We start from the raw sequence: 72,089 nt of genomic DNA on the forward strand, positions 1-72,089 counted from the left end.
TATATAAAGAGAGAGAGAGAGCTATTTAAAAAATTCAAATTGTGGATTTGTGAAAGTTGAAAGTTTAATTAAGCATGCATAAATTTACACGTGGGCATCATCGCCAATATTTGTAACTTTCATTTTGAGAACCACTTGGGCTGAGGATAGTGGAGGATAGTCCCCCAACACCAAAAGCCCACAACACGAATTAACATAGTATTATAATAGTATTTTAGTATTTATTTATTTATTATTTATAACTTAGTGCAAAGTAAATATATAATAATTATATTATAATTATAGACAGGCCTAGAAATTTCATTTTTTAAATACTTGTTTATGTAGTGACCAACGCTTTTATTTATAGATATAGTTATATAAATAATAGTGATTTAATATATTTAAAGAAAGTAGCTTTATATTTAAAGTAACCGCAGATTTATAATATTTTTTTTTAAATATTTTTAATAAAAATGTATTTTGTTCTTTTAGTGCATTTATAAAAGCTTGAAGTTATAAAAAAAATGTTATGTATATTTATTTTTATACTTTTTTAGTATTACCGAGATATACACATGTTAAGACAATATAGTGTAGCAATAAATATGTGATACACAATTTGAAAGAAGCAAAAATGTAACATTTTAAATTTAATAATATGTTTAGTTTATTCTACATGCGAAAGTTACTTATTTTTTAGTCATAATTAAAAATTCCCACAATCAGCTAAACACATATCATAGAAGACAGATCTTAACACTTCCTTAACCGAAGACATATTAATAGTGTTCAATCTACGGCCATGTTTATAATTAAAGTTTGAGGTGACTTCAGTCTATTTAGCTCCAAAAAAAGCTTTGTTGTTGCAGGGTGTCATTTTAGTCAGTTTTCTGCAGTTCAGTTTTTCTATATGAAGGCCGTCCAATGAGCTGACCCTACTTAGTGCCACATACGCTTGCCCTGCTTCAAACAGCTTCAGTCCCAAATAAACGACAGCGAGATCTGATGTGCATCTTTGCAAATATTGCTCAAAGAAGAGCACAAAAAAAATAACATCAACATGCCCACAGGGATAATACTACTTACTAATTTCATAGAATTGCAATTAATTAATAAAATAAATTGCCATCCAATTAATTCAAAATGTAATGTCGCATTGCAATGTCATCGGGTCTTGACCCAAAGGGCGAATTTCAGAGAAATTGATCAGTAAGAAGTTATTAAAATTTCGCTCTCCCGTTTTGGTCTAGACAAACATGAGTAAGACAGAGGAAGCAAGTTAAAATATAAAGCTCATATTAAAAAAAAGCTGAACTTAGGAAAAACATAAATCAATATTATTATATAAATTAAAAATATAATCTACATTATCAAACTTATATTTCTCTCTCTTGCTTTCTTTTCTACTCTTAATGTTTTTAATGAAAACGTGCTTTTGCACCGTCTCTGTCGTGTCGAGTTTTTACTGTTCATGTGTTTTTTTTTAATCTTATAGTTTTTCGTTTGTTTTGTATCAACAGAGTTCGTATTCTCAAATTACATTACGTGGTATCTTACTGTGTTGTGTCATAATTATGTGTGTTGTATAGTGGATATTTGTGTTGAAGTCTTGTTGTACGCTGTTAAAGACGTGAGTAAATGGCACATAGTGTAGCTAACATATCTTCTCTTTGTAATTATGAGTGATTATACAACTTTACTTTTTTGTCATCTTAAATAAAGTTTTAAATTCTGGAAGGATTGTGTGATTAAATTAATAGCAAATTTAATATATCTCTACATTTGTAGAAACCTTAAAAGAATAACCATGGAACTAAACCTAAAAATTACCTGGTTCTCCAGCAATCTCTTTACAAGTTCTTCTGGTGTTTTCTTTACATCGACTAAACAGACAAACATTTCTTCTTTCCATTCATTTTTGATTTCTTTTCTTATAGCCTGTATATAATCATCTGTTTGTTCTGTGACAAACTCAAATATGTTTAGGTGCCAGAAAATACCGCAAGGTACTTTTCTTTTTCTAGCTGAAATTGTTTAAAATTAAATTAACCAATGTGTGGAACTTCTTTGCGAGGGTGTGTGTGGGAGTACCTCAGCCCTTTTCCACCACCCCACAGAGACAAAAAGAGAAATATATAATTCACATAGAAAATAAACTTTAATCAGTGTCCGACCCTTAAAAACTTTCAATAAATTCTATCATTTCTTTTATCAATTAGTTCTATCATGCTGGGTAAATTAGTCTGATTATTTTTAGAAGAGGTTGGCTAAGCTAATGACTCATTAAAAAAATCATTGACATTGCAATCTGAAAAAAAAACAGCTTTTTTGTTAGGTTATGTGATACTTACAAACAATCTCTGTGTGAAAACGTAAGTTATCTTTGAAGTTTCCTGCAAGCGATCTGAAATAGTAGATGTATATCTAATTATCTAGATCAGGGGTTCCCAACCCCGTGCCCGCCGAACGATTCGTATGTGCCCGCCTCTCACTATTCGACAGAGACAGAATTTTTTTCATAAACATTTGAAAGGTTGAAGGGGATGGAAATCGAAAGTTTGAGGGGGGGGGGTGATCTATTATTCAATTATCTATAATATTTTATCAAAATATACGAAAATATACTCATATTTGGTAATCTATCGTTTTAGCGTAATCAATTCGGCTGCAGTAGAAATGTGCGGGAGAGGTAACTGATGAATATATTTGTTTAAATAAGTATAATTTAAGTCAAATGTTACAAAACATAACAGATAATTGATTTAATATAACAATCACTGACCAAAACAATTTAAAATATCATGAAACTAACTTTAAACAAGGTGTTTGAGATAAATATTAGCAGATAAAAACAGCGGCCATCTTTCCAAATAAAATTTAGAGTAGTTTCCCTTGATACACATGTCTATTCGTATGTATATTGTGTTGATTTTGTTGTTGAATATACATAGCTGTCTTGTTTAATAAAAGTGGGACAGAGGGCCGTCTTCTTATCTTTAATTTCAATTGAAATTAAGGCTATGTATGTATGTATGTACATCCAAGATCTCAAAGACTTTTGGGAGGTCCAACATTTATTAAACCCTTTTGTACTGATTAACTTGTCAATTATTAGGTCGTCCATATTCTTCATAAATGACGTTGGACTCAAAATATGGGACGGTGTAAAATATTTTTTCAAAAATGATGAAGAATATATTCGTGTTCGTTAGAAATTGTGATTAAGGGTTCGGGTATAGTAGAACTGCGATATGATATTAAATCATCATCTTGCTTTTAGTAACTATTGGGTGAGAGGGAAATCGTCGGGAAAAGTATGACGTCATTTATGGGCGATCCATTTAATTAAGCCTAGTTGTTTTTTTTTGTCTGTAGACATTAGTCTTAGGCCTACACCTTTTCTGAATTAAGATTATTGTGTTTTTTAAAATAGGTTCAAATTTTAATTAGTTACATTTGAATACCACATGGTTTGTTTTTTTTTTTTGTTTTTTTTTTTCCTTCTGCTATCATCAGTTTTTTTATTTCTTCAGTAGTCAATGTTTACCCCTCCCCACCACACATTATTACAACAACAAAAAACCACCCACTATATATGTCATAGCGTAGATATATAGAATTAGACTAGACGAGTAGAGGTTACCATAGGACGGTACGAACTTGACAGTAGACGATTTGGTGCGAGAGTATTGTGCGCGTGTTCAATAAAATTTGTGTGGCGTGAGTGTGACGTGAGCATGGTGCGACAATGTACCGATGACGTAAGACGCAACAGTGAAGTTAGTTGGGGGTTAGATATAGTAGAAGACGGACGTATTTTTTGATATTGTACAAATGATCTATAAGTGTGTGTTAATAAAGTTCATGTTATTTCATAAACGAAGTTGTTGACATTGTTAATTAGTGTCTGCGGAACATAAGAGTGATTCCCGTCCTCCTCACGAGTATAATGGTTGCCGTATGAATAGTAGCAAATCAGAATATATTGAGATTATATATAAATCCCCCCCCCCCCCCCCATCACAATATAGTGATATCTCCCTCTAGAAAAAAAAAACTAGATGAACCTATAGTTCGTAGGAAAATTAGAATCTATCAATTAAAAAAAAAGAAATACGTCATTTTTCTATACCACGCCGTTTCATCCCCCAATAAGCACAACGTCACAAAGTTCGCGGCGCGTGTGACGTCATTTGTCATTAGGCTAATGTTTAAGAAAAAGATACCGCGTAATTAAAAAAAAATCAAAACAGGCACTAAATGACTATGACGATGAGACTAGCGACATTTAGCCTGACGAATAGATCTAAATGACTTTAGTTCGGTGAATTATATTGGTGTTTAATTTATTACAGTGGCATGATGTTCTCCCTCTACTATACAAATTCACGTGCTTTTAATTTCTGCAACATGCTGCCCTGAGATGTTCGGCTCTAAAATGCCCGTGACACAGCGGCTTCGGTAAATGCATTTAGGCTCCCGGTCCCACCTATAAACGTCTGTCCATTAAGCTCCACGCAAAACGTGTGATTAATATGTGGACATAAGCGGCGCTAGTGGTGGTGTCAACAGGGGCCAAGCTCAGGTCTTAAGCTAAAGGTGCTCGGCACTTCATAAAAGACAAAATTGATGTTCAGATATCGTCGGACTCTGGCGTTTTGCCGACGGCCGTACTCCTAATGCACAGTCTTAGAGGCTGTCCACTGCTAACACTATTTTATGTTAAATTTAAGCCAATACTGAGCTGTGGCTTTACATTAGTTCAGTGGCGTAGCGAGGTCGAGTGTCACCTGGTGCGGCACTTAATGGTGTCTTGGACTCTTGTCGAATATTGTTGCCAGGAGCTACTTGGTTTGAGCCTTATTGTCAGAAGTTATTTCATTTGGAGTCAATATAGTGCGGCTTATTTTCGTCGGTAGGCATTTAGTGGCAGGCCCTTTTTGGCGGGGATGATGTGCTCAGGTTGTTAAACACCGCTTAGGACAATAGGCATGCAATAGTTATGATCATTCGTTATGAACAAATGTATGCATGAAAACGAACGCTTTATGTTCCTCAATTTCATTGAGCACAGCTTTAAAGAAGATTCCAAAATAGACGCATCTCCCCCCCCCCCCCCCCCCCCGGACCACCCTGCGTAAGTTGACGGCACATTAGCATAGCATATGTGACATCGTTTATGGATAACACCATATAACTCATTTTGGGTATTTGGTATCAACATTTTGACAACAAAGGTTATTCAAAATGTATATAGGACTTGACATCTACCATAAATGACATCGCACACTTAAGGGGTGGAGTAACTGGTTTTGAGACGACGTTTTACGCGGGAAATGGGAGGGGCAAGAAACGTGAAACGTTATGTATTTCGCCAAATACAAAAATGCTGAATATATCGTTTTCATTAGAATTATGGCTTGACTTTTTAACAGGCAGGGCAAAAAGGTAATTTTCGACATTACGACTATTTCGTAACGGCGAAAATGAGGGGGGGGGGGTGTTAAGGTGAAGAAAGGTAAAAAAACGGGACGTCATTTATGATTAAATCACTAATTAAAGGAAAAAAGCATGAAAATATTACATGAAAATAGCAAACAAACAATAACACAAACAATAAGAATTAACTCAAACTAATATTTAAATAAACATTAGATATGTAGTGGTAGCTCTATAAAAATAGGGAGTATCTTAATGTGTAAAAATTGCATCTCATAATAATAATTCTAGAACTGATGTTTATTGTCAGTCAATTAAATTGTTTAAAGGGCAGAATTTTAAAAAAAAACGCATGCTTTGTATTTAAACACAAGACTAACGTATTTAATAGCAAACATCAATACATTTCCATACAAATAGAAATTAAAGGGAAATGACTCAAAATAATATTTTCTTAAGATGGCCGCTGTTTTTAATAGCAAATTTAGTATCTGGAACATCGATGTTAAACCTTAATTTCATGACATTTTTATTGATTTAAACCTTAAATGTGGTTTAATATTCAATTATCTTTAGTATTTTAGTAAAATATGCAAAAATATATTCACATCTAAGCCATATTTGATAGTTACCTTATCCCTACATTACTAGTGACGGCCGAATTGATTACGCTAAAGCGATAGATTACCCTCATATTTAATGACATATTCATTAATTCACTCTCTCCCACATTACTAGTTTTGGCCGAATTTACGACGCTAAACTAAGGTTTTACCTCTAGATCTAGAATCTATAAGTAATTTGCTTAGGCCCCCTATGCCCTATAGAAATTTGCTATTTTTAATAAAACGTTCTATAGAACCTGTGATTGTTAGTAGCCTCCATTGGTAAACAGTTATTTGCTACTGCAGTGACATTTTTACAAAAATCATGTAGAACTAGAACTACATGCCATTCTTCCATACATGAAAACTAATAGCGGGAAATATAGAATCTAGTAGTGTAGGCCTACACGTTTTTAAAAAAAATGTTACTTGTATTATACCGCGTTTACACTTACGACATGTATACTATACATTTCCAGAACACAAAGCCCGCTAAAAGTTATTTTTATCTGGAACAATTTTATCCACAGAACATGTATACTTTAGCGTTCACACTTATAGAACATGTTATAGAACATTTTATTAAACAAGCTTGACCTTTGACATGGAACGTCTGCTTTATAGGCCCAGACAATTAAAATAAAGTGTAATCAAAGTAAAAAAAAAACGTAGATAGTGGGCACACAGCTTTATTTTTTTAAAAAGAAAAATGGTGTAGCCACGGTGCTTGCGATTCAAAATTACATTATTTTATTAAAACGTGTTTGGAATTTAATTAAAGAGATAATAAGTAATTATAAAAGTGTAAATTTTAACAGGGCCTAGACAAGAGAAGTTATAATTTATGAAATCGTGTGCTCAAAAACTCAAAATCATTAGAATCTATATTTAATTTTGCAATCAGCTGAGACATATGATGCGCTTACTACTTTTGACGCATGCGCACTTATCTGAAAATTCAGAATATGTCCTAAGTTTTCGTTCAGCGAGCGAAGACAAAAACATGACCCACAACATAAAAAAGGGCGTTGTTTTGTGCCTCAAAACTGGAACTCAGAAGATGTTCCATATACCCGTAACATGTTTAGTATACTCTTTTAGGGTAAAATCACGATATAGCGTCGGAAATTATTGGGTAATGTTCGTTGAGTTTCGGTAACATTTGTTACTGTAAACCCTAGTTTATTTGACCGGTGAAAGAAAAATAAAGTCAAGTGCATTAAATTAATGTTTTAACTTAATTTAATGTTTAACTGACAAAAAATTAGCAACAATTAGTAAATCTAAATATTATTAATAAAGTCGAGTGTAGTAATTATTTTTTTTAAGAAACAGAAAAAACCTGCAGAAGATTTGCGACAACCAGCTCTAGTTCTGTTAGTAAACGATTAAGACGATTAGATTAACTAAAGTTAAAAGTAGTAAGAATAACTAGAATAATGTTTAGTAGCAGCAATAATTAGCACATACACTTAAAATAATTAGAAATACAAAATAATTAGCAAAACAGTATTTAAAATGCAACTAAAATCAATCCTTGCACATTTTTAAACATTATGTATTAAAAATAATATGGCGGCAAAAAAATGATGGTTTACAGTATTTCCGGTGGTTTCCGGAACGGCTCGACAGGCTACGCCATGGTTTTACTGTTTTTTACTGCTGTACAGTTCCGGAATAATAACCGACGCTATATCGTGATTTTACCCACTTTAGTAGGTCAAGTCTAGTATACATGTCATAATTGTAAACGCGGTGTTAGCTTTGAGCGTTTACAACACTACTGAGTTTAATTAAAGACATCAGGTTTTAAAATTCGACCTTTCTGAAAAATCATTGACGACCTTCTAGAATATTAATATTATTATTTTAAAATACATTAAATTTATGATAATAACTAGACTAAATCTATTATGTTTGTGAAAAATGTTTTCTAAGAAAAGTTGCTTATTTTGCAATTTCCTCTGTTCCGTGTATGGCTAAGTAAATGTTGGTATTACCGTTTACTTATTATTGATATCAAAATTTTATATTTTTTGTAGATCTATATACTATTAATTTATGTTATTTATATTTTAACTGGTGTTCTAATTTGATTATCCATTTGTCGACAAATGTTTTTTTTTATTTCGACATTGATTCTCGTAATCGATACTGACAACAGAAAGCGTATTGTCGATTCCCCGTATTACTAACATACTTTTAGTTTGATTTTTAAAACAATATCGATATATCCGTCGGTTGAACTTTTTTTTAAGAATAATATTTTAACATTTGTTTTTTATTTTTAAAATTAGATGTATTAATTTATGTCTATAGTTAGTTACCGCCCTTTTATATATATATATATATATAACGACAAAGAAGTAGTCGAGCCTTCTCTAACAATTGTAATCGTTGTTTGTGCAAGGCCGATACTCATTATTTTACAAAACATCATCTCGCCAAAACGAGATCACCAATGGCGTCTTTATTGGCACAAACAACTACATTTCCTACATGTTCCTCGATGAATTAACACAGTTTTGCTTAATTCTTTATTCATGATAAGATTCATGCCGTTAACGTGTTCATAAAAGTCTAGTTTATTAACTCTACTCAAAGAGGCAATTATATTATTATAAATTATTATAATCGTCTGTGTTAAAATTGGGTTGACGTATCATTTCATTTTCAGTTTTAATAAAAAAAAACAGATTCTAGACTCTAGACTAGATCTAGATCTAGATTCTACCTACTCGCCAAATTTAGTTTTTATAGTAAGTATTGAACATTTTACTAGCGATGCTCATTAACTTATAAATTTCGTTATTTTTCTACTTAAACATTACCAATGCTTTTTCGTTATTCACAAACTGTGAATGATGTGTTATTTTTTTTTTTTTTGCTCCACATTTTTTTTTACAAGTAGCCTAAATTACTAATTAGGCTACTTACTTAACAAGAGCGGACCGAAATTAATACATTACATTATTATTCTTTAAAGTAATTCACTCTCACTATTATGCTATGATTTTAACGATAGTTTAATTGAAAACATAAGCAATTAGATCTGGAACAAGTCTAATGTTGGAAACAAAATAGTTGCATCATTTAGATTCATTTTAATCCATTATTTTAATTGATAAAATTTTAGGTAGAGTGGAGTAGGCAAACTTAGAAAAATTATTTTCTGTCAATTTGGCAAGAGAAAGTTCAATATGAATATAGCTCAATTGCTTAAAATAAATGTCACTTTAGTATAAGTAATTATAATGAGAGTAAAATAGTGCACCATTTTTTTAAAAAATGTATTCGCTAACACAAATCTGTCTAAAGTCTGGAATTTCATTTTCAAAAAGCAGTACGAACCCTGGATATGTTTATGGCAAATGACTCAAAACTAGATATTGCCACTCTTAAACATATTTAGCTTTCAAGAAATACCCAAATACACATGTGTCTATTATTCTATATATATATTGATTGTTTTTCATATGCAACAATTGCGATTATCTAAAGGGCCTGATGAATTTCTCTATTAACACGTGCTACTCAAATGTGAAAAGTGAAAAGTTTGAAATGGATTCACATCAAGTAAGTTTTTTTTAAATGTTATTCATATTGAAAATATAAACGTACTTTACTGTAAGCTGCATATAGTTGTTGTATTGAAAAGCAAGCAACTATGGCATGTCTTTCATTGCTAAATATATAAGAAAATGAGTTGTATTTAATATATTTTCTATCCGATCGATACATTTGACCACTTTAAAATCAATCAGTCAATCAAGTCATTGAAAAATCGTTATGTTTGCTAAATACATAGTAAAACCAACATCTATCCATATGACAATACGCCTCATTAAAGCTTTTTGGATTGCTCCACCACCTGTTTCACTCTAAAAATGTGTACATATTATACAGGATTTTTACAAAGAATGAGCGCCATTTCTGAAAATAAAGATTATAAATTCGGAGGGTAGACAGTCGGGTGCGAATACTAGTAAAGGGGGAAGGGGAGAGAACTCAGTGGGTCATCTTAGTACACAAAAATGTGTTAGTTTGATCATAGTGGTAGGAGTACAATTTAACCTGATGTCGGAACTAGTCCCTGATGTGAAAGGTGACGGCTTTAATATCTATTTTTCTGAACAAATATGAGTATTAAGTTGAAATTTAAGACGCAGTTATATTCCTTTACGTTGGTAAAATTGAGCTATAAAAATAGTCAATTTTTTATTAATTTTCAAAGGTATTTGAAAGCCTTTTAGTATCTATTTTAAAAGAATTTTTCTTCCATCCAAATATTTTCTTCATTTATTTTTAGGTGTAGTCTAAGAGCGGGTGAAATTAAAAGTTTTAATTCCTGACACTCTTACGTCCCTTTAACAATTAAAGGTGGGGTGTAAAACCTGACTGTTAACCACTTAGTATGACATTTCTTAGAATCTGGTTTTTTCCTGCTGCATTTAGTCACATCTGCAAGTCCTCGATCTAATTCAAGCACTTTAAAAAATGCATAGCTAATATATGGCTGCGATCACACCCGGTCAGTTTTGGGTCACTTTAAACTCGATTATTAGCATGTGTTTATTTTCCCGGTAAAAAGAGATTCAACAGCTATTTTGGCAAGAACAATATCCCTGCAACGTACATGCAACTAACCGATCTAATAGGTGTGAGTAACAAACATACATTGCCCACTTTGTTTTTATAGGGATATGTAAATTAATGATTAAAATTCCACATATAAGTATGTTACATATCGTTTTTAAATATATATATATATATATATAAATACATATATATATATAGATATATATATATATATATATATAGGTATATATATATATATATATATATATATATATATATATATATATATATATATATATATATATATATATATGTGTGTGTGTTTGTGAATATTTTAATCATCACAGACATTATTTCAGGGTACTGATTGTAATTTTTTTTCTTTTCTTTTTAGTATCCAGATTTCATTGAAGATTTAATGAGCTTCATTCGAAACAAAGAGGTCTCAAAATTTTTTAATTTTTTGACAGAAAAGTCACTTGAACATTCACAATTTGTAGATTCTGCTTTTGATGACAAATGTACCCTTTTGATGAGTGCATCATACCACGGTCAAAAAGATATTGTCCAAAAGCTGCTTGATATCGGATGTAACATTAATCTTAAAAATGACTCTCTTTGGACAGCTTTGATGTTTGCTGCATATAGTGGACATGACGATATTGTAAAGATGCTGTTAGAAAAACACGCAGATATTGACACTGTCAATAGTTTGGGATCAACTGCACTCCATCTTGCCACTTGTATGGGGCACACAAATGTTTTTCGGGTGCTGTTAAAGGAAAATGCAAATATCCACATAAAAGATAATGCTGGTTGGACTGTTGGGCTAATAGCAAAAAAAAAAGGCTTTCGAGGAATTGTTCAATTAATGGCCGATTATGAAAGGGTAAGTTTATGTTATTACATCTATTTTATTTTTAAATATGACATTCCGGTTAAAAAGATATCAACCTAAATAACCACTGTCTATAAACACTCTTGATAACAGATTCCATCACAAATGATCTCAGGACAAATATCCCAGACAATTGTCCTCTCATCTGATAACAATATACTGTGATAAACAACATTTACCCTTTAGACACCCCATTTTGAACATAGCATGCACTCATTTCAAATATTAGTTTTAAAATAATGTAGGTACATACGAAATTTATAATTAACGAGCCGACCCGCTGCGTATCATACGCCGCTATTTAGTTGTTTTTTTTCTACTTTTCAGTAATTTATAATTTGTTAATTCGACAGTACCAATCCTGCCATTGAAAATATTTGCTTAAAAACACTAAACACCCCTCCCCCCCCCCCCCCACACGTGAAAGCAGCCTCCTCTTAGTTACCTCCTCTAAGTTTAAAATCGTTTCAAACTAAATTATCTGCCCCTAATAGCCATCACCAAACCTGTCTCTATGATTGTAAAATGTAAACAGAATGAACACCGCTCACCAGATCATGTGGGGGTGGGGGTGATAGTGATAGAGAGGAAGAGAGGGAACTGCAAAGGCGCGCTTGCAGCTCGTTTTCTAACTGATCGCAGAAGAGAATATTATATATAGATTTTTATGGCTGTGGCGCCTTTTGCCTGATATTTTCAAGTACAGTTTTTAAAATAAATTCCAGCTGCTGTGATGTAAGAAAAAAATCCTTATATTTTTTTACAAATTGAAATTCTTAGTAACCATATCTCCATTAACAACTTCATGTTGTAAAAATGCCTAAATTTTAACCCATAAGCTGCTTGTAAAAACAAATTTAAAAATTTAATAACAACTATTTGAAAACAAACTATATTTCATTGTATTTGGTAGTAGTTAGACTATTGTTATATTGCCTGTTTTGCAAGACATCAAAATATCGGAAAAAGAAAATACGCTCACGGATATGTGCATAATCAATATCTTCCTAAATATTACTATTTTAATACCTAAATGCATTATCATTTTTCTATCTAATAAAAATTTAAGAATAACAATTTATTGAACTACTTCGTTATATCATGTGGACAACAAGCGTCCCATAAGTGGGATGCTTGCAACGAAAGGCCCCATGCACAAACGTCTGATTTATGGGACAGTTGCGAAAAACACATATCAGACAGATGTATAAATACATTATGCAACCGATGGTGTGACTAAAATAGAATTTGACTTTGAACCTTTGAAAACTCTTGGAGATGTACATTGGCCCCAGAGGATCTGGAAAATTTTTTGTTACTTTCAAGAAAACCCGGGAACAATGTTTTAACTGACCAGATGCCATATTTCATTATATAATACTGTTTTCATTAAAAAAAAATAAAAAATTTTGGACATACAAACCTAATTACAACTCCTGAGGTCGTAGAAATACTCGTGGGGGTCACTGTACGTAGGCGTTATCTTCGGGAAAATTCTGGAACGGCTTTAGAGATGACCGGTCATAATTCCCTGTGATAAACATTTTTGATTTGGTGAGAAACTATGGCTATTTTCAAAACAGTGTTTTGGAACTTTAGCTCTGTGCATCTGGCTCATTGTTTGCATAGAAATGTGTAAATAAATCGGCCTTATGGATAAACTGTCGGTCAGCATCTGCTTGAACGGCGAGGACTAAATTGTAACCACGAATGACATTCTCCTAACATCAGCTATATTTAAAAAAAAAGTGCCGAACGATCCCCTAGGGATATTTATTGAGGTCGAAGACCGATCCTGGAGGGTAACAAAAAACGTTATTCTCGTCGGGAAAAACCATAATGGTCGTTAAATATGTCCAGATACCGTACTTTCTTTTATAAGCATTGCAACTGTTTGTGAAAAGAAAGGAAACAAAGACTACGTCATTGGTTCAGTGTGCAAGGGAGATAACTGTTTAAAATATATATTTTTCAAACAGTTTTATATTATTTTAAATATAAACTGAAAATGACGAGGAATATATATATATATATATATATATATATATATATATATATATATATAGAATTCTCTTCATGGAGACGCTAGAAAACGTCAAGCTGTAAGCGCGCTCCCTACCACCCCACCCCTACATGGTCTGGTGATCTGTGGTTCATGCTAAATGTTTGTAATCGTAGAGCCGGTTTAGTGACGACTATTAGGGGCAGATAATTTAGTTTGAAACGATTTTAAACTTAGGAGAGGTAACTAAAGCTGCTTTCACTGGAGTGTAGGGCAGGGGTTGGGGGAAAGTAGGGCGTGGGTAGTATCGTCCTTAACAACCTACTGATGGTGTTTTAAAGCAAATATTTTCAGTGGCAGCATTGGTACTGTCGAATGCACAAGTTATGAATTACCGTAAAGTAGAAAATAAAACAACTAAATAGCAGTGTGTGTGCGGGTTGGCTGGTAGCTTTTATTTGAGTATAATCTGTGTTAAGATTTAACGTATGTATCCTAAATAAATTGTAGTAGTTAATTTTAGAAGTCTATATAATATAACTTATGAGTTATACTTATTCAGGAAACCTTTGTAGTTCTAATTACGTTTCAAGTAATAAATTGCGAACATTCCAGTAATTGTCTAAAATTACTATTACTGTTTAAGCTCTCCATATCAGCCAATCACTAATTAATTTACCATTCTTGAAAACCTAAGCGAAGCTAGGCAGTATGACTAGTATATATATATATATATATATATATATATATATATATATATATATATATATATATATATATATATATATATATATATTATGCCTGAATGTGCTGGCCAAAGTCCAAAGAGATTAATTGACAATATCTTTCTTACATTGGCCGGCCAATGTATACACTGGCCGGGATGTCCTGGGCAATGTCCTATGTAGACAACGGTGGGATCACGTTTTCATTATTCTTCATGCGGTTTTATTGTGAGTAACGTATTGCTTGGCTGTTTGTATTGCATTCTATATTCAATGCGACATGAACCAAAAGGTCTGAAATGACCAAAATACAGACATTAGAAGGCTGCCAAAGAAAAAAAAAATCCAAACCCTTGTTAGTTTCCATTTATGGGCTATTTCTGTATGTGATGGCCTCCTCTATAATGATGAGGTGAAACAATCTTGAAAGAACAAAATCCCAGACAGTCGGTTCACTGGCCAACAAAACGGAACATTTAAAAGACTTTGCAGTGTTTGATGCTACCCTTGTAAGGAATCCAACAATCGCCATACGAAGCCTTGTTTAGGTGCAAAGCAAAAGTGTGTCTTAAAACTTCAAATCTGCCAAAAGAGGTTCTCGATAATATAATTACCGAGGAAGATCTTGAGAACATTGAACAAGCAATGGAGGATGCCATAAATGCAACGACATCCTCAACTAATACATATTCTGTGAAGTATGTCAAAAAGAATGTAATGCAGCCCATTCTTGTGGATCCTGTGGCAACAATGTCCATGCAATTTGCGGAAATAGCTAATGTAGCAGACGAAGGGTACGGATGGAACATTACTTGCAGATTATGTTACAATAAACAAGAAATCACTAACAACAGGTCAGCATCTCATACTAGATTGCAAACGCAAGGTGCTAAGATGTTAACAAAATCAGATACAAATTTTAAACACGTTGAATTTGAAGATCATGCATCCGTAGACCATAGCAGAGGTCGCAGAGATCCATGAAGCGTCCGTGAAGTTATCATGAGAGTCGAGGGGGCTTTCTACAAGCTAGGAACGAGAACATGGTGTTATAAAACAATGTATGCTAGAGTTGAGATTTCCATTCTTTGCTCACATCATAGCTTCACAATAACTTAACGGCGGCCAAGGCTACACTCGCCGCAGCTGCACAACAAATTGCTGCAAGTGTAAAAATAGCAAGCTACTATATAATTCAGAATGCCATAAACGTTCATAAACTCAACGTTTGCTCATGATTTTCTAATTCAGACTTTGGTCGTTCACCCCTAGCCAGGTGATCTTCCAATTCCGACTTGGCCGTTCCACTACGGCAAGTCCACAGACTGACCGGCCGAAGGCCGAATTCAAGTACAGGTTTGAACTTTATCCAGTCAATGTGAGGTGATATTGGCCAATGCGCGCATTGGACTGCCAATGTGTGCTTAGGCCGACTTCGGGCTTTGACCGTATTATATGATGTATGTATATATACACATATATTGTGTGTATGTAGTGTGTGTACATATATATATATCTATAATTCTCTTCTGGGATCAGTTAGAAAACAAGCTGCAAGCGCCTCCTTACAGTCCCCTCTCTTCCTCTCTATCACTACCACCCCCACCCCACCCCCACATGATCTGGTGAGCGGTGTTCACTCTGTTTACATTTTACAATCATAGAGACGGGTTTGGTGACGGCTATTAGGGGCAGATAATTTAGTTTGAAACGATTTTAAACTTAGAGGAGGTAACTAAGAGGAGGCTGCTTTCACGTGAGGGGGGGGTTTAGTGTTTTTAAGCAAATATTTTCAATGGCAGCATTGGTACTATTGAATTCATAAATTATAAATTACTGAAAAGTAGAAAAAAAAAACAACTAAATAGCGGCGTAGGATACGCAGCAGGTCGGCTCGTATATATATATATATATCTTGGACGTGTGACACAATAACAAAATTCCCGTTTTTGCAGTATGATAACATTTTATTAATGCATTCAAATATTTTTGAATTTCTCAAAAATCATTTATTTATATATTTGTTAATTTTTGTTTATTTTTTTTAGTTGCAGAAAAACATTAAGAAATGCATTCGTGACAAAGATCTAAAAGGATTCTCTAAATGTTTGGAAGAAAAAAATCTTAAAAGTAAAACTTTTTTAAATTCTAAATTTGAGGATGAATGTACACTTTTGATGTTTGCTTCACATCATGGGGCAAAAGAAATAGTGGACTTCTTGCTTAAACATGGTTGTGAGGTCAATTGTAAGAGCAGCGCTGGCTGGACAGCGTTAATGTTTGCAGCACATGGTGGACATGAAGACATCGTACCGGTGTTGCTGAACCAGAAGGCAGACATAGATGCTGTAAACAATCTTGGATCAACCGCTCTACATCTTGCAACTACCAATAACCAAATAAGTACAGTCAAGCTGCTTTTAGATAGGAAAGCAAATGCCGAAATAAAAGATAGCGCCGGCCTCACTGCAATACAAATTGCAAATCTTAAAGGTTTTCATTACATATGTCATGTATTGATTGCGACAAAAATGGTATGTATATATATTTTTTTTAATTTATACATTTTAGAACACGCTAACTTAACCAATTACTTTCCTTGGTGGATCACACACAAAAATTACTTCCTATAAAAATAAACCGGTAGTGATCTCCCCTAAACTTTCTCAAATATTCTTATATAACACTACAGGGGATGGCGACTTGGAATATTGACAATATTTTTAACCCATTTTTAATTACTTAAACTTTTAAAAATAGAATAGAATCTCGTAGAAAAAAAGAATTGCACACCAAGTGAATGCTAAATAAAATGAGAATAATAGTTGGGAATATTATTAGTACTTTATAAATTCATGTGCTTTTTTTGAGAAATCGGAAATAGCGAAAATTACTACTTTTGGTCCACGGAAGTTACACAAAATTTGATAGAAGGCAGAGAATCAGATCTATTACTTATATGAGAAATTTCATTTATGTATCTGAAATAGTACTCAAGTTATACGCGTCTGAAAAATTGAAAGTAGAAAAATGTCCACTTCTGGTTATCGGAAATAGCTGAAAAGTACATACGGATCTACATATTTGATTTAATACTTATATATAAAGTTTTATCAACCTAGTTGTAATGGTACTCAAGTTATCGTGTTTACAGACACACACACACAGACATACGGATAAGGTTGCAAAACTAGGTTTTTCCCACTCAGGGAGGTGTAAAACGTCGGGATTTGCAAAAATCTCAATTTTTTTTTTTTGCATGAATGCAATACTTTGTATTCAAGAAAGTAAGAACCATTACATCGAGAAAAATTACTTTTCATTAATTTGTTTCGATGTTGGAAAATATATATATATATATATATATATATATATATATATATATATATATATATATATATATATATATATATATATATAATTAGCTTGCATTGATAAAGTGCAATGTGGTAGGTAAAACATGGATGTTTTGAATACTGCCTTCACTAAATTGAAACAGGTGCATCCACCGGCACCCCGGCAGGGTGCGATTTGGCGCCTAGTGCTATACTGTGAGCACTATGTCGCATAATTCATTTTAACCGATAAGCTATGGGTAAAAAGGATCTATAGTCTTTCACTAAATTGAAACCAGGTCGTCCTTCAGCGGCCCAACATTGTGCTATATCTCGCCCCGGGCCTTCCCGTGGGCGCTATGCCTCCTAAGTTCGTTTTAAGCTTTGCGATAGACTATGGATAAGAAGTGCTACTATAATATTAACTAAATAGAATCCAGGGCGCCCTAACATAATGCTATTTTCCCGTGAGCGCTATGTAGCCTTCTTTCTTTTAAGTGCAATAGACTATGCATGAGTTAGGGTATTGTTGTCTATTACTGAGCTGAATCAGGCGAGTCTGCTGGCGCACCGATAGGGTACATTTTCCCGCCCACTGTGAGCACTATGCATTTATGTTTGTATTTAAGTTTGTGTTTCTGTTTCGCGTTTAATTTTGCATTATTTTCTGAGTTATTATTTGCGTTTAAGTTTGCGTTTGCTTTTGTATTTGCGTTTTTATTTCTATTTGTCTTTGCATTACCGTTTGCGTTATATATATATTTTTTTTTTCAAATAAAATGTATGTATAACTCATTTTCACTATTATTGAAGTTTCGGGAGGCTACATGCCATGGACACACGTCTACACTAGGTTGTATCCCAATTGATAAGGTAAGAATATTTTTATATTTGACTTTTAACATAAACATATATGGGGTAAATTTGATGAAATGAATGGTAGGCCTACTAGTAACTGATTAAAGAAAAATCAGAAAAATCTGTGATTTGTGCTTTCTGTCAGAACTTACATTAGTTCAAAATACATGCAAAATAGTGTAAAAAATAAAGGGTTATACATGTATATATAAATAAATAAATCAGTAAATAAATAAATATGTAAAAAAAAATTCATTTAGGGGTTTTTTTCAATTCGTAGCAAAATAGCTACATTATGAAACAAAGGGTTAACTTTTGCATGCTAATTTATATACTAATTTTTTAATATTACAATGCAACACCCATATTATTGTAACACGGCCTCAGTGTGGATGGTATTACCCACTGAGTTGAAGTGTTAGGTCTGGGTGCTGAACTGTAATGTCTTTTTAGTTGTTTTTTTTTTTTACTTTTTGTGTAAATTTATGACACTGTATGTAGGAGAGGGGTTATTTAAGTTTACTTCTAATCAGATTAAAAAGATGAACAGCTGATCTTTCATGTTGACAAAATTGACATTTTGTGTTAACTTTAAAATTGCTTGGCATTAGTTGTGATTATTTTAATCCTAGTCTCATATACATTATTTTGTCACTATTTGGTTTCCAAACCAGTAGAGCATCAGAAGCTTGTTTGTTCAACATCACAGCTCTTTCGGATTGGTTATATTTTTCTTCTCCAGAATAAATAATTTCTCACACCCAGTCGTCTAACTGTATTTGGCTTTTTCCTTGTGTTTTCTGTGACGCTAGTATGCCTATAATCATCTGGTATCTTTTCATTTAGTTTAAGTTGCATCTTCACTTTTACAGAGCTGGTTGAGTGTTCTACGTTCATGCTACCTATTATTAAAAGTATATTTGGTATGTAAAAGGCACGGATTTGGTGTCTAGGGTTGGTTTGTCGATGTGTCGACTTCTGTGTCGAAGCATTCATCTGCATTTGTCATATTTCACATGTAATAATGCGTTGACTCTACCAAAGTTTTTTCTTATCGGATATGTCTTTCAACAACTGTTACAATAGACATAGACGTAGTCACAGACATATAATTCCAGAAATATTTTTTTAATTCTGAAATCATTAACAGTGTATTCACAGAGGTCAGTTTTGTAATGCTTTTTTCTAACACAGAGGTCGGTCCACTTTGGAGATATGGACATAGTGAGAGCCGGCCAACCTAGGGATTTTGCAGTCAATACTGTTGGGAGCAGTACTTCAAGGTAATAGTCTGAGCTGCAGAGTGTTATACTTTAGGCTTCTTGTAGCCCACTCTATATTTAGTCCGAAACACCGCTTTAGTATAAATAAATATCAATCTTTAAATACATTGAATCATTTAGAAATAAACCGGGAGTGATCTCCACTAAACTTTCTCGAATATTCTTATATTAAAAAGTAGGGGATTGGGAACTCGGGATATAGACATAAATCTTAATCCATTTTAAATACATAAACTTTTTAAAATAGAATAAAATCTTGTAGAAAAACAAAGTGCACACAAGTGAACGCCAAATAAAATGTGCATAATAATGCGGAGTATTATTAGTAGTATATAAAAATAAAAATCGATTTTAGTTTGACACCGTTCATCGGATAGCCATGAGATTTTGGGGTAGTTGATTAGGACACTCTGGGGAAGGGTTCTGTAAAAAAAAAAATTAATTTCGCAAAGGCGGCGCCACAGAAGGGTCCAATTTTTCTCATTATACTGTATATAAAAATAATAAAAGTGAATTGCGGTGACACATTTCACACGATCGCCATGAAAATTTGGGAAGATGCTGAGAATATTCCTGGGGAGGTTTCTGGGCTAAAAACAAATTTGCAGGGGTGGTGATTTGTTTTCTCTCTATATATAGTATATAAAAATAAAAGTCGATTGCTGTCTCACAACGTTAATCCGATAGCCATCAAACTTCAGGGACTTGATTAGAACACTCCAGGGAAGGGTTCTGTAAGAAAATCAATTTTATTTTTCCAAGGGCGGCGCCATAGGAGGTTGCGATTTTTTCTATATGCGATATATAAAAATAAACGTCGTTTGCGGTTTCACTGCGTTTTTCCGATCGCCATCAAATTTTGGGGAGTTGATTAGTACACTGCATTGGCGAGCCCCTGCACCCCCCCCCCCCCCCCCCGGCAGGATGCGTATTGGCGTCCTGGTCTTTCCCGTGATCACTATGGTGAGTACGTTCCGTCTAAACAGTGTGATAGACAATAGATAGGTTGGGGCGTTACAAATGCTTACTAAATTGATTCAGGCTTGTCCTCTAGCGCCCTGGTAGGGTGCAATTAGGCTTCAAATAAAAATGTCTGTTTCGGACCCAAAGGCTTACATGGGCCGCTGAGGGCCATGTAATACGTTTTATTTTAATAATAATCAGAAAAATTTCTTTTTGTCTGTAGAAAAATCCAAACAGTTTCGTCACTTTGCGAATGATGCAATTAGCAAATATTTTTAGATAATCTAATCAGAAATTGAGATTGAGCATCTAAGAATAGATCATTAGTAAGCCTAACATATTGCAGCAGTTTTACGTGTTAAATAACAATTCCTGTTCATTTGTGTCACTTTAGTGAATGACGCAATCTGCATCATTGTTAACATGATGCAATTTGGCAAGGTGGCGCCTGTTAGTTTTAAGGAGACAGGGGCCTATGCGGTAGTGTTATCGAAGGGGGGAGCTCCTGAGAGCTCCCCTCTACGTCTCTGACACCTTGGCGGCCACCGAAAAGTGTTCTACCATATTATTTCGGTGAGTGATTAATGTACACTTTTCATGCGTTAGTGTAGGTAAACCCGTGTCCCGATATTTATGATCCAAGCAAAGGCATTGTTTACATTTAAATAACTTACTTTTAGAAAACAGAGTCACGAGTCTAAGACTGTAGGATTGTTAACGCATAGATGAAACCGTTATATATTCCGTCTGACTTTCTTCTATTCCCGCGGCAACGCGCTGGGACGGGTACGCTAGTTCTTATCTAAAAAAAACAAAGTATGGGAACTCCATGAATTTCAATCCATTTTAAATACTCAAACTTTTTAAAGGGTGGGGGTTGAGGAGGGGTGTCAGTATCATCATTAAGTTGGGAAAAGATGTGTTTTTTTTAATAACATAAAAATATCACACATGAGATATTTCCAAAAAATTTTAATATATATAGTTCTCCTTTTCATTAGTAAAAAAAAATGGGAGTGATCTCCCGTAATCTTTCTTGAATATTCTTATATAAAAAGACAAGGGATGGGAACTCGGGATATAGACATGATTTTTCATCCATTTTAAATGCCTAAACTTTTTAAAAACAGAACAAAATCTCGTAGAAAAAAAGAATTGCACACCAGTGAACGACAAATAAATGTGCATAATAGTGCGGAATATTGTTAGTACTTTATAAATTTACATTCGGTTTTTGAGAAAGCGGAAATAGCCCAAATTACTTCCTTTCAACGGAAAATACTCAAAATTTGGTAGAAGGTAGAGGATTTGAAATTTAACTAACATGTGAAATTTCATTTATCTAACTGAAATAGTACTCAAGTTATAGGCTTTTGAAAAATTCAAATTAGAAAAAGTACCACTTCCGGTAAACGGAAAGTGCTCAAAAGTTAACATGGATCTTTTCCAACTCAGGGAGGTGTAAAACTTCGAGATTCCCAAAAATCTCGATTTTTTTTTCTTTTTTTTTTTTTTTTTTTTTTTATGATTACAAGACTTTCTCTATACTTCGTATAGGCTATACGAGAAAGTAAATAACACACATAAACAGTCATTGTATCATTTTGTGTGCTGTGTAATGTTTTAATTTTTAAAAATATAATACACACAAAAAAGCTAAAATGCACTGTTAAATTGAAGTAATATGCCATGTTTTCATGTATATGTTTTCTGTTCTCTTCTCCAGTGAAGACCGTCTGACGGCCAATATGACAGCACTGCCCTTTGGTCTTGAGTGGAAAGTCGATAGAGGGTGAGTAGATTACGTGAAATCATCCTAAACCCATTGCTTAATACACTCTCCGAAAATTGTAGATTATGGAGATATTTAGACCAGATGGTGTTATTGTTGTTTGCCGTATACCAAGAAATTCCTAATTAAAAATACAATTTGTAAAACTAAACAGAAGTAGATCTATTTGATTTCATTCCCAGTCCAAGAATGTCCATTAAAAAAATTTTTGCGGTATTTATTTCCAATTTCACGTGTTTAATTTAAATCCTGGTTTTTTTTATTTAGCGAATACATTAACTAAAGAAATTTAATATCTCAATAGGATTTTAAATTTCCGTTGATGAAGTTTTTTAATCTCATTTTTAAAATGAAACACGTCATATAATAACACTGTTGATGCTTGTGAATATTAAGAAAAAAGTCTATAGAAATTGGGAATCTACTATTTAGAAATTAAACCAGCGATGTTAATTAAGTGGGCTAGGGCCTCAGTGAGGAATAGGGGATGAGGGGGGGGGGGGTTGAGGAGGGGTGTCAGTATCATCATTAAGTTGGGAAAAGATGAGTTTTTTTTTTAATTACATAAAAATATCACACATGCGATATTTCCAAAATGTTGTAATATATATAGTTCTCCTTTTCATTAGTAAAAAAAAAAAACGGGAGTGATCTCCCCTAATCTTTCTCGAATATTCTTATATAAAAAAACGGGATGGGAACTCGGGACATAGACATGATTTTTCATCCATTTTAAATACCTAAACTTTTTAAAAATAGAATAAAATCTCGTAGAAAAAAGAATTGCACACCAGTGAACGACAAATAAATGTGCATAATAGTGCGGAATATTGTTAGTACTTTATAAATTTACATTCGTTTTTTGAGAAATCGGAAATAGCGTAAATTATTACTTCCGGTCAACGGAAATTACTCAAAATTTGACACAAGGCCTAGTTCGCATTATAGGTAGCGCCGGCCCTGGGGCATATAGATCTCCAACCGTTAAGCTGTAGTAATAGGGTGTAATAAGGTGTAAATTTCCCCACCAAGGTCAATGTAAGTCCTTTTATGGAGCGTTTGGCCCACTTAGCACTCTTTCCGATCTTAAGGGTTGAAAACATATTAAATTAAAGAAAAGCGTGGGTCTCTTCCTAAGTATTAGTAAAGGTTTACTAAAGTGACCCATGCTTTTCTTTATAGTTATTTAAATAGTAGTGTATAATTTATTTTCTCCTTTTTAGTGCATTATTACATAAAAGCTTGTTATTAAAACTTTTTTTATGAAAAAAAAATTTAAAAGTCGTGTCTGTCTGGTTTCTGTCATCTTGAATCTGCAATGCAAAATCAAAAATTAAGTTTTTAAAATTGTTTTATCACTTTAGACAATAAGCGGAATTTTTCTGTATAATTTACTTAAAATGTTGACGGCTATATATCAACTCCGTTGTTACAAACTTTTTTATTATGTATGGTTTTAGCATTTATAATAAAAGAATAATTAATTCTGATTGTAGGCAGCATTTTTTTTATAAAAACGAATAGTAATGAAATAGTAAAATTGAATTGTTAAATTATTAAATTATTATTCATCTGGTTGATTTCGACACACAGTCCATTGTGTATGCCTTTACATATCTATATTAAGAGAGTGATATATTCCCCAACTTGAATTCGTTTGTCTTATAAATATTCTATGTTAGCTGCATACCCGTGCATAATCTTTTTTAAATATACCAACTTGAGAACAGAACAAAACTAAACACAACACAACGTAACACAACACAAACAAAACACAAACACTTCAGAAAACTCAAACACAAAAGAAAACACTCATAAAATAAACACGACTTAAATGCAAAAAGAATGCATAGTGCTCACAGTCTAGCCCGTTGCGCCAAATTGCACCCCGCCCGAGCACCGGCGCACGCGCCTGCTTCAGTGAATGACTATAAAAACCACAGCTTGTCAGCGAACCAAAAGATAAAAATATTAATTAGTAAACAGTACGTTCAGTGTATAAAAAAAATAAAAGGCAGTATTTAAAATATCTGTGTTTTACCCACCATAATGTAGTTTATCAATCCATGCATTTTATTTTCAGTGCTTTAAATTTAAAAAAATTTAATAGAGTTTCATGACAAAAACCATTGCGCAGTTATGAATATGATGACACGTCTATAATAGTGCAGGATAGTTAATTAAAAATTATAATTAGTAAACAGTACGTTCAGTAAATTAAATAAACAAATGATTGCCTTTTATCAATCCATGCTAATTATAATATTCCAACAATAATCTCCTCTTACTCTTCTGCAGAATTTGCATCCCACCCGACCGTCAAGTGTACCAGGACATGTCTCCAAAATGTTCTCCCTGTAGCGTAGGAACACCACTGAGAATTCGTCCGAATAAGAAGTGATCTTTTGCAGAAAATTGAGGTATATGCAAAAGGTTAGTTTTAGTGACTCCATTCACAATTTTTCTTGACCCTGTATGTTTTCAACTTCTTTTTATCACAAACACACACACATATATATATATATATGTGTGTGTGTGTGTGTATAGTATGCATGTATTTAAATTTTAATGTTTCTAATTCTTTAAAATAAATTTCGCGGAATATTACATTTAAATGATTCACACAACAAGCAAAACCCCACACCACCCTGCACCCCGCACCCATCACCACAAAACATCATACACCACACTCCAGACATTAAAACATTCACCTCATTACGCACCAACTACAGCACACATTATATCGTACACCCACCCAACTCTATCAACTGAAGTTGAATAAAATAAATAGTTGTTAGGGGAATAGAATAGAACTTGTTAGGCGCATGTAATAGCATTAATGTTCAATATTTGTATGTTTTTTAAACAACTATTGATATTTTCTTTTTATTTGCTCTGGCAAGAAGTGTGTTAAAAATATGCTGTTCTTCTTCGAATGAAAAATAAATGTATTCTTCCTGGGTTGTATAAGGAATCATTAAATGTTTTTAGAATGTTGCTGAAATGTTTTACCACGATGACAAAATATAAATGACCTCTGTGCGATAGAACTTGAACGTGTATTGATTACACGCGAAAAGTGTTAAATAATCTTCATCTAACTTTAGCCATCGCTGACTGAACGGAAAAAAAAATATTTTTCGTCACATTCTCTGAATTTCAATAAAACGAGTGTAATTAGATTTGCTTTTAGTGCCTTTGTAACAATTACATTTACTAATGAGATATTTACGAAAAAGAATTAACCATATATTGCAGGGTGAAGATTTTCCTGAAGATATTGCTGAATTGAATGTAAATGATAAAGTTTCTAAAGATTTGATCAACCGCAACAAAGATCTGGGGAAGGGGAGAAAAAGATCAGCGAATGGCTGAAGAAAAAAAAGGGAAAGTATGGAGGGCTCAGTCTCATTTGTCGCTGCAAACTATTAAAACATACAAAGACATTGCCATGCTGCCTGAGGAGCAAATACAGAACACAGAGAATTTAGTGACGTTTACATGGCAGAATGAAAGGATGGGGAAGTAGTGGCTGTGAAAAAAAGCTGAAGGCAGAATCGGTATTCCAAAGGAAGCACCAACAATTTGAAGATGAGATAAACCTTTTGTGTACTTTGCACCATCGAAATATTGTAGACATTTTAGGGGTCTGGGTGGTGAGTCCTAATCTGGCCATTGTCATAGAATACATGGATATGAACATCTATGATGCTGTGTATATAAAACAGGTAGATTTGTAAATTTTAGTATGCCTTCAAATCAGTCCTTTTAATGCTGTATATGTAAATCATTAAAAACGTACTTGCATATAGGTTGAAACTTTTTGTGGACTTTGTAGCAATATGTTAAAAAGTGTGAAATTATAGTTTTCTATTTTACAATATTTATAAGATATAATAAATGAGAAAGATACTGAAAAGGTACTGAATATCCTTATTGTGATGACTGTTGTGATTTTACTTTAAGAATCTGTCAGCTGTTCGTAGACAATGATTTAATTAAACAAATAAAAACAAGTCCAGAGACACGAAAAGTAAATTATAATTTGATGTTTGTCTCTTGTAGCAGCGACATCGTGGTCTAGCTAAGTTGCGCCTTTCTGTGTATCCGCTGCCTCTCCTACCCATCCCGAAGCAGGCTGTTAAATCTGATTATATATCTTGCTGCTAACAGTTAACGCAGTAGCAAATATTCAAGAATCATTCATTGTACCTGGATATATTGATACATTTCAATTTAATTTGTGCAGTCTGATTTTTCTCATTATTTATTTTTGTAATTTACCTCATTTTTTTTAAAACAATGGAATATTTCTTAGCTTTTAATTTGCTAAACAAGGCAAAACAAATATAATAAGTGATATTACCCAAGTAATTCATCACTTGCATGCAAGGAGCATCGCACATTGTGACCTGAAAACATTAAATAATCTGTTCAACAATATTCCTGGACAAGAAACGACTGACTCATAAGAACGGGTTTTTGCAAAAATAACAGATTTTCGCCATAGTGTTATGAAAAATGACATGGAGACAAGTGCTTCAGCCGTGGTCAACATTACAGCACAAACATATCAAGCGCCAGACGTTCTCCGAGATAAGACGTTGGATGTGGATAAGCTGATGGAAGATGATGTTTACTCAGAGGGTCTTGTCATCTGGGAATTGGTGGTTGAGGAAATTCCTAATGAAGGTATGACAATGCAAACGTTAGAGTTGCCGTTAATAAAGATAAAAGTAAAGCCCAGAATTCCTATTGGTCTGAAACTGAACAGACAACTTCAGGAGTCGCTGGAGAAATGTTGGAGCAGCAAACCAGAGGACAGACCATCTGCTCATTCTGTCTGTTTGATGGTTGATAATATTCACAAGCTGTTCGTTGATGGTGAGGGAAAGTAACTGCGTGTGATTTGGTTAATTTTCTTGTACCTTTAACTATTCGGTCAATACTGTTCGTTTGCCGTTTTGTGCAATGTTGTCAGTAGTTCAAGGTCCAGTTTGTTACAGTTTTGTGTGTAATATATCAGTTATACAGGAGATACAACTGTATGTTAGTGCTGGTGTATGTGTGATCTAGTATGTCGCGTTTTAGTTTGGTTAAAGTAGTTGCGTTTCTCTTATATTTTCTCGTACTAGGTTTAACTTTTTGCCTTTGATATTTTAGTAAAGTCAAGTGTTTTATCATTTCCTTGTTGCTTTTTATATGTGTCTGTAAAGCTCTTGACTACGCATAAACTGTGCGTAAGCGTGTTGATACATTGCGAGATGTTAATACAGATACATGCATCCACGTTCACGTTTGGGCATATAAAAATGTATAGTTTTCTTTGCACTAAGCACAACTGTGTCCGACATGGCCAATAATCACAACGCACTATCTACTCGTTTCATTGACTATTACAAATCTCATTACACAATTCTCATTTGAGTGTATGTATAACAATATTTACATACAAGTGTTAACTTTGATCTTTTTATTATCTTGTGTTTTTTTTTAGCATTATTAATAGTAAATTTTGATCATGCGTATGTGAGATTGTTATAAAAAAAAAATAATATAACATATGTATTGGTTAAATCATAAACATACATCAACAACATGCACTATAAGATATTTGATGTCAAATACTTTTTTTGCATATGTTACTATGTATTTCTAGCTAACATGTAATTTAGTGCATTTTGTTTCTAACAAAATAATTGAATGAAAAATGTCATAATTAGCATCATAATTAGATTAGTTTTTAAATAGTGCGCTTTAAAAATATTTAAGTTTACTGAAAATTGATAATTAGTTTCAGGAAAGTGCTTTACTTGCATCATTTTTTGTTGTAATCAAACACTATAGATTATAAACAATATATCACAATGTTTTAAAGATTGGTTTTTTTTTTGGGAGGGGGGGGGGGGGGATAGTGTGTGTGGAATAAGTAAATGAAAGTTTTCATATTTTTGGAAGGATATGTTAACCAGTGTTTCTATCTTATTATTGCATCAAGTTGAGTAACTTATTGCATTAGGATTAATGTGTGCTATTACTTCATTAATTACTTCTGTTAATAATGATTAGATACACTATTTAATAACACTTTAATAACATGTAAATGACAAAACTGGATTAATATTATTAGCATTAAAACTAGAATCGAACCTTAATTTTAAATTAAAAATAATACTAAAAGAACAAGTTTTTTAGAATATAAAGCAGGTATATAAGTTTTAATATAATCTATTGTCTAAAATATATAATTACTTTGTAATAATTTCACTCCAAAGATATATCAATACACTCCAACTTTATTTTAAGAATATAAGTCATTGAATGGCTTCACACACACAGTATGAGTAATATGTAGAAACAATTAAATGCAAAAAATGAAATGATATTGGTATTGGTATTTTCAGCAACTCAAAGTTCCTTGTTTTATCTTTACATTATTAGTATCTAGGTATGCACAAATAAGAAAATATAACTATAATAAACTAAAGTCGTCAGGGGCTAATAATATTAAGAATACACTTTAAATCTGTATTGTTATAAAAAGCAACCATTGTGCTATTGAGGTCTACAGATGTTACGAGCAGTTGATTGTCACGAGCACCTCATTAGTACGAGGCCGAATTTTTGGCTGCCTACTGAACACTACTATAGCTGTTTCACGGGATAGCCATTGTTATCAAATAGCATTTGGATATGTTGCACCCGAATTACCCAAAGTTAGTTATTGCAGGTGGTATAATGAAGATGAATATTTTTTTTTCAGTTAAATTTTATTTTCACTAAAAACACCTGAACTAACATTAACCCTTTTTGTACTAAATCTTCTTGAGCGTGAATGATAAAGCATGCTGCTGTTGTTTATGCTTTATTATTACCATGTTTATATGACAAGCTTTAGTACCAGAGTCTGTCCAATCTTGAAAACCATACGCTAACCGAATTCACATTACCCTTGCTATTCCGAGTATGAAAATTGGCTAACGGTATCAAAATGACACATTAAAGCCCCTGACGCTAAAAACCCAAGTCTCTGGTCACTGGATCTAGTATCATTGTTATCTTAAAGATTTCTAGCCATTTGTAACGAATACCTTCTGTTTACTTAGTCCCATTTACTCCATTACTTCCCTCTTCGGCGAAGTATTGGCTACAACATCTAAACAAATCGATTGTAGGAAAATAGAGGGAAAAAAAACAGAAAAAAGTCACAGGAATATAACCGTGCCTCAGTGGGGATGTAATGTGATGTCACACTGAGGTGTAGTGTTTTTAAGGGCTGACCCTGAGAGATCACACAAACGAAATTACGCTGTTGCTGATAGATCCTGTATACGGCAAACCCGTGAAAAAATGTGAATACATATACACATGCGAATACACATACTTACACGTCAATATGGAATGTATATATATATATATATATATATATATATATTCATATACATACTTTTTTTTCATACGGGGGGGGGGAGTGTTGACACCATTAGGTGCCGCACTGGGTGACACCCGACCTCGCTACGCCACTGGGCCCAAGCCACATAGGGCCCTTTTCCCTCTTAAAAAATTAAACTTATAATTTTAATGTTTGTTTTATGTAAATAATGTTAAAATGAAAAAGGAAATCCAGTTTCTTTTCTACTGTAGACATAATTAAATGTTTCAAAAAGGCCCCCAGTCCCCTCTTTACTGTACAGGTATTGGCATTCAGGGGGGAGGAGGGGTCGGCGAACAGGGTCTATATGGCGCTACTAATTCTATACGTTTTTGGTTTTCATCCAATCACCAAGAAAAATTGGGAAACATTTGCTTGAAAGAAACTCTGGCAGTTGGGAAAGTTTCTAGGATTTTTTTCTATGGCGGCGCCACGGCAATGAGACGGTGCTGTTTTCCAGCGGCTATCTTTGCGCCTGGGATCCGTTGATTGAAAGTCCAGCGCAGCTGTCAAATTTGCACAAGTGCATCAGCCGGCGCCCAGGCGGTCTCGTAACCCGATGCGCCCTGGGCTCCCCAGTGGCATGATAGATTATAACTAGATTATATAACTTACCGTTATAGTTATAAAATAGCTAAGTTATAGGAGTTAAATTAATTGTAGTACAAGGGAACCTATCTTGTAAATACCTCAACGTAATAAGGATACAAGAGTACATTCCCTTAAAATTATTTCCTAGATTTAGCTTATTTATCTAAACTCCAGCCAATTTCGACAGTCTCACATTAATCCTGCTGAGAATGAGCTTTTAATAATTATCTACCCTGTTTGGCGCTCCCTTAGGGTCGGCGTCCTTGGTGGCCGCCTCACCCGCCCTCCTTAGCTACGCCTCTGATAGCAGGACCTTAGTAGTCGGTGGAAATAAAAATGAACTGAACAAGTGTGAGTTTATTTACATTTATTACATTTTATTTAATCTACAGTAGTAGATTTTAAAGTGTAAGACCATTTCAGTCCTCTTGCATCATATGTCTACTTGTCTGATTGCTACAAATAGGCCTCCCTGTGCCGCATGCTGTACAGCTTGCTGTTTTCTATAATTTAAACAGGAGTGACGAGTAACATAGGCTGGAATAGACCTTTATAATCATCTGCAGTTGCCGTCTTTGTAAGTTTTACAATTTACTTTTGCTACGACCTTCTGTACTATGTGATGTTTGTCTCTGTGGTAATTAGGGCGAAGTAGTAATCAAGAGCCGTTTAACATAGCAATGTAAATTTTGTTTTCATAAACAAGTGATTGTTTCAGGCATCTCTTCGTTGAAAGCTTCAACATCGAGATTGTTGGTATGATACAATGACGAGAGTTGTTAAAAGGCGAAATTGCGAGGCGATAAAATAAGAGAAATTTTGCTAGATTTAGTCTCGCATTTTACCTCTCCTCCTACAGGGTTGGTAGGCTAGGTGGAAATAAAAATGCAAAGTTGCTTCTATTAACTGTTTCATCACCAAGGTTTTAAAATGTGGTACCATTACACCTCGCTTGCATCAGTCGACAAATTTTCTGATTTCTACAAATAGGCATAGGCCCACGTATCCCAAATTGCTTGTATTCTACAATTAAAACCGACTTTGGAGAAGTAGAAAAATACTTCAAATGTTCTGCACTTTGTTATCCCTGTAAGTTTTACAATTTTATATTAATTTTATGTAAAAAAAGTTGTTGGTCATTTAGTTAAAAGGTTAACTGTGTTTAAGTCTGTTGAGCAGTTGTTGCGAACCCTGTTCTTATAAGTAATACCAGTCTGTTTGTTGTTGTTTTTTTCCTATTTGATGTTCATTCTTCCGAAGACTTGGGGGGTCATCCATAAATGACGTCACGCTTTTTTTGACGATTTTTACCCCCCCCCCCCCCCTCTCCCCTTCGTTACACATCGTCACAAAAAGCCAGACCCCCCCTCCCCTAAAATGACATCACATCTCAGCCTACAACCCCCCCCCCCCCCCCTCAAAATTGCATTTGAATTTTTTTTAAAACATCGATATTTTTTCCAAAATCTTGTCTAAACTCTGTCAAAATAGAGTATTTTAATCAATTCCTATTACAATTTTTTTTAAAAAACAGTTTTCTAAAACGCGAAATAACGTCTAAAATTCGTTTTCTAACATTCCTTTTTTCATAATGCAAAAGTGTGACGTCTCACCATCTGACCCCCCCCCCCTCCCCCTTATCACACACCGTCACAAAATTACGGACCCCCTACGAGTGTGATGTCATTTATGGACGACCCCTTGTAGAAACTGCACCAAAAGTCTCGATCTACTTCGAAAAAGTATTGCATGAACAATAACATTGACAATAGTTCAAGTTTGTACGAAATGACTTCGTGGAACAAACTGCATACCTCCCAGCCTCCCCATGGCCTAGGCGTAAAATCGGATAGGCTTTTATTATAATCATTCAATAAACACGTTTTGTAGCTGATAGCTATTTGTGTGAAACGAGTTGAGTGTCGGGTTTTATTTATATTATAGACGTTATGTGTGGGTGGTGATCTGCAGTGTTAAGTATAGATATAACAATACTTTCAGCCAAACAAAATCTGTATATGATATGCAGATGAAATCAACTCAACGTTAACATTTTCTACGAAAGTCTAGCCCAATCAGGAAAAGACGTGACGTCATTTATGGACAGCCCACACGCCAATTTTACTAACGAAGGAAGGCTTATGACGCAATAGTGACCTTTGTGAGAAAGAGACTCCTGAATTTAAAATTTTTATTTTCAGCTCATCGTGCTTTATAGATCTATAACTTTACAGATTTTTAAAATCTTTTCTAGATCTAGAAAATCTATATATTAGGCATTATTATTATTTCTTGCTCTGTTACTATTTTTTTTCACCCTTTGGTTTTGGATAATGTTATTTTTGCGTTCTGTTTATTTTTGTGATTTTTTAAAAATGTATATAATATTATTAATTTTCAATATATTCCTTTTTATAACTAATGCTATTCTTTAGTATGTCTTATTTGAACCATAATTAGGAGAAGCAATTGATTTTTAATTTATCTAGATCTAGTACAAAAGCCCTATTAGACTATTTAAAGAAGGACAATAACTAATAAGTCATTGAAGTAATGTGACGTTTGCATATCTTTCAAACTAAAGCTCATGTAGATTTTTTAAATATTTAAAACTAAAAATATTTCTTAGTTACTGTAGAACAATCACTGCTATAGTAGACTTTTTTATTTTATTTTTCTTATTTAATTATTTTTTTTTTTGGTACAAAACCACAATCAAGTTGCACGAAAAACATTATTATGAAAATAAATTCATTGGGTTTTTAAATCGGAATTGTCCCTACCCTCATCACCCCCACCTCCCCCCCCCCCCCCCCCCCCCCCCATCCCCGCACTGCGTGGTCTGGCTGCTTAGTAGTTCAGCCCCTGTTGTGTGTCCGAGTTTGACCAGTCTATTTTTGTCCGTGCCAGTGGTCACAAAGCTATTGACCTACATTAAAGGGTAGCATTGAGTTGTTTAGTTACGGGCAATGTGCGACGCCCTACGTGTAGCAAAGTTTTGTAAGTAATGTTGAATTTTTGATTTGCCACATGACAGATCTAAATTATAATTGTAATTAATTAATTTTATAACTTCATTTGTGTTAATACCTAATAATTAAGACTGACAACAAAGGCCTAATGATAGACAGTTTAGTGAGTGGGTTAGTGAATAGTAATAGTGGTGGTAGAGTATGAGTTATAAAACAGTCTCAGTCACAATTAGAATTAGTTAACTTATTACTTTCTTTCTTCTATGGTTCCTTTAAATGTATTTGTTTCATGTTTCATTTGTCACACTATGCTATCACTAAAAAACAACTAAAATGGATTATCAACTGTCTACATTGAGTGTTTGATATGATAATTTTGAATGAGTGGATTTCCATTTTCTCTTAGGGTTATTTATTATAGGCCTACAGTGATACAGCTGATTGCAAACCTGTATTATGCTGTGTATTATTTCTCTTGGTTGAGCAACATTTAAATGAGTGAGATAAAGATGAATCCAGATGATGCAAAGGTAATATTTCTCTATTTGATTGGTAGGTGTACTAAAAATGTGAATGACTTTCCCAAACCTGGCATCCATATAGCAAATTAAGCAGCTAAATATTAAATATATTGTATCACACAAGACAGTAAAACTCCACAGCTTAGGGTTAACTTAACTTTTCCCCTAAAATTGTCAGGTATATGACCCAGTGACCCATCAATGCCTTGTTGGTGAACACAGGAATGTCTTACAGTCATCCCCATTTTTAATTAATTAATTTAACTAGGCCTATAAAACATAAGTTTCTTGACCTCAGCATATGAAGGGATAATGTGGTCAGCACTATTCCCAGCCGCCTTTACTCTCCCATCCGAGCTGGGTGGACTCAGGCACGCTCCACTTAATTGAACCTGGATTCGAACATAAGACTTTCAAGTTAGCTATCTTGCCTATCTAGCGCTCTACAGCTAGGCCACACCGTCCAATATTCATGAAGGGGTAGAAATTGTCTTCTAGAATAAAACTTCATGTATTTTTCAATTATTAGGAGTCGTCACTGGCCTGGCCAAAAGACAGGTGTGTAGAATGTCAGCTATCTACGAGGACAACACCTACCAATTTTGAAGTAAGTTTTAGCTCTTCTGTTGCCTGGTTATCTTTCAGACATTTATCTGCTGGGTGGGGAAGGATAGCATTTGAAACTTCTGGGATATGCACATAAAATTTGAGGGGGTGGGTGGCGGACACTGGTTGAAGTATGTATTTTTTCTATACAAATTATATTTCTGTTTCGTACGGGGAGGGAAGGTGGGTATCCTCCATGGTGCAGTGCCCTCTGCTTCGAAACCCCCCCAGAAACTCTGTCTTATGTTATCCATACAATTTTACCATACTCTTTACATTGACCTATCCCTTAAATTTGAATGTCTAATGAATTTTTAATGATCTTTATATAGCTAAAACAGCAGCTGATTTCAAGAATAAGAGACAACGATAGTGACTATGTTAAAACTACATTAAGCAAATTTAAAAAGGAAGAGAGAAAACAGATTGCGGATTCTCCCAGAATTCTCCTTGATGACCTTAGCACCTTGTTAATGCATGCTGTGTATCATGGTCGCACTGAAATCATCGATTATTTAATTGATGATTGTGGTTGTGATGTTAGCATTAAAAACATTGCTGGCTGGACTGCAATGATGTTTGCTGCATTAAAAGGACACATAAAGATTGTAGAGACACTGATAAACAAAGGAGAGGATATTGATGCAGTTAACAGCTTTGAATCCACTGCACTCCATATAGCCGCAGACGAGGGTCATGAGCACGTTGTTAGGAAGCTGCTGGACTGTGGGGCTGACCCGACTTATAAAGACAACGCATGCTGGACTGCTCTTGAAATAGCAAAATATAACGGCTTTCACAGCATTGGGACTTGCTCAAAGACAAAATGGTAACAAAATATACACCTTAAGTGCTAATATCATTTCATTTTTATCCTTTTTAATAAAACTATGTAATTTATAAATATCTTTAACTTTAAATTAAATCATATTAAAAAGTTAATTTCAACATTCACAACTTTGACTCACAAACATATACGAATGTAGGCTTCTATGTATATGTATGTATGTATGTATATATATATATATATATATATATATATATATATATATATATATATATATATATATATATACACATACATAAATATATATTTCTTTCAATCCAACCCAACATTATATTGTTTCTGAAAAATATAAATTAACATATGCTTTACTATTATAGTAGTTAAAAAAAAATTGTTTTTTTTAATTTTCGCCTTTTTTTAGCCTCGAGATTTTCTGGTTAACGAAGAATTGCTGCGGAGTGTTCGATTGGACGATGTTGTGAGTTACAAGAAATCTTTACAAGAAAATAAACTTGATACTAGTGAAGTTTTAGACTCTCTATTTGATGGTACGATTTCTTGGTTGATGTGTGCTTCTCACTACTGTAGTACAGAAATCGTCAAATACTTGATGGAACTAAAATGTGATGTCCATCTAAAAAGTAGTGCTGGATGGACAGCTTTAATGTTTGCAGCAAATTCCGGGCACAAAGATGTTGTGAATGTATTGTTGCGTGCTAGGTCTGACATAGATGCTACTAACAGATTAGGATCTACTGCACTTCAAAGGTCATGTCAACATTTTTAAACAGCTTCTGGGTCATCAAGCAAGAGCTGACATAAAAGACAGTGCAGGTTTGACAGCTTTTCAAATAGCAAAGACAGGTGATGTTTGTGAAGAGGCTAAAAAGGTAAATACTGAACAATAACATGTTACTTTATTTTCAGTATTCAAACTTGTCAAGTCATGTTCAGGGAGATAAATATTTTTTCAAGTTTTGAAATTTTGTAGTTTTGGATTCTAGATTATCTAAAACTGGAACTAAACTTAATTTTTGTTTAGTTGGTGTTTAAGCCCACTCAAAAAGCTATATTCAAATAATTAATTGTTATTTAGCCCCTTTAAAAATAGCTATATTCAACTTAATTAAATGACTTAATTGTTTATTGTAATTTAAATATCTACTTATTGAATGCTGTCCCTTGAATAGGTGATTTCAAAGATGATTACATCAAATTACATGAGTAGCTCATTTCATCCGATTGCTGAAATGATTGGTAAGTGTTAAATGTAGGCTTGTGCTTGACTGAAAAATTCTTTATATCTTATAAGTGCAATTACTGGAAGTATAAATTAATGCCTATCAAAAGAAAACTTACCTTATGTAGCCAATGATATCAGTATGATTTTTAACTATATTTTTTTACAGACTTTGCATATGAGTACAAGACATCTTGCCTTAAAATTGATACGATTGATATCAAACACAAACCATGTTTGGAGTTTGTCTATGATGATATTGACTTAGACTATGAGGATCTGTCAACAATGCTTTTGTATGTTTCAATTTTTATAAGAGTTGTTAAATTCTATAAAATACAGTAAGTAAAGTTCCCCTACCAAACCTGATGGTCTATGGGGCAAGGGAATTAGAGTTCACTGTTTCTATTACCTTGGCATATGAAGGAATAGTGTGGTCAGCACTATGCTTAGCTGCCTTTACTTTCCCTAACGTGAAGTAGGTACCCATCAGAGCTGGGTGGACTCAGGGCAGTCTACTGACTTGAACCAGGATTTGAACTCAAGACTATGTGTTGCAGTGTAGCTCTCTACCGTTAGGCCCCTCTGTCACTGTAAAATACAGTAATGACATACAGTGTTAAAAGATTTTAAAATTCTTGGCAATATAATTATCTTTTTAAATCAGTACACTACCCTTTTTTCAAACTGCTACTCACCTAAATTTTATCGCTATTTCACCTCGATTACTGCCACTGGACCCCACCTGCCCCTGATCAATTACTTCTGTTTCACGTCCATAGCCCTAAAATTTTATACACTGTGACATGATAATATTAATATACTTGACAAGTATAAATGCTTATATTTCCACAAACATTAGTTACTATGTTTAAATAGCAACTAGATAATGGTGGATTAAAGTGAACCAGATCACAATAGAATTTTACATTATTATATATTATTGTTATATATTATTATTATTATATATTATTCAAGCCACACAGCTTGTTCCTATACCCTAAAGTTTAACCGGCATCTATACCATCCACAGTCTTATAATTAAAAAGAATTATTTATTTTCCCTCTGTCCTTATCAAATCTACTAGTTGTTTAAACCATTTCTCAACAGGTCTAAGTTGCGTGACATCCTCCGTTGCCTAGGTAACGATGTTCTAATGTTTACAAAAACCAAAGGGTCTCTAGCAGTTACATATTTGTCTCCCTCCTACTTAATGTCAACTGACGGTGAAACGTTGGTGGCACCTCGAGTCGAGTATGGAATTCCAGGACATATCCTTTTATAAACTTTCAAATTTTATTTGTGTTATGTGTATGCTGTACGTCATCATTATCTCCCGTTTGTGCCCAAGTCACATGGGGTAGATGAAGTAGAGTTAATCTGATTCAGAGACATCAGCATATGAAGGGATAGTGTGGTCAGCGCTATGCCCAGCCGCCTTTATTTCCCTAAACTGGGTTGACTCATTGACGAACCACTGATTTGAATCTGGATTTGAACTTGAGACTCTCAGGTTAGCAGTCTAGCTCTCTACTGCTAGGCCATGCCATCCCCTATGATGTACATAATGCATGTTATTCGAAATACAATGTTTTTATTTTAAAACAAGCTTGATATATTTATTCTTTCTTTGGGTTATATAACATTTTATCAGGACAAAACCTGATACATCACCTATTCTTCTTTTCATAGCTGAAAACTATACATTTGTGTGTACTACATTTATATATGTAATACTTCTATTAGTTTTAATTTTCTTTCAATTTTAAAAAAATGTTTTATTGACTTTACTACCGTTACTAACACGCAGCATTAGCTTTGACATTAGTACACTGAGATCAGTGTTAAAGAATCCAATGTTTAAGACTGAAAATGAGCTTAAAAATGAGATAAGAAAATTTTGTGAATCACCGTCATCAAAGAGAGTTATGATCAAGATTCACAATCTTGCAAAGTAAGTTGTTTTAAACATGTGTAAAAAATGTTAATTAAAAAGCTATGATTTCAAATGTGCTGCTTAAAATACAGGGTTTTTTTTGTGCAATATTATTTTTTTTGTATTTTTTTCTGGTAAACTTTCCCAAAAATAATTATTGGTCTATAAACTACCCTTAGCAGTTTATTTTGCACAGATAATATAATGTAAAGGATAGCGCGTTTTATTATTGTTCAGTAAAGAAATAAATGACTTGACTTACTTATAGTCAGAGGTTTTAAACTGCATCAAAATATACTTCATGCATTACATAATGTACCGTGTGAAGTAAATGGTGGCGGGGTGTGTGAGTGAATAAGTGACTAAATCCTGTCAGTGTACTTATATAAACCTTACTTTATTTCTTATCAGATTAAAAGGTGAAGGACTGGGCTATCACTTTGACCACTGTGACATCCTGTGTTTTCAAACTTCACCAGATAACATAAAGTCACTGCGGGTAATTTTAGTTAGTTTATAGAGAAAGTAACGTTATATGGTTGTTATTCTGAAAATTGTTTATGCGTTGGCAGTTTTAGCTTAGATATCCTTAAATGTGTTGCTGCTCCATGGTAGTTGTATGCTTGATAACGAGAAGTTTTGTAAACAAATTTCCTTATATTTACTATTAGAAATTATTTTAATTTATAGGTTTTATTGTAAAATGTAATTTTGTAAAGAACATTCTAAAGATTTTCTTACACCACTTTTTTCTTTCTTCAAGGAATTCTGCAGAGTTCTTTACCTCAAGCATGACGTAAAGATAATTCTACGAGGAATTGAAGTGAAATCAATTCTTGATGCTGACTATTTTCATTTTTCCAAAACCTACAACTGCAATCTAGGAGAGGTTATTGAAAATTTGTGTTTTTGCTTCAGGACATCATGTTCAAAACAAATTTAATTTTTTTAACATTTATTATATAACTATAGGTCATTTTTTTTTAAATTAATTCTAAAGAAAAATTACACAACTGTTTTCATTTCTTCAACTGCTATCAACAGGAAACGCCTCTAGACATCACATTTGGTTTTCCCAAAGATAACATAAAGACCAAGGCTTGTGGATTGATTATTTACCATAAAAATAGACTAGTCAAAATAAAAAGGGTAGGAAGAAATTTTCATTTTCATTAGGTTACAATTGAATGACTTTTCAAGTTTGGTTAGCATATAACATATGTTCTTAACTTACAATAAATTATGTTTACTCTCACACAATCCATATAACTATACATACACTTAAAAATATTTTAAGTTTACTCCAACCTATATTTGAAAGTGAATTATTGTTGTTTAGGTTACAAATGCTGAAAGGCTTATAGGAGTGGTGAATATTGACTGTTTAACACCTACTGCATTTAAACAAGATTTTATCAAAGATGACAAATACAGGTGAGACGTGGACACAGTGTAGAACTTTCAGATTTTGTTAAAATAAAACCCTAACAATTTAACATTTTGATAACATGAGTATCTATTTTAGGCACACAATGAAGTTGTTGAGACGAAAAAAGAAACACTTCATAAAACAGGGAGCAAAACTGGGACTTGTTTAAACAGTAGTTGGGTAAATAAAATGTCTTGTATTTATTTTATTCTTCATCGGTTGATTGTATGTATGTGCAATGTCATTAGAAAATTACCCAAAAACTTATCATCTAAAATCCAAACAATTTGTTTATTAATTCATGGAGTATATAGTGTTGTAATGTGCTAGCTGTCAAATATTTTGGTGGGAGGAGGGGGGGGGGGAGGTAGCATCAATACATGTTGTAACACTCCAGCAGGAGAGGGTGGGGTTGGAATTGTGTGCTGATGTATTTATGGGAAAGGGAATCCAGGTCTTTAAAAATGTGACGTTACAATTTTCCCATCTAAAAAGTACTCTTTTTAACTATATTATATATCCGATGTTTTACTAACTTTTTAATTTACTTACAACATTTAACATTTTACTTTTATTTAACTTCAGAATGTGATGTTTCCTTAATACATGTCGCTTCATGTGAAGAATCTGATTTGATTACAAAGACAGCAGTGAAAGGCAACCAACTTGCAGCTAACAATATAGAACGAGCAACAATCATAATTCATTAACATATATGAATGATTGACTTTTTTTGCAGTTTTAGAAAGGAGTTTGTTGAAATAAATTTCTATAAAAATATAGTTGTTGCCATGTGAAAGGAGGATTTTGAAAATATTGCTGGACACAATACAACAATTTAAATTAAAACAGAAAGGTGTTTACTGTTTTTTTATGTGTCGTTGTTGTCAGTGTTTTAGTTGGTGAGCAGTTGTATGGTTTATGCTGAGCAGCTGTGTATTTACTTTGTGTGGCGAAATGCTGGTTTCGGATGTTGTAGTTAACTGTTGTTTGTTTTATTTGCTATGATGGTAGTATTCATAGTTTGGTTAGGTAATTATCGTGAATAAGATGTTACAGGAAAATTATGTTGTAATATTTTTTTGTTTGAGATTATTTTTAAAAATATGTATTTGAACCTCCGGAAATAACCACTTCAATGATAGTCAAGTGATAGAGCGCTCGACCGCGAGCCTATAGGTCTAAAGTTTGGATCTCCATCAGGACTCTTAGCTGTCCCTGCGTCAACTTAGTTCTGATTGCTATCTTGCTCGTGGTAGGTAATCCTAATGCCGCCGGGCATAGATCTGACCCTTAATATTCTGAGAAACGTCTGTCCTATAGATCGTTAGGTCTATAATGGGAACCTTAGTTTAATTTAAAAACTACCTACCCGTATCAATACAAAACAGCCTACACTACCCCAACCTATGTTGACATATTACGTTAGACATACCACAGGAGAATCATATCACAATATCACCCAAGCCTGAACAACATACGTGTGACGTAGTTTGGGTCAGTTGTGTGTAGCAGGCCTAGTTAGTCTAATGCTGATCGCTCAGCCAAGACGTATTCTATAATATCAGTGAGCTGGGGAGGGACCAGAGTTTCTTCCAGGCATCTCTTCTGGGGGGGGGGGGGGGGGGGGGCTCAACCCCCGAAGAAAGTCTACCCCCTCCCCTCGAACAAGATGGAATGTATACAGTAAAAATATACTTTTACTAGTTCCGCCGCCCCCCCCCCCCCCCCCGGAAAATGTTGACCGCCCCCCCCCCCTCCCCCGGAGAAAAAAGTCTGGAAGAAACACTGCTGGGGACACAGTAGCGGCACCCTCAGGATGGCGGTTTCCAGTCTAACAAAATTACCAACTAGACCAGAAAATCCAGGCCTACCAATATTTAGAACAAAGCAGAATGTCAATGCACAAAATCTTCCAAATGTGTTGGACTGAAGGATTGATGTTCGGTTATTAATGGCGCACTGTAGACAACAACAGATATTATACACGCTCAAATCCACTCGATGTCAATCAAAATGTGAAAGTTAGATTAGTACACTGATTCACATCGCGAGACATGGATCGATAGTGATGTTTGGTGTTTGAAACTTTCGGGATAGATTGTACTATTAAAATTCATAAATAAAGTGAGTTTTTTTCCTAGAAAGACAAAGGTTGTGTTAAAATGATGGTACCTTTAGGAGGGTTGTATTCATGAGATGTTAGCTACCAGTGTAGTTCCAGTATAACATGTTCAATGCCACAATTAGTTGTTTTATTATTATGTGGGGGGGGGGGGGGGGGGGATTTCATTGAACTCACTTGTGTACACATAAATGTTTTTAAATACTGATGTAGTTTCTTAACCATTATATGAACTTTTCATCACAAGTTTAGTTTATTCAGTTTAAAAAACTACTGTATCAAATATTAAAAAGTGTCATCAGAAAATAAAAATATGTCGCTCTCATAGGTTACAATTGAAAAGCATTGAATTTAAATGCATAAATGGAATTAAGAGCAATAAGCTGTTCTATGATTATTTTATTTTTATTCTGACAAAGTTTTATTTGGCTATAAGGATTTTTTAAAAAAAGGCCATTAACAATTTCTTAAACGTCCAGAGGCGTAGCGAGGGGGGGGGGGGGGAGGACATATGTCCCCGGGCGCCAACCTTAGGGGGGGGGGCCAAAATGGGTTGAAAAAACAAATCGAAAGTTTGAGGGGGGGGGTGCAAATCGAAAGTATGTACCCGGGCGCCGGGAAGGGTCGCTACGCAACGCCTCTGTAAACGTCTAGGCTTTGTCTAAGCGTAGACTATTGCCCAAAAATCGCTTCAGTTTCATCACCATGCCCCGTTCAAGATTTATGGGCCTTTTGTAATAGGACATGTTACACCCCGCTTGCATCAGTCGACGACCCCACAGAGTCCTACAAATAGACCTACCATTACGCTTATTGTATTGTGCAATAGAAACCAGCCAGAGTGTTTGGCCTTTATTTTTATGGACAGTTGCTTATCTTGTAAGTTTTACCATTTGTTTTCGTTGACAATAGATTGTGCACATATTAGGTTCTAGAACACGAACACAGGTTGTGGCGTTTATCATTTTGTTACTTTAGTGGCAGTGCTTAAGGCACGCGTGACATAGCTATTTAATTAGGGGTCGTCCGTAAATGACGTCACAAACGTAGGGGGCAGGAGGGGTCCGTAGTTTTGTGACGTTGTATGATGAGGGGTAAGGAGGGTGTCAGATAGTGTGACATCACAAAAAATTAAGTTAGAAATGGAATTTTAGCCATTATTTTTGCGTTTTAGAAAACTGTTTTAATAAATTGTAATAAAAAATTGATTAAAGGACTGTATGTTGCCCAAGTTTAGACAATATTGTAGAAAAAAATAAACTATTTTTCAAAAATGAGCGTGGGTGTATGTTGAACTGACGTCATTTTGGGTGGAGGGGGGATGTCTAGCATTTGTGACGGAGGGGGATACAAAATCTCAAAAAAAGCGTGGCATCAAAATATTGTTAAATTCATTTTTAGATTGCTAAATGTTTTGTTTTTTTGTATATTGAAATGAAAATTGATCGTTGCAACGTATATAGAGCCTGATTATCTAAAATATTCAGATTTAAATTAATAGTTAATGTAAAATCAACCTTTTATACGGTCAACTGTAGTTATATATTGATTCTAGCAAAGGGAAAAAACTCGGTATTTATTACATAATTAAATTATCTTAATTATTTCCCTTACCGCTGGGAAACAATTATATTATTTTTTTTTTTTTTTAAATGTGCCCTCTTCGTTGTCCTTTTTATTATGTATATAAGTAAATACCCCTAGAGTATCTATAATGGCCGATTATCTGTTTAAACTGACTTATACACGGGTCCCTTGAATAGAATTTTTTTTTTTAATTCTCGGCGTCGTTTTAAAGAAGGCCTAGTGGACGTCCGAGTTTTTGTGTTGGGCCAAAGCTATTTTTGTCCCTCGGCAGTGGACACAAAGGCGATTGACCTAAATAAAACGGGTTGGGTTTGGTTGGTTAGATTTTCTAGACTCTTGGTGTATTGCGTAGATTCTAGATCTTGTCTAGATCTAGATCTAGTGAGTTTTTGTCTTTTTTTTATAACTTTATTTTTTTAATATTCCGCCCAGATCTAGATCTAATGAAATAGTTAGATTTTGACTTATATTCTGGTAGGCTACTAACTACTAACAATACTAAGTACTAAGATCTAAATCTAGATCTAGATCAGTAACTAGTACTAACTAGGCCTATAGTATAAGTAATAAAGTATAGATCTAGATCTAGAATCTAGGGATAGATCTTAGATGGCTATCATATCATAGTATTCTATCTTTATAGGCCTAATCGATAGTCTACTTCTCTATACCATTGATTTTGCTAATGGAATAGTAGGCATTTGTTATTATTATTATTGTTGTCATTATTATTGTTATTAGACCTATTATTATTATTAGGCATATTGTTATTATTAGCCCTATGTTATTATTATTATTATTATTATTATTAGACCTAATAGGCACTAGGGATCATCCATAAACAGTGTTTCTTCCAGACTTTATTCTCCGGGGGGGGGGGGGGGGGAGCGGTAGACTTTCTTCGGGGGGGGGGGGGGGCGGACACTGTTAAAAGTATATATTTTCTATATAAATTATATAAATTTCATTTCGTTCGGGGGGGGGGGGGGCGGTAAAAATTGGCCCCCCGGAGAGATGCCTGTAAGAAACTCTGTCCATAAATGACGTCACACTCGTAAGGGGATGGGGGAGGGGGCCGGAATTTTGTGACGATGTGTGATGAGGGGGAGGGGGGGGGGGGCGTTCAGATGTTGCGACGTCACATTTTTGCATTATAAAAAAGCAATGTTAGAAAACGAATTTTATACGTTATTTCGCATTTTAGATAACTGATTTAATAAATTGTAATAGTTTAGACAAGATTTTAGAAAAATATCGATGTTTTAAAAAAATTCAACTGCACTTTTGAGGGGGGTTATAGGTTGAGGTGTGGCGCAGTAGCGTAGCGAGGGGGGGGGGGGGCGGGGGGGACATATGTCCCCGGGCGCCGAGCTTAGGGGGCGCCAAAATGGGTTGGAAAAATAAATTGAAAGGTTGAGGGGGCGCAAATTGAAAGTTTGACGGGGGGGGGGGGGGTGCAAATCGGAAGTTTGAGGGGGGGGGGGGGGGGTTGCAAATCGGAAGTTTGAGGAGGGGGGGGGGTTGCAAATCGAAATCTCGAGGGGTGGGGGGTGCAAATCGAAAAGTTTGTCCCCGGGCGCCGGGAAGGGTTGCTACGCCTCTGGTGTGGCGTCATTTTAGGGGGTTCTGGCTTTTTGTGACGACGTGTGACGGAGGGAAGGGGAGGAGGTAAAAATCGTCAAAAAGCGTGACGTCATATATGGATGACCACACTATTGAAATTTTCGGGGGGGGGGGGGGAGCGGTAGACTTTCTTCGGGGGGGGGGGGCGGACACTGTTAAAAGTATATATTTTCTATATAAATTATATAAATTTCATTTCGTTCGGGGGGGGGGGGGGGGGCGGTAAAAATTGGCCCCCCGGAGAGATGCCTGTAAGAAACTCTGTCCATAAATGACGTCACACTCGTAAGGGGATGGGGGAGGGGGCCGGAATTTTGTGACGATGTGTGATGAGGGGGAGGGGGGGGGGGGCGTTCAGATGTTGCGACGTCACATTTTTGCATTATAAAAAAGCAATGTTAGAAAACGAATTTTATACGTTATTTCGCATTTTAGATAACTGATTTAATAAATTGTAATAGTTTAGACAAGATTTTAGAAAAATATCGATGTTTTAAAAAAATTCAACTGCACTTTTGAGGGGGGTTATAGGTTGAGGTGTGGCGCAGTAGCGTAGCGAGGGGGGGGGGGCGGGGGGGGACATATGTCCCCGGGCGCCGAGCTTAGGGGGCGCCAAAATGGGTTGGAAAAATAAATTGAAAGGTTGAGGGGGCGCAAATTGAAAGTTTGACGGGGGGGGGGGGGGGGTGCAAATCGGAAGTTTGAGGGGGGGGGGGGTTGCAAATCGGAAGTTTGAGGAGGGGGGGTTGCAAATCGAAATCTCGAGGGGTGGGGGGTGCAAATCGAAAAGTTTGTCCCCGGGCGCCGGGAAGGGTTGCTACGCCTCTGGTGTGGCGTCATTTTAGGGGGTTCTGGCTTTTTGTGACGACGTGTGACGGAGGGAAGGGGAGGAGGTAAAAATCGTCAAAAAGCGTGACGTCATATATGGATGACCACACTATTATTATTACTCAGATCGGCCTATAACTCTCTTTATTAGATGGGTTTTAATTTTAAATTTTAGTTTTAATAATCTAAATCTCTAGTGGCTTTAGAGTTCAGAGAGGAAAATGTGCTGAAGTCTGAACTTCTCGTACGATTATTGAAATCAATGTGTTACGATTGAGGCTTAGGACTACTAAGTAGACACTAATATAAAAAAAAAAATAATATGACTATTTTTTTCACCCTCCATCGCAATCAGCCCATCAGGCATCTCCCCACCCCCCGAAGAAAATCTACTGCCCCCCCCCCCCCTCCCGAACGAAATGGAATTTATATAGAAAATATATAGTTTTGACAGTGTCCGTCCCCCAACCCGAAAATTGTTGTCCGCCCCCCCCCCCCCCCACCCCCACCCCGATAATTTCAAGTGCACCCCCGGAGAAAAAAGTCTGGTATTTTATGATGTTTTATTCCAAAATACAGGATTTGAGTAAACCTATGTAATAGCCTGTTTACTAATTAAATTAGGCTTAGGCATAGGACCAACTGTTTTAGTAACTAAGTCACCAATAGTGTAATCCTTTTGTCCTAAAGCCTTTCAATTCTAATGCATATGAAATGAGTAGACTTGAGCGTGCTATCTGATGTCGTTATTGTAACTTATATTGTATATATATATATATATATATATATATATATATATATATATATATATATATATATAGGCTATACGCTTTTATTGTAATATTTTCTTGTTGCTTTATAAAATGGAATACCACTATAACCGTAATTATTATTTTATATTCTTTATCACAGATACTTTGTGTATTTTTTCTCTTCGTTGTGCAGCATTTAATGGCAGAGATGAGTATCGACATTTCAGAGGTAATATTGGGTCTATTAAAACACTGTTAGGTCTACTTAAAATGCAAAATGGTGTTCAGTGTTTCTTCCAGATTTTTTTCCCTGGGGGGGCACTCGATATTTATGGGGGGGGGGGGGGGGCGGTTAACATTTTTCGGGGGGCGGACACTAGTAACAGTATATTTTTACTATATAAATTTCATCTCGTTCGGGGGGGGGGGGGGGGGGGTAGACTTTCTTCGGGGGGGGGGGGGGGCAGAGCACCCCCGAAGAGATGCCTGGAAGAAACTCTGATGCTGTTAAGCCTGCTTGGGATTTTCAATTGCCTCTCACAAACTTGGCCGCCCTAAAATACACGAAGTAGATTTCATTAAGAACTGATGTCCAATTTAACATTAAAACTCCACATTTGACTTAAATTTTTCCCCATAAAGATCAGGTATTCCCCAGGGCTGGCTGCCCACAGGAATGTCCTGCAGTCACAACATACCTACATTAATTAAACTATCAGACAAGTTAGGATATTTTTTATCTGCTAGATTTCTATAGTAAACTTAAACCATAAGACTAGATTAGACATTTTTTGTCAAATAGATTTCTATAAAATCCAAAAATAATAGACACGTTTTATCATTTTTATCATATTTCTATAGTAATATTAGTAACCTAAAACTATCAGACAAGAATAGATATTTTTATTAGATGGACTTCTATAAAAACCAAAGACTATCAGACAAGTCAGGATATTTTTATCAGATAGATTTCTGCAGTTACCTAAAACTACCAGACAAGTTAGGACATATTTTTTTTTCAGATAGATTTCTGCAGTAAGCTAATAGAGTTTTAAGGAAAAAATAATACTGCTTGATTGTGCAGACAAAGAAGTAACTATCTTAAGACGTATTGCCGTAATAATCTACATCAGGGGTCTCCAAACTTTTTAGTCTGAGGGCCGCATTAACTATCAAATTTCAGTTCGGAGGCCAGTTTCTTCCAGGCATGTCTTTGATTTTTCTGGGCAAACTTCCTCAGCCATCACCAACAAACGATTTTTCCTTGGACAAAAAGATCTCCGCGGGCCGGATGAGAGGACTTTGCGGGCCGCATCCGGCCCGCGGGCCGTAGTTTGGAGACCCCTGATCTAGATTTCTGAGAGAGAGAGTAAGAGACAGAGAGTGAGAGAAAGAGAGAGAGAGAGAGAGAATAAACGGAATCAGGGAAAGCTATTATTGACGTATTTTAATTTCTACAGGTACCGGAACTTATTGCGGATCTGATGAAAATGATTAGAGAGGGCGACTACTCAGCTTTTAAAACGAAAGTAGAATTTTACAATCTAGGCAAAGATGTATTAAACAAAACCATCAACGACAAGTGCACCCTCTTAATGTGTGCGAGCTACCACAAGCACCTAGAGATCGTCCAGCTATTGCTGGAGAGAGATTGTGATGTGAATTTTAAAAGTAACCCTAACTGGACCGCCTTGATGTTTGCGGCACATGCGGGGAGTGTTGAGGTGCTGAAGCTACTCTTGGAGAAGGGGGCGCAAATCAACGACGTCAACAGTCTGGGGTCCACAGCTCTCATCCTCGCCACGTCAAGAGGTCACAAGGACGTTGTGGAGATTCTCCTGAATGAAGGGGCGGATACAGACGTTGTTAACTTTGCTGGGTGCAACGCTCTAAAGTATGCCGAGAAGAAACGATTTAAGGAAATCGCCTCACTTATTTTAAAATGTAAACCCAATTCATAAAAATTTTTTTCGATAATCAACTACCTTCTGGTGGGTGTTATTTTGTTTCTCATAATTCTGTATTATCGACAATAAACTTATATTTAATGAAAGGAAACAGCACATAACTCATGGTCATTCGCTCATCACCCCATTAGTATCCCTCAAACTATTTCACATGAAGCGATACCCTTATATTTATGACTTTGAAGGGGAGAGGGATGAAAAATTGACTTTTGTAGAATAGTGAAGGTTGTGGTGTTAGTGTCCATGCAGAGGCGTATTGCGCAGAGCGCCGACCCTAAGGGGGGGGGGGCGCCACATACGGTAGATTTTGTTTTGTCATAGACTCATTTTAAGCTGTATGACTGAATTGTCCGCAGTCAAGCTTTAGAAAATATACTGCTACCTGACTTTACGGATTTTTAAAACTGTTTTCTACATCAATTCAAATATTTGACTCCATGGTAAAAGAGAAAAAGCGCCCTGACCTATTCAAGTTGGTGGGGGGGGGGGGGGATTTGTTTTTTACCAACGTGAATATCTATATAAATGGAAGGGCGCATAATTTATGGTTCGTCCCGGGCGCCGGTATGAAATATGGAACGAAAAGATAAAAAGAATCTGCTTACAAGACATATACGTATATTTTAAACGGCGGTTAATTAAATCATGTAACTATGAAATTAGTGCATCAGAAATTTAAGCAAGTAAACAGTGTTTCCTCCAGACTTTTTTCTCCGTCTCTTGAAATTTTTGGGGAGGGGGTTGGCTAAAGTTTACTTCAAATTTTCGGGGGGGGGGGGGAGATAAAATTTCCGAGGGGCGGTCACTGTTAAAAGTATATATTTTCTATATAAATTCCCTTTCGTTCGAGGGGGGTGGGGGTGGCGGTAGCCTTTTTCCGGGGGGGGGGGGGGGGGCGGCACCCCTCCGAAGAGATGCTTGGAAGAAACTCTGCAAGTAATGAAGAAAACAGAAATTGGGATATTGAAATCAGCGTGAATGCAAACAGCTGTGTAAATTCATTGAGAATTAAACTTTAAAACCTATTCTACAGTAAGCAAACAGAATGTAACAATAGGTATTGTTAATATGCATTTAACTTAAATTAAGTTCAAACATTGAATACATTTATTTTGTATTCTTACTTTATTAGTTTCAATCCACAATACCGCTTGAAAATGTATCTTTTTTCTTCTAATTTGGTAATCCTTTATTTCCATGCAAAAACTAATTAACCTTCAAATAATTCTAACATGTCTGAATGATCTTATGAGGGTTTATTAGATTTTAATTTGCTTGTATATTACCCACATGCAACTGTGTAAAGAGCGCATAGCGTGTAGCGAGATACATTTCATTTTAATATTGTGTAGCGTCATAGTGTGTTCGGCTTTAATTTTTGTCCATGATTATAATGAAAATAAGGTCAACGGTTTATGGGATGTAATAAAATAGATCTATATGAAATTGTTTAATATAAATAACATTTTACATGACACGTGCAGTTATATGAGTATATTGATTAAGTTAAGTAAAATTTCAGATCTGAGTGTCGTCTGCGTAGTGCAGCATTGTAGAGAGCATTGTGGAGGCAGATTGATGCCTACTAGTCTTTGTCTTTTCCTAAGTTAGGTAATCTTTAGCGCTAGATGGAATCAGGGACTTCGCTTGGAGCTCTCATATCAAACCTATCCTCACCCTATCAATAACTGGGCGGGGGGTAATTGACAGGGATAATAGCTTCAGGGAATGTCCGGAGGGGGGGGGGGGTAATTGACGGAAGGGGTAATGTCCTGCACCCCTATTGAAGATTATGTTTTAAAATTAATGAAATAACATTGTTGTGATTGAAAAATGTACGCGTTTCCAGGATCAAGAAATATTATAATATTTTTGGTGATAAGACAACAACAACAACTTGCTAGTTTCAATAGTTTTATTGTGGATTGGTCTTCAAAACATTTTAACTTTTGAACAAAACTTTCGGATGCAAGAGAATTGTTCACCTAAGCTTGTGTTTTCTTCGTTGAGTTCTTGACATTTTCTCTTCTGAGTTTGATCTTAATCAACCATGGAACAGCATCGCAGTTTGATGATACAGCCCAAGTCGCTACAGCCGTCACGGTACAGACCGACAACAAGCTTACCGTACGGACAGCGGCAACAACCTTCTCCCCGACGCAAACAAGGATGGACGGAGTGGTCTTCACATGCGCCGTAACGAGAAGGGTGGTTGCGGGGTTTGTGACACTGGCCTTTTTTTAAAGAATTCAGTCTCCCGTCGCCCGTTTGTCTGTAGATACCTGTGAGGAAATACCCAGTAGGACATACAGACCAAGTGTGTATTCTGCTCATCGTTGAGCGCCAGTTTGCTTCTTGGGTGCTGCCAGATATGTTCCATTGTTCCGACACGCAGCAGTAACCGTGTCCCAAGTTGTCAACATCATCGTACATGCCTGCCTGGTCGTTTCGACAAAAACCGTCAAGGATTTGGATCATGTTGTTCTGCGTACCACACGTGGACCAGCCTGTTCTTCTGAGGGAGTCGTACCAGTTCTTAGTAACACACCAGGAGTGGACGCCAGCCACAAGCAGCATCAGTGCTAGAACTTTCACTTCGATAAAGCCAGGCATTGCTGAAATACATCGAATCAATCCATGCTATAACTTTAGTAGCTACCCACTTTAAAAAAATGAACATATATATTTTTTTTAAAGTTCAAACTATAAATTGTTGATTAATGTGACGGCCGAACTGGCGGTAGCTTAGGGCCCTAGATTATATACAGTTATCTTCAGCTAAATTAATTCACTAAAACTAAGCATTCATCCCTATCTAGTCAAATATTTCAAAACGTATAAAAAATAGTTGTTTTAAAAACGCATAGAATAATAAGAAAAATTGGGCATTGCGATTTGATTTTGTTTCTTTTCTCGTTTATACTGACCAAGGTACTGTGATTATTAACTTAAAGGGTATGCGCGGTTTTTTCCTATTTTTTACAATTTAATATCTAAAGCCTTTTGAATACTTTTATCATGTTTGGCATATGAAAGTAAGTATTTAAAAAAGCAAAAAAAGGGTTGAAAACAATTTTGGTTGTCATGGAAACCCAAAAAACCTCCGCCATTTTGAATTTTTCGGTACTTTTAAAAACGCTAAGACTTTTTTATTTATGCACCTATAGCAATCAAATTTAAACTGCTTATATTTCAGTATATATTAAAACTTTTGTCACGAAAACGTTTTGAAATAGCTGCTAATAAGAATTTTACAAAGTCTAAAATAAATCGTACCATTTTTAGTGTTCAACAGTTTTAAAATTTGCATATTAATTACCAAAATCCTTTTTTTCTATGAAAGCCATCACCATTCCCTCGTGACGAAAGTTGTATTTTTGCATTAAAAACAATTACTGAAAATATGGTGGCGATTGATTAATAAATAAAAAAGGAGTAGGCTTTATAGTGTTAAAATCTTTCGAACTGAGAAAAACAGCCAAAAGTAACGAAAACTAGATCATGAAAATACCATATCTGTGTAAACTGCAAGGCCGATTGTAAGCTTTGGGTGTTTCCGAGATGATGGAAATTAAGATTATCAAATAAAGGAGAAATCCAACTTTCCAATGATGCCAAATACAATATGATGAAGGATATAAAACTTTTCATAGAGAGCGCGGAAGATTGGGAAAAATTGATTAATTTTTAATTAATAGGGTCATACAAATGGTAATTTAAACACATAAAATTTTTATTTTCTTTAAAGTTATTATTTTCTTAATAAAAAATGAACAAAGTATCCAAAAGTGCAAGAAACCCATCATGAACCCAACATGACGACAAACAAGAAATTGTGTGATTTTTTGCCGCGCATATCCCCTTAAGTATAAACATATTTAAATCAGTTTTCGAACTTATTAATATATTATTCAAATAGCACTATACAAATAAATCATCAAAATGTTTTTTAAGTCGATCAAAACCTATCAGACTTAATAGTGCAACCAAACTTTAAGTTGTCACCATAATGAAGATTTTTTTGAATGACATTTAAAAATTTGACTGTTCAGCTCTAATATGTACACTACATAACAAACATAACATAAATTTAAAACATACATACTTCACCTTTTGTTTGAGTGTCTCAGTAATAAGGATGATGGAAGGACTGTAGCTTTTATAATAAAGGCTAATATCGATCAATTGTAGACGGGTCTCCGTTATATTACTCCGTCCTATCCATTCGAGAATTATTTCCAAAACCTAAGGTGCAATGTTTATTGTAGCTCCGAATTGTATATAAACTTAAAACGTGTCGACGCCAACTAAAATTTAGCTTTGATGTTAGGTTGAAATCGTCGCTATACCCCCTTCCCACATTCTTCGCACCCTCAAACGGATAATAACATACCCAATATGTGAAGGTTCATTAATACTAGCCGTATCGGCTAGGATTTGCTCTAGTCATTTATAGCAATATCAATATTTAAAAGATAACAAAAACATGCATGCGATTTTAAATAATTTGCTTTTAAACAGCAATGTATAAAGCTAAGATAATGATGGAACAAAAAAATCTTTACGTGGATATGAAACAAGCTACACATCACCCGCCCTTCCTCGATAACACTGCTCCATACACACATGTGTTCGAGTTTTTTCAATAAAAAGGAGCCACGGCATGATGATACTTTCTATTTCCTGACGAAAAATAAATATTAAAAATAATGTTGTCCACCTAACTAAATCAGCATCCAAGTTATCTTTATTTTTTTTTTTAAAGTAGAGTAATGTACAGCTTCTAGTGATGGAAAGTTAAAAAAAAACAGAATGTTATTCAAGTTTACTATCTTACACAAACATAGGAAATTTCGTCTACTTAACTGAAACAGTACTCAAGTTATAGTCTTCAAATGGAAATAAAGTAAAGTAACACTTTCAGTACTGCAACCTTGATATGACGAATGTTCTCATAGTTTGTATTTTTGTTATCGGTTCAATAGTCGTTTGAAATTTAGCTGCGATACTTCAGTTTTGATAGTTAAAATTACGTTGCAAAAAAACTGTTAGGATTAAATTTCAATAATTAGTCTAAGACAATAATAACTAATGAAGATGTATTTAATAACAAATTTAATTTAGTGTGAATATAAAACCAACACCTTTTATTTTTAACACAATAATTAAATCATTACATTTGTAAATAATCTATTTCCAAACATAATTGATAATTCTAAAGATGAAAGTACGATACTAAATACATAATTTTAATTTTACGAAAAATCGAAAGAAAAATATAAGTTGACAAAATACTAAAAATACTAAATTTGAGTCACCAGTTATACAACAACAAAGATAACTACCAGTGGCGTAGCCAGGATCGTCTCATGGGGGGGGGTCAAATTTTTACCCGGGGACAAACTTTCGATTTGCAACCCCCTCATACTTTATATATATATATATATATATATATATATATATATATATATATATATATATATATATATATATATATATATATATATATATATATATATTATATATATAAATATATATATATATATATATATATATATATATATATATATACCGATGGGTCTATGGGGGGTTATGACCCCCTCCCCTAACCCCCCTGCCTACGCCACTGATAACTACTACTTCTACTACTTTTAGTCCTTCTACAACTACTACTAAATTTCTACTACTAATAATAATCATAATAAAAATAGTAATAATAATAACAATAACATGAATAATAATTTAAATAAAACTTCATTTTTAACGTTGTATCAGTAGAAATGTTGGCCTTTTTTTACACAAGCTGTTAGTAAATAAAACAAATTTAATGATCTAATAATAAAACAAAATTTATATATTAATGGCATGATATTAATAATATAGCATTATGGAATAATATTCTCACAGTTAGAGTATAGGGTAAATTAGAATTAAAGAAATCGGTGTCAATGCGTTGACTCGATTTAGTTTCGTTTTGAAAATAATTTGAAATACAGATAATTAGGAAGGTGCTTAATCAATTGGCATCAGTGTGGCAGAAGCTGTCTTTGAAAAAAAAAGAGTTGTATATGGAGTAAGTTATCAATTTAAGTTTGTGTTCTGAGGTAATGTGGTAAAATATGTAAGAGGTGGCTGCTTACTGAAATAATTTAAATAGAAATAAAAGTTGTCTCTTTAAATGAAAGACTCTAAGCTGCAAGGTAAGCCATGTGCCAATATTATTGTATATTTATTTTTGCATTGTTAAGAATAAATGACGGTATTTGCTTCAGAAGCTGCCGCTTAAGAATATAGAAGTAAAATCTAAATTAATTAAGTTTCTGTTCTCTGACAGATAGTTCGCTCAACATGTATAAACACTTAATTATCTGTGTTAGTGTAAGTGTACGTGCAACTTCATGTGAACGTGTACGTTTATTTGCACCTCTGGTTTATAGATAATTTCATAACAATGAATTTAGTGGAGAGTATATTTACAGTTAAACAAAATTTGCAATTAGCAAAGCTATACATGGATCAATAATTGTTACAAAATCCAAACAAACACGAGAAATATGTAAAATATAAAAACAATGTATAATTATAATAAGTCAGTTTTATAAGTGGGAAACACTTTAAAACAATATTTTAATTTTAAAATGTCCTCTGTCATTGTTATAAGAAAAACTAAAAAGTAAAGACATCGTCACCATAAAAGTTTCCAGAAGTAGACTACTGTAACTCAATTCAATAAAGTAACTTCACCAAATGAAGCGTCGGAGTTTCTTGCGATTTTCTTCAACTATTGATTCCTGTAATTATAAATTGTAAGAGTAGTATTAATCCTATGTTAACACGGAAACACGTACACGTATTAATATAAGTCGCATTCTATACATTGGATGGGATAAGTACTTTCAGCAACCCTTCATCAGACCACACATTAAATTAAATGCGACAAATGCCCGAATTGACACTTGCCCGAATGGTATAAATGCCCGAATGGACACTTGCCCGAATGCGACAAATGCCTGAATGGAGACTTGCCCTAGTGCGAAAAATGCCCGAATGCCACTTGCCCGAAGGCCGTTTGCCCGAAAAATGTTAACATTATATATTACCAAATAGTTATTTGTAATCAATTTAAATTTGAAATTTTGATAAACAAAAATAAAGGGAGAATAAATTATTTTCCATAAATAATATTATATATTACCATGCAGACATTTTTAATAAACTTATATTTGCTGTATAAAAAGTGTATAAATATTTTTCTTTTCTATCTATGGCATTATACATAAGTTTATCAAAAGTTTTTTTTAATTAATCGCACTTTCTTTATTACGTAATCGCTTCAACACATTGTCTAAACAAGGTGCATTAAATAGAGATCAAACATAATAGACTACCTTTAGTTTTTAATTCGCTGCCTAAACAGCACCCAATTCTTTTGTTAAATGATCACCACCCGTGTTAAGCATAACAAGACAAATTAAACAAACGCGCTTCTGTTCAATGTTGCGAGACTTGGGGGCAATTCAAAAAGAAATTCAACTCACACTCAATACTTTAAGTTATTTTTTTTATTACTACCGCATTGATTATTTTATGTTAAGTTTCATAATTAAAACAGAAAAATGTTAAGATCATTTATATTATTTTCTAATTAGTCTATCATCTCTCAAAATCAATATTTTTTGTTTTTGATTTTTCCATGTTATTAAAACAGATGGTGAAATTAGACTTTAAGAGAATGTTGGAAAGGCTGTCTCTGAGTGCGGACGCATAGAAAATCGTTAGGTTTTTTTGCGTTTGTGTTTGTATTGTGTTTTTGTTTGTGTTGTGTTTGTGTTGTGTTTATGCTGTGTTTATGTTGTATTGTGGTGTGTTTGTGGTGTGTTTGTGGTGTGTTTGTGGTGTGTTTGTGGTGTGTTTGTGGTGTGTTTGTGGTGTGTTTGTGGTGTGTTTGTTTGAGGGTTGTGTTTGAGTTGTGTTTTATGTTGTGCTTGTGTTGTGTTTGTGTTTGTGTTGTGTTTATGTTGCGTTTGTGTTGTGTTTTTGTTGTGTTTGAGTGGTATTTGTGTTTTCTTTTGTGTTTGTGTTTGTGTTGTGTTGTGTTTGTGTTGTGTTTGAGTTGTGTTTTGTGTTGTGTTTGTGTTGTGTTTGTGTTGTGTTTGTGGTGTGTTTGTGGTGTGTTTGTGGTGTGTTTGTGGTGTGTTTGTGGTGTGTTTATGGTGTGTTTGTTGTGTGTTTGAGGTGTGTTTGTGTTATGTTTGTGTTGTGTTTGTTGTGTGTCTATGGTGTGTTTATGGTGTGTTTGTGGTGTGTTTATGGTGTGTTTGTTGTGTGTTTGTGGTGTGTTTGTGTTATGTTTGTGTTGTGTTTGTGTTGTGTTTGTGTTGTGTTAGTGGTGTGTTTGTGTTGTGTTTGTGGTGTGTTTGTGTTATGTTTGTGTTGTGTTTGTGTTGTGTTTGTGTTGTGTTAGTGGTGTGTTTGTGTTGTGTTTGTGGTGTGTTTGTGTTGTGTTTGTGTTGTGTTTGTTTGCGTGTATGTGTTGTGTTTGAGTTGTATTGTGTTGGAATTTATGTTGTGCTTGTGTTGTGTTTGTGTTTGTGTTGTGTTTATGTTGCGTTTGTGTTGTGTTTTTGTTGTGTTTGAGTGGTATTTGTGTTTTCTTTTGTATTTGTGTTTAGTTTTGTTCTGTTCCCAAGTTGGTATATTTAAAAAAAAAGATTCACCGTGGCGGAGCACGGGTATGCAGCTAGTTGCTTTATATTCTAAAATTGAAAGATGACACCATTAGTTTTGTGTTATTTTCTTAATGTAAACATATGACATGTGAAGTCATTGTTTAATGCGTTCTTGTAACGACAATAAACGCTTTAGTTAGAAATCTGTTTCTACATTGGAATATGCAAAATTTAGTTTATACATTTATACCATCCACCATATTATTTTCAACACAAGTCAGTATCTTTAAGTTCTCCGTGTATCGCTGAACATTCTGACGACGTTGCCAGAGAGAAGTGCGCACTTATATTAGGATGAAATTAGTCGTTCTTCAAATTGTTTATATTTGAGGAATAAAACTATAAGACCAGCGTCGTGGACAAATTGGAAGTTGTTCTCAAAACTTGCGGGCTCCCAAGACAATTTGTTGAGTGTGGTTTATTGGTACCAGTCTTGAGAACGAAAACCTATCCTTTTGTAAGACAGTCTTAACATTCCAAATATAATTGATGCTAAGAGCTCTTTGTTTAGTCAATATGCTAAGTGTATATACAACGTTTACTAAGCTTGCAAGCGGCGACATTTAACATTAAACATTGGCACTGCCCGGGTTTTTGGAATCTATTGAATTGGCCAAAATAATGTCTAAATGCAAAAATAGAAAATATATCTGACCCTTAATCTAACCTTAAACACTAACGACAGACAACCACAAACCTAAACATAAGCGAACATAGACATAGACATAAAACTTCACCCCTCCTCGCACTTAAACGTCTAAAAAAACAACTTAAACACATACGTAAGCGCAAACATAAATATAAACACAAACCTTAACCTTCACCATAAATTATATCAAGAATATTAAAACACGAACCAACACTCACCACAACCACCAACATATACGTAAACCTTCTTCCCATAACGCACTTCAACTTCTAAACCAACAATTACAAAAACAAAAAACATATACACAAACTTAACAAAAACACCTACATCAACACCTACATCTACACCTACACATAAACCAGGGGCGGTACTACATCGCCGCCAGACCCCGAATTGCTGGGAGTAGAGGGGGGGGGAAGGCCGTTTATGGTGTCCACAGCCGACCTTAATCAACTTTTTATAGTTAAAAAACTAATTTCCTTACATTTTTGACTTGATGGTTGTTTTGTAAAAAGAATACTATAGCTGCGGTTCAATTACCTTTATTCTATAGATACCTCAGTATAGGGGACTTTTTTAATTGGGAAAAAAATAATAAATGCAGATTCATAAAATGTTCAGCGTTTTTTTTTTGCGTATTCGAGTCGGAAAAACTGAGCTTTGCAATTCTTGCATAACTTGAGTACCGTTAGAGCTCACAAAAGTTTAGATCCTCAGCACTAAATGTCATTATTTATTAATAATAATCGATTACAAATGTTCAATAAATTTATGTTTTAATAAGATTAAAAAAACGGAAGTGATCTCCCCAAAACTTTCTCAAATATACGTACATAACACTACGATGGATGGCAATGCGTATATAGACATGATTTTTAATCAATTTTAAATTACTTAAACTTTTTAAAGTAGAATATAATCTCGTACAAAAAAGGATTGCGCACCAGGTAAACAGCAAAAAAATTGTGTTTAATTGTGCGGAATATTAGAACTATATAAATTCACATTCGTTTTTTTTTTAAATTGTAAATAGCGTAAATTACTTCCACTGGTCTACGGAAATTACTCACAATTTGAGAAAAGGAATAGAATTAGATCTTTCACTTATTTATTAAATTTTGTTTATCTATCTAAAATAATAGTCGAGTTATAGGCTTGTGAAAAACTAAAAGTAGAATAAGTTCCACTTCCGGTTACCGGAAATCGCTGAAAAATGATACAGGACTTCAAATTTGATATACTATTTAAATATGAAATTTCTTCAATCTAGCTATAACGGTACTAAAGTTATCGTGTTCACAGACACACATTCACACAGACACAGACACAGACACACAAACACACACACACACACACTGACAAAATCGCAAAATACTGTTTTTCCGACTCAAGAAGATGTAAAACTTCGAGATTTGTAAAAATCTCGATTTTTTGTGTTTTGCACGGTTACAATGTTTGTTATTATTCGTGTAATTTCATCGCATTTGTTGAGACAATGCGTTTAAACCAATTCTTAATGATGTAATCCAATGGTATAAGAATAGAATCTTAAATTAAAAGAAAACTATTTTTATGCTTATGATAATTAGAAAAAACTTACTTTACAAGTTTCCATTTAACGCTAGATTTCGTTTGACTCAAAAACGTCGGGGACAGAAATGCAGCTAAAGTATCATATTCCGAAAAATCGGTTTACCATTACTCTCTAAATCGGTACAAAATCAAAGTATCAAGTATATATGCATATATATATATATATATATATATATATATATATATATATATATATATATATATATATATATATATATATATATATATATATATATATATATATACAGTATTTAAAAGTAATTTCAAATACAAATAGTTAAAATAGTTGCTATACTTACAGCTTCAATTGCTGTTTTCAGAAATTCACAGTGGTAGAAGACATCTTTCATTTTACTAAGCAATCTATTAATCGAAACGAATAATATTATTAATGTTATAATAAATTTGCATTAACGAATGTATCATACTAAAATGAAATGAAGCTTTTTGCTTACGGTATAAAAATGTGTTTCCACACAGCAATTAGTTAGTAACCAAAACTGTTGGTAATAACTATATAATAAAATCATTTTGTAGTTTATAGCAAATTATTAATTCTAACCAGAAATATTAAGTATTTAAGACACCTTCAAGGAATTAACCTATCAGATTACGTTATTTTATATACCTTTTTGTGTTGATTTACATCAGGAGTCTCCAAATTTTTAACCCCGAGGGCCGCTTTAACTATCAAATATCAGTTCGGGGGCCAGAGTTTCTTTAAGACATCTCTTAAAGATGGTGCCCCCCCCCCCCCTAAGTCGTCTACCGCCCCTTCTCTCCCCCCCCCCCCCCAACGAAATATAATTTATATAGAAATTTATACATATTTCAAGTGTACACCCCCCCCCCCCCCCCCCACACACACACACACCCGAGGTCCACGTTTGCTCTCAAATTGTTCTTCACGTATTTCATGCTTGAAAATGTTTGTTCACACATGTATGTTGTTCGAAAATTTGAAAGGTACTTTGATGCAAAAGTTTTAATGTTAGGAAAGTCTTCCTTGTGCAAAAACGTATGAAACCCATCCGCCCTTCTTTGAACGTGTCTCTAAGGAAGTAATTTTCTTGCAATTCAATTACCTCCAGCTGCAGTTCATCTTCGCAACTGGCCACATTTGCTTGAAATAGGCTTTGAAACAGTCTCACTTCTGCCTATGAATCCAAGTCAGAAAACCGCTACTGAAACTGCAGCTGGATGTCTTTAATGATCTCGTATGTAAATGACGTGGGGAACTCAGTGGATGTTTCAGCCGTAAAAACCTTGCACTGCTGAAAGTGTGTCAAGTTGTTAGCCTGAACTTGTTCCAAAAACATGACAAGTTTGTATCTAAAGGCCTTTATGTGGGTGTATAGATCAGAAACTAGATTTCACTCTCTTGCCGTTTTAGGTTCAGAAAATTTAAATGACTAGTTATGTCTGCAGCAGAGGCCAATTTCAATACCCACTCTTCATCAGACAAAAATGGCTGTGACTTGCTTTTACTATCAGGAAGTCACCTATTTCTTTTCTTAGATATTCTGCTCAAAATTTTCTCGCAAAATTAGCAATCTTACTGATGTGAAATACGGTAAATAATGCGGTTTTGTGTTTGTCTCTGAATATCCTCTCCGGTAACAGTGTCATACATTATATGTAGGGAAACCAGCTCTTGTGTTATGTTCAGGTCTTCACCTACACCTCTAATGAACACACGAAGTTGAGAGGTGGAACAGCTGCCCAGCGACTCATCCATTGCAATTGAAAAATGGATGAACTTCCTTGAATTTTTCGCTATTAGAGTCACTATGTTTTGACCAATGTCTGCAACACGGCGAGTAATTGTATTTGCACCCAAAGCTACATTTTCAAATAGTTTTGAATTTTCTGTGCAAAGCTCCTCGGCCACCTCCAACAGACATTTATTCAGTGGACAAAAAGATAGTCGCATGCGGCCCGCGGGCCGTAGTTTGGAGACCCCTGATTTACATTATGGTTAAATAAAAAGTGCTGGGATAATTTAATATAGACTCATTCATAAGTTAAAATTTAGAATAGAAATAACAGCATTTAAACAAACCCAAACTAACTCTAAACACTGAGATGAATACCATCAATTAAAATTACACAATTTTCCAAATGCAAATATTAAATTCATATATTTTTATGCAAGTTCAACCAAAGTTTGGTTAGTATTAGAGGCGTCGCTAGGTTGGGCGTCATCCGGTGAGGCACCTAACAGTGTCAACGCGCCATCGAATATATATATATATATATATATATATATATATATATATATATATATATATATATATATATATATATATGTGTGTGTGTCTGTGTGTGTCTGTGTCTGTATACGCATGTATATAAGTTTTTAAGTATATCTTTTTTTGTTTTGGCTGTAGACTATTTACTTTTTTAAGCAACGCACTTTTGGGCTTTGGGCAGAACTTTGTTTTTTTATGTATAAGAAAATTAGTAAACTAGAGACCAAACTATTTTTTAAAGGTTTAAATCAGCTAGAACCCCCTTATAGCATATGGTATACTATATTTGTAATCAAATTACTATAATTTTACATATTCCAATGCAAAATAAACAAAATCTAATTTTAAACAGGCGTATAGCTTAAATTGTTGAAAACCACTTGGCAACTCTTTTCATGGCTGACTTAAGGCTTCAAAATGTGTATATGTGACAAGCTAACCAGTACTATTTATTTGTTGCTCGCTTTTTGTTGTCTATTGACATTTAAAAATGTAAATTTCCAATGAAGTTTCAACCCAATCCACTTCGGTGGACTGTGTATTTGATGTATTTTTTTTTTATAATTTTTACATCAGGACTGTATTAGTGATGATGACAAACTGCGATTTTTTTTCACAGAGCTTAATTTTCTGTACATCTATTCAGCCCCCCCCCCCCCTCCCAATATAGTTGCTTATAGTTTTTAACACAATCCATCTAAAAATATGTCCATCTGTACAAGATGCTTTTGGAAAATATTTTAGATCAGCTGAAAGACAACGGACCTTCCTGCTAGTATTGACATATCAAAGATAAGCAAAATCGTATTCTACGGGGCACACTTTAGGTAAAATAGTATCGTACGTATCTAGATTTATCTTAAAACCCAAAATTAATAGACCTCCCGTGTAAAAGATGGATGGCTAAATTGAGTCTGACAGCTTTAAGCAAAGACTGCACTTGTGAATGAGTAAGATCTGTGGGTGGTTGACGGTCAATATCCAGCAGGGATAACACAAACATCAGATATACAGGTATAAAGACCTTGTGACAAAAAAGCGCCTCGCACAGCTGGTGCTGAGCTAGGCCCTGATAAGTAAGCCAAGACAATTAGGCTTTAGATCTATTTGCAAGGAGTGTTTTAAAAATGTGATTTTTATGGTAAATAACATGATATATTTAAATTCATAGTTTTAGTAATGTGGTTCCAGTTTTAATTCTTTTGCTGTGAAACTTGTTTTAACTTTTTTAATGTCATTATTCTCCGAAAAAGGCACCACTACTCTCCCCTTTGTACGCTACTGCCTGTTTCCCTTTATACTCCTTTATTTCTTAATACTTTATTACTAATCAAAGTATAAAAAATGTATATAAAGTATGCCTATATATTTATAAATCAATAGTTAAAATATATTTTATTTAACAAACATACTCATCTGCCACACTCTGGTCCCAGCAAAAGATAACACTTAATGGATCACTTGGATGCTTAATCAATTCGCCATACATCGATAACTGTTTTTCCAAATCGCTATTCAGTTCTACCCCTTCTTTTATTGCTGAGGGCTGAAAATCCATTTTTTTATTGAGTGATTACCTTCACCGTCATGTAAAAAGCATTTAATATTATTATTAAATCTGGCTGTCTATGCAGCAAATGAAGTAGAACTAATCTGCTTCAGATATCTAGTATATGCAAGGATTGTGTGGTCGAAACCATGCCCAGATGCGTTTACTTTCCCAAACTTAAGTGAAATACCCATCAGAGCTGGTTAACACAGAAATGTCCGACGATATTTTTTTTTTTGGAAGTCGTACAGTCTATCCGTCCGACCACGCAAACCCAAGTAAAGGTTTGATATGTATTAATTTTTTATGTTAACAATCTTTTTGTAGTATATTTTTCTGTAACTAATCTAATTTTCTGATCAGTTAATTAAACACTTACTTGCTTTTTGTAACTATGCATCAGAGCATTATGATTATGATCTTCTTGAGCCTTTGCATCTAAAGGTTCATTACCTTCAATCTAGAATTGTCAAAAAAAACATAAATTATACATTTATTTTATAATTTCCATTTGGAAACTTAAATTCTAATAGTGTACTTATAAGAGACAGAGCTAATATTTTTAAGATTTATAAAATAATGTTGAAAATTGTTTGCTATTAAACAATATGTAACAGTATTTAACAACATTGATAAGAAGCTTACGTATTTTTTAAGAGCTTAATTAATTAAACACAAAGTAGCTTATACCATTGCTCGGTTTGCTAATAATTTGAAATCCTTGGAAGCTTTGGCACTTGCATAGATAACTACCAGATCGTTGCAATGAACGTCTAGGACTTGGTTCATTTCGAACATGTAATCCGAATCCGCTGAATTTTACAATAATACGATATATATATATATATATATATATATATATATATATATATATATATATATATATGTATATATATATATATATATATATATATATATATATATATAAATATATATATATATATATATATATATATATAAATATATATATATATATTTATATATATATATATATATATATATATATACATATATATATACTAAATTTTAATGATTAACCTTATATATATATACATATATATATATATATATATATATATATATATATATATATATATATATATATATATATATATATATATATATATATATATATATATACATATATATATATATATATACATATATATATATATATATATATATATATATATATATATATATATATATATATATATATATATATATATATATATATATATATATATACATAAAAAAACTTCACACTAAGAATACATTACATGGCCAACACATTTTTTAAAAAATAATTGAACATCTATTTATGTAATTCTTTATGACACATTACATTGTTCTCTTTTATTAACCTATGTGTCATCATGGAAACGAATCGGTTCGGTAGATAAGGCTGAAAATGCTTTCGCCATTTTCCGCCCATGACAGGAGACAGACAATCCGAGAGATCATCATATTTTTAAAAAATGTACTAACATTTTTACTTTCTCGTATATACGAAGTATAGAGAAAGTATTGTAATCGTGAAAAAAAATGTCTTGAAATTTTAACAATTTTCACCATATTACACCTCAGTCCTTCATCACATCCGAAGAATAGAGGACTTATTTTAATCTTTCAAAAATTATCAATCCAGATTTATCTAAATTAAGAGGTTTTATGCGTAATCCATTCTGAAAAACTGGGCTTTGCAATCCTGTCCGTATGTCTGTGTGTCTGTCTGTCTGTCTGTGTGTATGTAAACAAGATTACTAGAGTACCGTTACAGCTAGGTTGATGAAATTTCATATATAAGTATTTTATCAAAATCGTAGATCCATATTAACTTTTGAGCGATTTCCGGTAACCGGAAGTGGTACTTTTTCTACTTTGAATTTTTCAAAAGCCTATAACTTGAGTACTATTTCAGATAGATAAATGAAATTTCACATGTGAGAAAGATCACATTTTCTACCTTCTGTTAAATTTTGAGTAATTTCCGTTGACCGGAATAGTAATTTACGCTACTTCCGATTTCTCAAAAAACTAATGTAAATTTTTAAAGTACTAATAATATTGCGCACTATTATGCACTTTTTTATTTGGCGTTCACTTGGTGTGCAATTCTTTTGTCTACAAGATTTATTCTATTTTTAAAACTTTAAGTATTTATAATGGATTGAAAATCATGTCTTTAGCCCGAGTTCCCATCCCCTGTTGTTTTATATAAGAATATTCGAGAAAGTTTAGGGGTGATCACTCCCGGTTTATTTTTCTGGTGCATTACACCAAGTTACAGTTCCCGGCAAAAAAAAAGTGCTCTTAAAAAACTGTTATATGTTAGAAAAGAAATTGAATACTGTACATGCTATTAGAATTATTCTTGCTTCTCCAGGACGATGAGAAGAAAAAAAGTTCATGTATCGCTTTATACGTACATCCGCTGACTGTTTGAACTCTTCAGGTATGTGAATCATTGTGACCTTACCAAAAAAAGAATATATTTTCATGTCTTTTACAATATTAAAAATCATTAAAAAAGTGAAGCAGTAGAGAATATAAATATACATACACATACACATATCCCTACGCATTCTCACGCTTACACCCATGCACACGCACACACATGTCCGTACGTATATACATACACGTGCGCATACGCGTACACAAACATGTGCAGACGCGAATGCACCTGCAAACACATACACATGCACAGGCACACACAAACACATACACACACATACAAAAACACATATGCGCAAATACACATGCAGATACACATACAATGCACAAACAAATACACACACAAATACAAATACACACACATATACACAAATATACACAAATATACACACATATACACACATATACATATACATATACATAGACATAGACATAGACATAGACATAGACATAGACATAGACATAGACATAGACATAGACATAGACATAGACATAGACATAGACAAAGACAAAGACAAAGACAAAGACATAGACATAGACATAGACATAGACACAGACACAGACACAGACACAGACACAGACACAGACACAGACACAGACACAGACACAGACACAGACACAGACACAGACACAGACACAGACACAGACACAGACACAGACACAGACACAGACACAGACACAGACACAGACACAGACACAGACACAGACACAGACACAGACACAGACACAGACACAGACACAGACACAGACACAGACACAGACACAGACACATACACATACACATACACATACACATACACATACACATACACATACACATACACATACACATACACATACACATACACATACACATACACATACACATACACATACACATACACATACACATACACATACACATACACATACACATACACATACACATACACATACACATACACATACACATACACATACACATACACATACACATACACATACACATACACATACACATACACATACACATACACATACACATACACATACACATACACATACACATACACATACACATACATATACATATACATATACATATACATATACATATACATATACATATACATATACATATACATATACATATACATATACATATACATATACATATACATATACATATACATATACATATACATATACATATACATATACATATACATATACATATACATATACATATACATATACATATACATATACATATACATATACATATACATATACATATACATATACATATACATATACATATACATATACATATACATATACATATACATATACATATACATATACATATACATATACATATACATATACATATACATATACATATACATATACATATACATATACATATACATATACATATACATATACATATACATATACATATACATATACATATACATATACATATACATATACATATACATATACATATACATATACATATACATATACATATACATATACATATACATATACATATACATATACATATACATATACATATACATATACATATACATATACATATACATATACATATACATATACATATACATATACATATACATATACATATACATATACATATACATATACATATACATATACATATGCATATCCCTATGCATATCCATATCCATATCCATATCCATATGCATATGCATATGCATATACATATGCATATACATATACATATACATATACATATACATATACATATACATAGACATAGACATAGACATAGACATAGACATAGACATAGACATAGACACAGGCACAGGCACAGGCACAGGCACAGGCACAGGCACAGGCACAGGCACAGGCACAGGCACAGGCACAGGCACAGGCACAGGCACAGGCACAGGCACATGAACATGCACATGCACATGCACATGCACAGCTCATGCACATGCACATGCACATGCACATGCACATACACATACACATACACATACACATACACATACACATACACATATCCATATACATATCCATATGCATATGCATATGCATATACATACACATACACATACACATATACATACACATACACATACACATACACATACACATACACATACACATACACATACACATACACATACACATACACATACACATACACATACACATACACATACACATACACATACACATACACATACACATACACATACACATACACATACACATACACATACACATACACATACACATATGCATACACATACACATACACATACATATACATATACATATCCATATACATATACATATCCATTTACAGATCCATATACATCTCCATATACATATCCATATACATATGCATACGCATACGCATACGCATACGCATACACATACACGAACGCATAAAAACACACATACACAAAACATACACACACCACCTGAAACACCGCCAGAGACACAGACATAGACACAGATAGATACAAAGCCAGATACCCCTACATAGAGACAGGAGACATCGCCATAGACACAGAGATTTACATCTTAGATACACTAAAACAATACTAGACGCACCTGGAGACTGATAGAGACACAGTGACACATATAGCAACCATCAAGAGACATAACTAGATATAAGTCCAGAGATAGCATAATAGGCACTGAAAGAGACACATATTGAGACACCGCCAGATACACAATTAGAGTCGTATAGAGACACAGACAGAGCCCTGATAAAGACAAAGCCTAACATATAGCCAGAGGCACTGCAAGTAACACAGTATGGCTCACGCATACTCTTATGGATATTAAATCAGATACATGTTAAATATGTATATAAATTGTGACTTTCCTTTCATAAATGAAAGGTATATATATACATGTTATATATATATATATATATATATATATATATATATATATATATATATATATATATATATATATATATATATATACATATATATATATATATATATATATATATATATATATATATATATATATATATATATATATATATATATATATATATATATATATATATATATATATATTAATATATTTTTACGTAACTCTACCACTGATAAATATTACGCAACACCCAGATTCTTTTGGACGGGTTCTAGACTGATGAATTATACAAAATTACAAAAGATTACTAGACTCAAAACCTAAAGTCTACAGTGCCGCCAGACTCCGTAAAGCGGGGTGGGGGGGGGGGGGGGGCAAGCCAATTAGGGGCCCACTGTCGACCATTAATATTTTTGTAGCTGAAAAATAACTAATTTCCTTGCATTTTTGACTTGATGTCTGTTTTGGAAAAAGATTACCGTAGCTGCGGTTAGATTATCTTTATTCTATAGACATCACCCCACGCTCTTGTATTTTCTTTTTCCCTTTGTTTTTAAACCACTGTGAAAGCCGAGTCCTCTTTCTCCTACAAACTCATCAAAGATAAGTAAACGTTCAAACCACTTCCATGACTTATTTCCCTTTTTTAAATAGTCAAATAGGGGTACTCGAAAGCTCATTTTAATAGATTTGTACTAAACAAATAAAAAGGCTATTACTTCTCGTCATTGTTATTTGAATTATAAAGTACTTACTAAAGAATGACATTGTACAAAAAGGAAATGTATTTAAATTTAATAATATAAATTAAAAAAAAATAAACATAACACGAGACACCATTACTTATACAAAGCTTTCATGTTTTATATTCTTTTGACCGATTTATATGTAACAGTCAAAGCCAGAAATGCGGCCAAAGCCCGCATTGGCCGGCCAATGTGCGCATTGGCCGGCTCTCTTGGCCAAAGACCGAAGAAAATAGCACCAAGAGCATATTTCGTACATTATCTAGACTAAGTTGTGACATGTTTTCATTATACTGGGTGCGGTTTCATGCCGTCAGACCATGAGACAGACATAGCAGATGGCTGTCAAAAGAAAAAAAAATGTAAATGCTCCAGATGTTGACAGAGGTCGCGGTAATCCCCGAAGCGTGATTGCAGTTGTCATGATCGTCGAGAGCGGTTTCTACACATTAGGAACGGAACATGGTGTTCTAAAACAACTGTATGCTAGAAGTGAGTTTTCAGTTCTTCACGAAAAATCGCTATTATTGTCGTCAGTTGGCCCTGAGGAAAATTCATTACGAACCATCGCATCTTCACAATCATTGATTGGGGGCCAATACTACACTCGCTGCAATTGCACAACTAAGTGCACAACAAATTGCTGCAAGTGTAAAAATAACAAGCTGCTATGTAATTCTAAATGCCAAAAAAGTTAAATTTGTTGTAACAAGTGATAATATTGATTGATTGAGACTATAGTACAATAAAAAAAATTGAATGTTTCTGTCATTTACTTTAATTAATAATCAATAAAGGCTTAATTTCATGATCCTTACGGTATAAAAAAAATCTGCTCATGATCTTCTAATTCGGACTTTGGCCGGTCGTCCCTAGCCAGATAATCTTCTAATTAAGACTTTGGCGGTCCACCATGGCCAGTCCACGGACTTGCCGGCCAAAGGCCAAAATCAAGCAAAGTTTCGGACTTTGACCCACGTATGGGAGGCGATATTGGCCAATGCGTACATTGGCCGGCCAATCCGCGCATTGGCCGACTTCGGGCTTTGACCGTAACATATATATGTATGTATATATATATATATATATATATATATATATATATATATATATATATATATATATATATATATATATATACAAACACAGAATACAAACATTGGATAGTCATTTCTGGCCTGATCGGATGTACATGTAAACCCGACTATTCTAACGCCGTTTTTGACAAATTTATACAACGTTATATTCTACATCCAATAATGCATCATGGCAAATAATTTCGTGGCCATATCTCTCAACATTCTTACAGCCCTATTTAAATTCACTCAGTGCCTAATATAGAAATGCTAAAGGTAATGACATTTTAAAATCTTGTTTAGGACTTTTTTGAAAAGTCGAGTTAGAACAGACTTTTTAATATTTTAAAAAAAATCAACAAATACAATGTTTAAAAAGTATAAATACGGAAATAACATTTTATCTTACGTTTGCCTGTGCTAGTGCTTTTAATTTTTTCAGGTGCCGATCTTTGGTGAAATCACTGACACAAATAAAAGCAACATTCTCTTTCTTCCTGTAGTTGTAAGTTATAAATCTCGATCGAACAGAGTTTACATAATCTCCTATATTATTTGTGTGGTGAATATCGCAGCTGTCCAAATCCCACAATGCAATTGTTCTTCGACTGATTACTAATAGTAAAAAAAAAGCCAATTTAACAATGTATTATATATATATATATATATATATATATATATATATATATATATATATATATATATATATATATATATATATATAAAGCAATGTATGTTTGTGTGTCTGTGCGTGTGTGTGTGTGTGTCTGTCCTTTATGCAATACTACACCTCTCATCACATCGCCGTGAAACTTTGGGAAGTTGTTGAGAATATTCCTGGGGAGGTTTCTGCGAAAAAAATATTTCAAATTCGCAGGGGTGGCGCCCCGGCAGGGCGCGATTTGTTTTTTTCTATATACAGTCTATAAAAATAAAAGTCGATTTCAGTTTGGCATCGTTCATCCGATAGGCATGAAACTTTGGGGAGTTCATTATACCACTCTAGGGAAGGGTTCTGTAAATAATTAATTTTTAATTTCGCAAGGGCGGCGCCACGGGAGGGTGCGATTTTTCTCTATATGCGGTATATAAAAATAATAAAAAGTGAATTGCAGTGACACCGTTCATCCGATAGGCATGGAACTTTGGGGAGTTCATCATAAAACTCTAGGGAAGGGTTCTGTAAAAAATCATTTTTTAATTTCGCAAGGGCGGCGCCACGGGAGGGTGCGATTTTTCTCTATATACGGTATATTTTAAAAAATAGTCGATTTTGGTGTGACACCGTTATCCGATAGCCATGAGAC

The 72,089-nt window shown here is 34.1% G+C and overlaps 4 protein-coding genes across 4 annotated transcripts; all 4 read left to right on the top strand.

Annotated features, from left to right (window-relative positions):
* Positions 1–9,577: 9,577 nt before the first annotated feature.
* Positions 9,578–11,667, top strand: LOC131942616 (ankyrin repeat domain-containing protein 29-like). The gene is made up of 3 exons (XM_059302501.1): positions 9,578–9,602; positions 10,999–11,493; positions 11,596–11,667. Exons 1-3 carry the CDS (start codon positions 9,588–9,590, stop codon positions 11,665–11,667), a joined length of 582 nt encoding a protein of 193 aa, XP_059158484.1. The 5' UTR covers positions 9,578–9,587.
* A 22,297-nt stretch (positions 11,668–33,964) lies between these two features.
* Positions 33,965–37,895, top strand: LOC131942617 (receptor-interacting serine/threonine-protein kinase 4-like). The gene is made up of 8 exons (XM_059302502.1): positions 33,965–33,985; positions 34,506–34,583; positions 34,915–35,411; positions 35,958–36,010; positions 36,138–36,259; positions 36,560–36,626; positions 36,779–36,905; positions 37,721–37,895. Exons 1-8 carry the CDS (start codon positions 33,965–33,967, stop codon positions 37,893–37,895), a joined length of 1,140 nt encoding a protein of 379 aa, XP_059158485.1.
* Positions 37,896–38,422: 527 nt separating this feature from the next.
* On the top strand, positions 38,423–40,794 carry LOC131942615 (uncharacterized). The gene is made up of 7 exons (XM_059302500.1): positions 38,423–38,564; positions 38,958–39,045; positions 39,310–39,435; positions 39,591–39,695; positions 39,886–39,980; positions 40,072–40,155; positions 40,561–40,794. Exons 1-6 carry the CDS (start codon positions 38,467–38,469, stop codon positions 40,142–40,144), a joined length of 585 nt encoding a protein of 194 aa, XP_059158483.1. The 5' UTR covers positions 38,423–38,466; the 3' UTR covers positions 40,145–40,155; positions 40,561–40,794.
* Positions 40,795–47,056: 6,262 nt separating this feature from the next.
* On the top strand, positions 47,057–48,851 carry LOC131942618 (myotrophin-like). The gene is made up of 2 exons (XM_059302504.1): positions 47,057–47,119; positions 48,351–48,851. The coding sequence occupies exons 1-2, from the start codon at positions 47,090–47,092 to the stop codon at positions 48,849–48,851; spliced, it is 531 nt and encodes a 176-aa protein (XP_059158487.1). The 5' UTR covers positions 47,057–47,089.
* Positions 48,852–72,089: the final 23,238 nt, after the last annotated feature.

Source organism: Physella acuta, unplaced genomic scaffold (genome assembly GCF_028476545.2).
Source record: "Physella acuta isolate Inbredline_101_S28 unplaced genomic scaffold, ASM2847654v3 ptg000415l, whole genome shotgun sequence".
NCBI classification, from domain to species: domain Eukaryota; kingdom Metazoa; phylum Mollusca; class Gastropoda; family Physidae; genus Physella; species Physella acuta.

Coding starts and splice junctions, on each gene's coding strand:
- LOC131942616 (XM_059302501.1), top strand. Junction 11,494..11,595: donor TAATGGCCGATTATGAAAGG/GTAAGTTTATGT, acceptor TCTTGATAACAG/ATTCCATCACAAATGATCTC.
- LOC131942617 (XM_059302502.1), top strand. CDS start 33,965: ATGAATCCAGATGATGCAAAG. Junction 33,986..34,505: donor TGAATCCAGATGATGCAAAG/GTAATATTTCTC, acceptor TTCAATTATTAG/GAGTCGTCACTGGCCTGGCC. Junction 36,906..37,720: donor GATCTGTCAACAATGCTTTT/GTATGTTTCAAT, acceptor ATTTCTCAACAG/GTCTAAGTTGCGTGACATCC.
- LOC131942615 (XM_059302500.1), top strand. CDS start 38,467: ATGTTTAAGACTGAAAATGAGCTTAAAAATGAGATAAGAAAATTTTGT. Junction 38,565..38,957: donor AAGATTCACAATCTTGCAAA/GTAAGTTGTTTT, acceptor ATTTCTTATCAG/ATTAAAAGGTGAAGGACTGG. Junction 39,696..39,885: donor GACTAGTCAAAATAAAAAGG/GTAGGAAGAAAT, acceptor ATTGTTGTTTAG/GTTACAAATGCTGAAAGGCT.
- LOC131942618 (XM_059302504.1), top strand. CDS start 47,090: ATGGCAGAGATGAGTATCGACATTTCAGAG. Junction 47,120..48,350: donor TGAGTATCGACATTTCAGAG/GTAATATTGGGT, acceptor TAATTTCTACAG/GTACCGGAACTTATTGCGGA.